Source organism: Malania oleifera, chromosome 5 (assembly GCF_029873635.1).
Source record: "Malania oleifera isolate guangnan ecotype guangnan chromosome 5, ASM2987363v1, whole genome shotgun sequence".
In the NCBI taxonomy this organism is placed as follows: Eukaryota; Viridiplantae; Streptophyta; class Magnoliopsida; order Santalales; family Ximeniaceae; genus Malania; species Malania oleifera.
This window is the reverse complement of record NC_080421.1, coordinates 45,867,951-45,940,039: the sequence shown is the minus strand read 5'-3', so window position 1 is coordinate 45,940,039 and position 72,089 is coordinate 45,867,951. Positions and strand designations below refer to the sequence as shown.

The window sequence follows — 72,089 nt, the reverse complement described above, 5'->3', positions numbered from 1 at the left end:
ACAAATCCAAAATTGTTATTGATTCTTAACAAATTCATTGAATTTTCTTTCTCCCTTCTCTCTCGTGAAATTTATTGTAAAGAAGAAACGACTGCATGATTTATGAGTTCAGCTCACTTACAATTTCGTCCTTTCTTAATTCCTTTTAAGTAGCCCTCTCTCTCTCTCTCTCTCTCAAGTGTAGTCTTTTTAAATGAAAAAAACTAATATATGATTTATGTTCATAACTAACCTACAATTATGTCCCTCTCAAGAATCTATTTTCTTTAATTTTCATAAACTAATCCAATTAAATGGTGACAACTCCTAAATAGACCACATAAGTAAATCCTATTATTCCTTCTTATAATAAATTCTTGTTTTCTTAATTTATTATTTAGGAAATGAATGCATATTTTTGCCTTTTATTTATTTAAAAATTTTTATTTTTAAAATAAAAATAACATTGAAAAAAAAAAATTGAGTTTGATGCACAACATGATCTAATTTACTTAAAGAAAGGGGGAAAATAAATAAAACTACCTAGTAGAATAGGTATAAAATTGAGAGTATATATTTATCTAAAAAAAAAAAGAATATAAATTTGACGTATAAGTATATTATAAAACTTTTTTTGTTGGCCTAACAAGGCTTAATTCCGTTTTGATAATGACAAATCAATGCATCTGATTGTACCATCAAGTTGTCCCAAGGTATTTCAATACAAAAGTATAATGAAAGATGAATAAAGTAAAGCCATAAAGAACATAAGAAAATAAAGTATGGCCATTGAGGAAAAGTTTGAATGAAGATCAAGTTCAAAGTTTTGATGTTCAAAGTTGCCTTATTAAGCACAGTAAATTTCACAATTTGATCTTATGAGATTTAAATAAATCTTGCTGGACGTAGTAGCAAAAAAAGTATTATTTAATATATATATATATATTTTTTTTTTAAAAAGAGACTCTATGATTTCACACTTAAATCAGAATTGCAAGCAATCACATCGTATGCATGGCGGCAAAAGCATTTGGGACCGCAAGTTCCGAACGGGAAGGGTCAGAAGTCAAATGAGATGGACATCCTTTTCACGTTTTAAGGTCTGATGAACGTTAATTGTGACGTCTGCTTTTCAAACCTGCAAGGGGTCATAAGCTAGCGCTCCTAATAGAAAGCTTTTCCTTTACTCCTCCTTGCATATATATATATATATATATATATATTCGTGATTTTTTTTTCCTTTTATTCTTATTGTTTCTGTTCTATTCTGAATTCTCTCTCCTCTCTCTCTCTCTCTCTCTCGCTCACTCTCTCTCTCTCTCTCTCTCTCAGGGTTTTCACGGTCCCCCAAGTCTTCTGCACCGTGAAGAAGAGTACAGAGATGGATGACAAATGCCATTGCAGTTGTTCTTAAAGATTATAATTAAAACAAAATTATAATCATTAGAGAGTATGAATTGTCATCAATTAAGAAACTCAAACTCATTGCAATGGTGCATGAGCTTATTATAATCCATGTGCAATGCCTTTGGTAGACTGTAAAAAATAATAAAGTCCAAAATATAAAACCTCTTTGTAAATACAAACCAATTGTGCATCTTATCATACTAATAATAATACTATGATCTTGCCCCCAGGGCGTAGCTCAGGTGGTCGAGCGGATACCGGGTGTGCCTCTCACGAGGTTAGCCAAGTGCCTCCCGGGTTCGATTCCTCCCCTGGGCTCCTGATTTACCTTCCTCGTGGTGATGTGGGGCCGGATCCACGGAGCGTGGGATTATTCACGGCCGGTGCGACGGACCATAAAACGGACGTTGTTGACGGTAGTGGATACCCGGGCGAACCCAAAAAAAAAATAATAATACTATGATCTTTCCGGTGCATAATTCAAAAAAAAATAATATTATAATCTTAGTCAAGTGGACCGTAAAACGAACACATAAAAATTCAATGCATAATCCAATAATAATAATAATAATAATAATAATAATAATAATAATAATACTATGATCTTTGTATTTGTAAATATTATGATCTTTCATGCTAAAAAAAATTAATTAACTATAAATAATAAATCATTATTATAATCTATGTATTATTTTTTGTAATGTATAAAGTCTACTCCATGTGCAACACACGTATCCCTAACTAGTAAATAAAAAAAACCATAATTCAGCGTATGTTAGTTTTGTATTTAATTTGGACTAAATAACAATTAGGAAACATGATTAAGATAATAAAAATCATAATATATTTAATAAAAATATATATTAATTATAATTATTTTGTATTACAGTTTAACTCCTACAAAAAATAATCTTGTAGACAATTGAAAAATAGTAAAAAATAATTCTCTTTCGAAATTCTTTAAAAATTTTTGTCAATATGTTTATTGTGAATTATATTTTAAATTCACATGGTCATTTTATTTTAATTTTCATTAAAATTTCTATATAAAATGAATAAATTAATCTCTAGAAACCAATTTTACATATTAAAATACTATTACAATAAGTCGCAATAACAATGAAAAACCTTCAATTTGTTTGATATTATTGTCAAGAATTATGAAATTAAAAATTAGGAACAAGAATTGAAAAATTAAAAATAGGAAGAAAAAATTAAAAATTAGCAACTTTTTTTGTTAATATTTTGAAAACTAAAATAAATTAAAAACTTAATTAAATTTATATTTTTTTTAATCAAATAGCAATTAAAAAATGACTAAATTTTAAAAATAAAAAAAAAAAGTGAAAAAGGGTACAAATTAGATCTTAGCTATATATGAGATTCTCAACTAAGCATTCATTAGATAGGGTAGCTTGCATTTTATTTAACATTTATAAATTTTGTGCATTTATTTTTTTGAATGAAATGGATTTTTTAGGTGTAGTATTGCTAGATTCAAATAAATTTTTTAAAAGTTGATTTATTTAATTTTATTGAATTTATTATTTCTAAAAAGACATGTCTTTCTTTTAGAAGGTAATAATATTTTTGTTTACAATTTTTTTTGGTTAAATGGACTTTATTTTTTATGTTCAGACTTAACATATTTAAAATAAATTTTATAAATGCAATTTTTAGTTTTGGTTAAATTATTTTGTTTTATGAATGTTTTGTATTGTTTTAAAAATATAAGATATTTTTACTACAAATTTTGTTTTACTTTTATTATAGTACAAATATAGACCCAAATATTTATATATAATGCTAGTATATTTCATTTTTCAACTAAAGAAAAAGTTTTCTTTAAATTCAGACATTAACTTTTGGACATTGTAAATATAACTTCACTCCATAAACTTGCCACTACTTAAATTGTATAGCACAAAATAGTTCATCTTTGATGCTTGAGACTGAACCATCAACAATATTTATATAAACAATGTAATTAATTATGTTTCATATGTTAATATAATAATTATATTTATATAAGGTGACTTAATGCTGTTCAAGATTTTCAATACTATAACAATTTATTAACAACAAATTATTAGATAAAGCACATCACTATATAATTGTATGAATGCATTAGCAAATAAAGTCACTGCCTTTTTGTTTACCCATCTCCTCCTCCTTTTGTCTTATGAGATAAAAGGCAGAGGATCATCTAAAATAGCAAGTTCTTTCCAGGATTGGCTCCAGTCCCCTGTCGTACCTCACACCAAAAACAGCTTTCAACAGAGATCGGTTGTGCTGTCGGCAGACCCGGACGGCGCTCCGGCGGATTTCAAGGCAGTGGCGGTGTACGGAAACCTGAGGCGGGTCGGTACGATGCTCTCTAGTTCTCTGTCCCCCCTACACACTCTATTCTCTTGGAAGCCTGATGGGGTGGAGAGTTCGATGGCATTGGCAGATAAGCTGAAAAAGGAAGCTAGGGATCGCTTTCCAGGTTTGATCCAACAAGGAGGCACCATTGGCTGAGCTGGCAGAATATATTGCTTATCGGCAAAACTGAGGAGTTTGTACTCTTTCAAGAGGGGAAGTTGATTTTGTCTAGGCATGGTGTTCCGGCGGATTTCGAGGCAGCAGCGGTGTAGGGGAACCTGCTAGCTCAGCTTGTTGGGAGTATAGCTTCTCAAAATTTACAGCATGGAATTGAAGCCTAAAGAAGAAAAGCAAAGGAAAGAGAAGAAGTCAGAGAAGACTTAGCAGACTTACCTGTTATTTTCTGTTATTTATTTTTACTTGAAGAAATTGATTCTTGTTCATTACATTGACACTTCAATTCCCCCAATTTCCTTTTTCTGATTTTCAGTTTTCTTTCTCCTCTGTTCATCGAGTTCTCAACACAGCTCATTGTGGAGTTGGTGACAGAGAGTGTGCTGTTGGCAGACTCGGACGATGCTCCAGCGAATTTCGAGGCAGTGGCGGTGTACGGGAACCGGATCCGTTCATTGCGTAATGGCAGGGGAGACTTACCAGTAGAAGGAGGAGGAGGAGGAGGATACAAAGGGGAAGGCAGTAGGAGATGATGATGAAGCGAAAGTTCACCTCGATTACAATGGATTTTGCGATCTTTGCTCATCCCTTCATTGCTGTGCACTACAAAGACTGCAAAATCCATTGTAATCTTCTCCTCTTACCTGTGCTTTTGCATCCTCCTCCTCATTTGTTAATCCTCCTTGTGCTGGTAAGTCTCCCTGCCATTCCTTTATAATTTTGTAGTTCTTCTTCTATAGGCTCTAGCTAGCAATGTATTTATAAAGTAGGGTTTAAGAGAAGCTTTGTGATCCATCAAATTTTGAGTTGAAAATTTCAAATGAACCAGTGCTCAACATTTCCATATCTCACCAAAAATGCTTCTGCTCGTCTTTTTTTCTCTTTTTCTAAATTTGGAATTTAGAAACTCATTTTCCACAATTTTGACGAGTGATGAAGAGGGTCTTCCTGGTTTTTAATTAATATAAACAGTAGGAGTATCTGTTTCCTTGCTTGTTTCAAGGACACTAAAATTTATTTGTGCATGTGGATGTGGGGCAAGGGAGGGTGGGGGAAATGTGCAGAGGCAGTACGGGACGATGGCAGACCTGCTGTGACAGAGACGATGGGCGTTACATGTAAAGCCAACTCCTAACCTTAACACATATCTTATAAAGCTGCTGTGGAGATAGTGGTGATATTTCCTAGTTAGCGCGGTCACAGAGAAAGAGAGAAAGAGAGAGGAGGAAGACTGGGGCAAGGGAGGGTGGGGGAAATGTGCAGAGGTAGTACGGGACGATGGCCGCCCTACTGTGACAGAGACGATGGCGTGCATGGAAGGCCAACTGCCCGAACCTCAACATCAGATGCATTATAAAGCTGCTGTGGAGATAGTGGTGATATTTCCTAGTTAGCGCGCTCACAAAGAGAGAGAGAGAGAGAGAGAGAGGAGGAAGACTGGGGCAAGGGAAGGTGGGGGAAATGTGCAGAGGCAGTACGGGACGATGGCAGCCCTGCTGTGACAGACACATGGCGTGATGGAAGGCCCAACTGCTCGAACCTCAACATCAGATGCATTATAAATCTGCTGTGGAGATAGTGGGGATATTTCCTGGTTAGCCGGCGTCCAGAGAGAGGTAAGAGAGAACAAGAGACAGAGAGAGAAGAGGAGGAAGACTGGGGCAAAGGAGGGTGGGGAAGAATTTTGGGGGCCAAAAAAGAAAAAGGCAATACGGGACGATGGCGCCCTTTGCGCTGTGACAGACCACGATGAACGTGCATGGAAGGGCCACTACTCGACCTCAACAATCCAGATTCATTATAAAGCTGCTGTGGAGATAGTGTTTATATTTCCTGGTTATGCTCGGTCAGAGAGAGAGAGAGAGAGAGGAGAGAGGAGGAGGAAAGGAAGACGGGGCAAGGGAGGGTGGGGAAATTTGCATAGGCAGTACGGGACGATGCAGCCCTGCAGTGACAGACACGATGGCGTGCAATTGAAGGCCAACTGCTCGAACCCTCAACATCAGATGCATTAATACAAGCTTCTGTGGAGATAGTGTGATATTTCCTGGTTGCGTCGGTCAGCAGAGAGAGAGAGAAAGAGAGAGATAGATGGAAAGAGAGAGAGAAAGAGAGAGAGAGAAGGAAGACTGGGGCAATGGAAGGTGGGGGAAATGTGCAGAGGCAGTACGGGCCGATGGCAGCCGTGCTGTGACAGAAACAATGGCGTGTATGGAAGGCCAACTGCTCGAACCTCAACATCAGATGCATTATAAAGCTGCTGTGGAGATAGTGGTGATATTTTCTGGTTAGCACGGTCATAGAGAGAGAGAGAGAGAGGAGGAAGACTGGGGCAAGGGAGGGTGAGGGAAATGTGCAGAGGCAGTACGGGACGATGGCAGCCCTGCTATGACAGAGACGATGGCGTGCATGGAAGGCCAATTGCCCAAACCTCAACATCAGATGCATTATAAAGCTGCTGTGGAGATAGTGGTGATATTTCCTGGTTAGCGCGCTCACAGAGAGAGAGAGAGAGAGATAAGAGATCGAGAGAGAGAGCGATGCGGTACGACTTTTGGGGCAAGGGAGGGTTGGTGAAATGTGTAGAGCAATACGGGACGATGGGCAGCCCTGCTCGTGACAGAGACGATGGCGTGCATGGAGGCCCAACTGCCCGAACCTCAACATCAATGAATTATAAAGCTGCTGTGGAGATAGTGGTGATATTTTTTTGGTTAGCGCGGTCATAGAGAGAGAGAAGGAGAAGTCAGGAGGAAGACTGGGGCATGGGAGGGTGAGGGAAATTTGCAAGGCAGTACGGGACATTGGCACCCTGCTATGCAAGATGATGGCCCGTGTATGGAAGGGCCATTGCCCAAACCTCAACATCAGATGCCCATTATAAAGCTGCTGTGGATATAGTGGTGATCTTTCCTGGTTTAGCGCGCTCACAAGAGAGAGAGAGAAGGAGCTGGGCTGGAATGTGGGGGAAATGTGGCCGAGGCAGTACGTGGACGATGGCAGCCCTGCAGTGACATAGACAATGGCAATGCATGGAAGGGAAGGCCAACTGCTCGAACCTCAACATCAGATGCCATTATAAAGCTCTGTGGAGAATTGGTGATATTTCTTGGTTAGCAAGGTCACAGAGAGAGAGAGAGAGAGAGGAAGACTGGGGCAGGGAGGGTTGAGGAAATATGCAAAGGCAGTACGGGACGATGCAAGCCCTACTGTGAAATGAGCGATTGCTTGCATGGAAGGCCAACCTGTCTAACCTCAACATCAGATGCATTATAAAGCTGCTGTGGAGACTAGTGGTGAAATTTCCACCTGGTTGCTCGGACATAGAGAGAGAGAGGGAGAGAGAGAGAGGAGGAGACTGTTGCCAAGGAGGGTGGGGGCAATGTGCCGAGGCAGTACGTGACGTGGCAGCCCTGCTATGGACAGAGAACGATGGCAATGCATGGAAACGCCAACCTCGCCACTGCCCAACCTCAACCTCAGATTCATTTAAAAGTTGCTGTGGAGATAGTGGTGATATTTCCTAGTTAGCGCGTCCCGAAAAGAGAGAGAGATCTCGCTCTCTCTCTTCTCTCTGCTATCTGCTCTCTCGCTCTCTATCTACTCTTCTTCCGCTTTGTGCCGTGCGGTTTTTTTATTTTCCTCTTTAGTACGGTATTATGCCAGCCCTTCTGTGTATATACGATGGCTGCATTGAAATGCCAATTGGCCCAACCTCAACATCCGTGCCTTATAAAGTTCTGCTGGGAGATCGTTGTGATATTTCCTAGTTAGCGCGGTCACAAAGAGAGAGAGAGAGAGAGAAGAGAGATAGAACGAGAGAGAGAGGGAGGAAGCCTGGGCAAGGAGGGTGGGGAAATGGTGCAGAGGCAGTACGGGACATTGCAAGCCTCTACTGGGACCGAGAACGATGGCTTGCATGGAAGGCCACGCCCGAACCTCAACATCAGATGCATTATAAAGCTGTTGTGGATATAGTGGTGATCTTCCTGGTTATCCGCGGTCACATGGAGAGAGAGAGAGATAGAGAAGAGGACGAGTAGGAGGAGAAGACTGGGGCCGGGAGGTGGGGAAATGTGGATAGGCAATTACGGGCGATGGCCAGCCCTGCATGACATAAAGAGACGATGGCGTGCATTTAAGGCCAGTTGCCCGAACCCCCAACATCATATTCATGATAAAATAAAGTTTGCTGTGGAGATAGTGGGTAATATTTCCTGGTTAGCGCGCACACCCCCCCCCCCCCTCACAGACTCTCTCTCGCTCTCTCTCTCTCTCTCTCTCTCTCTCTCTCTCTCCCTCTTCTTCGTCCTCCTTTTTCCCTTTCTTTTTGGTGTCCAATGTTCATCTGCATTACTTGACAATGGCAGCCCTTCTTTGACAGTGACTCTTTCTTTGCATTGACGGCCAACTTCCCGAACCTCATCATCATATCCATTAACAGCTGTTTGTGGAATAGTGGTGGATTTTCCCCTGGTTGCCAGCGCGTATCTCACCGAGAGAGGAGAGAGATAGAGAGATAGATAGAGAGAGAGAGAGACTATAGAGAGAGAGAGAGAGAGAGAGGAAGGATGAGGAGGAGGAAGAAGACACTCACAACACGAAACCTGTAAGAGGGCATTCAGAAGGGAAGGTGCCTCCGTAAAAAACCTCACACCGAAAACTGTAATAGGCTGCGGTCACACAGAGAAGGTGAGAGAAAGAGAGAAAGAGTAGATAGGAGGAAGACTTGGGCAAATGAGGGTGGGGGAAAATTGTGCAGAGGCAATACGGGACATTGGCAGCCCTGCTGGCCATACACGATGACGTGCGTGTAAGGCAACTACTCCGAACCTCAAATCGATGCATTATAGCTTGCTTGTGGAGATAGTGGTGATATTTTCCCTGGTTAGCGGCTCAGAGAGAGAGAGAGATAGAGAGAGAGAGAGAGGAGGAAGAGGAAGACTGGGGCAAGTGAGGGTTGGGGAAATGTTCAGAGCGTACGGGAACGATGGCCAGTCGCCGTGCAGTGACAGACCGATGGCGTGCATGGAGGCCAACTTTCCTCTAACCTCACATCAGGATGCATTATAAAGCTGGCTCGTGTAGTATGGTTGAGATTTCCTGGTTAGCGCGGTCACAGAGAGATGAGAGAGGAGAGAGAGAATGAGAGAGATGAGAGAGAGAGAGAGAGAAGGAAGACTGGGCATGGAAGGTGGGGGAAATGTGCAGAGCAGTATCGGGCCGATGGCAACCGTGCTGTGAACAGGAAACAATGGGTGTATTGAAGGCCAACTGCTCGAACTCACGATCAGATGCATTATAAAGTCTGCTGTGGAGATAGTGGTGATATTTTTCTGTTACAGCGTCATAGAGAGAGTGATAGAGAAGGAGGAAGAACTGGCAAGGGAGGGGGAGGGAAATGTGCAAAGGCATACGGGACGATTGCAGCCCTGCTGACAGAGACGATGACGTGCATGGAAGCCATCTGCTCGAACCTCAACATCAGATGCATGTAAAAGCTGCTGTGGAGATAGTTGGTGATATTTCCTGGTTTATCGCGCTGTCACATAGAGAGAGAGATAGAGAAGAATGAGAGAGACGAGATGAGCGAGGAGAAATACTGGGGCAATTGAGGGTGGGGGACGATGTGTAGAGGCAATACGGGACGATGGCAGCCCTGCTGTGACAGAGACGATGGCGTGCATGGAAGGCCAACTGCCCGAACCTCAGCATCAGATACATTTAAAAGCTGGCTGTGGAGATGTGTGATATTTTTTGGTTACGCGGTCATAAAGAGAGAGAGAGAGAGCATGAGGAAGACTGGGGCAAGGGAGGGTGAAAGGAAAATTTGCAATGCATTACGGTACGAAAATTTTATGCGGCAAGCCCTGCATATACAGATATGATGGCGATGTAATGGAAGGCCATTGCCCAAAACCTCAACATCAAGATCTTATAAAGCTTCTGTGGAGATAGTTGTGATATTTCCTGTTAGCGCGCTCACAGGAGAGAGAATAAGGAATACTGTGGCAATGTAATTTGGGGGAAATGTGCATCTTCAGTAACGGGACGATGGCAGCCCGCCCCTGATGTGGACAAGAGACAATGGCATGCATTGAAGGCCCACTGCTCGGACTCACATCAGATGCATCATAAATGCTGGCTGTGGCTGATAGTGGTGATATTTCTTTGTTAGCACGGTCACATAGAGTAGAGAGGAGGAGGAAGACTGGGCAAAGGGAGGGTATGAAATATATGCAAGAGGCAAAGTACGGACGATGGCAAGCCCTACTGTGATAGATGACGATGGCGTGCATGGAAGGCCAACTTCTCGAACCTCAAACATCAGATGCATTAATAAGCTGCTGTGGATATAGTGGTGATATTTCCTGGTTACGCGGTCCATAGAGAGAGAGAGTGAGAGAAAGAGAGGAGGAAGACTGGGCAATGGTGTTGGGAAATGTTCAGAGGAGTTACGGATGATGGCAGCCCTGCTATGACAGAGACGATGGCATGCATGGAACGCCAACTGCCCAAACCTCAACATCAGATGCATTATAAAGCTGCTGTGGAGATAGTGGTGATATTTCCTGGTTAGCGCGGTCACAGAGAGAGAGAGAGAGAGAGAGAGAGAGAGAGAGAGAGAGGAGGAAGACTGGGGCAAGGGAGGGTGGGGGAAATGTGCAGAGGCAGTACGGGACGATGGCAGCCCTGCTGTGACAGAGACGATGGCGTGCATGGAAGGCCAACTGCTCGAACCTCAACATCAGATGCATTATAAAGCTGCTGTGGAGATAGTGGTGATATTTCCTGGTTAGCGCGGTCACAGAGAGAGAGAGAGAGAGAGAGAGAGGAGGAGGAGGAGGAAGACGACTTATGCAAGAGGTGGTTGAAATGGTGGAGAGGCAAGTAGTATGACGATGGCAGGCCCTCTATGAGCCAGAGACAACGAATGGCTTCATGGAAGGAAACCATTGCCAAGGACAGGAAAAACCTCAACATCAGATGCATTATAAAGCTGCTGTGGAGATAGTGGTGATATTTCCTGGTTAGCGCGGTCACAGAGAGAGAGAGAGAGAGAGAGAGAGAGAGAGAGAGAGAGAGAGAGAGGAGGAAGACTGGGGCAATGGAAGGTGGGGGAAATGTGCAGAGGCAGTACGGGACGATGGCAGCCCTGCTATGACAGAGACGATGGCATGCATGGACCAGCCAACTGTCACCCCTAAGCCGTCATCACAGATACTTGTAATAGCTCAAACCAGTTGTGGAGATAGACGCGCTCCCAGATAGAGAGAGAGAGAGAAAGAAAGAGAGAGAGAGAGAGAGAGAGAGAGAGAGAGAGAGGAGGAGGAGGAGGAGGAAGAAGACCTCACAACACGAAAACTGTAAGAGGCATGCAGAAGGGGAAGGTGCCTCCGTAAGACCTCACAACACGAAAACTGTAAGAGGCATGCGGAAGAAGACCATCACAGCACAAAAACTATGTGGTGAGTTACATGATTTAAGTAATGTTATAATCCGTAGTGATTGCAGTCATGGCCCCAGCAGCTGTATAAATGGGGCTTTGTTTAAAATTAACAACTTTAATTTAATTTAGTTTGTTCATATACAACAACTAAATTTACTCGAGCTACATTAGTCTAGCTGTTTAGTGCTTTCAGATTAACTATTTTAAAATAATTAAGTAAATTATTTTATTTCAAAACTCATTTTTTAGTGCTATAAGAATTAATAATCTTAAGGTACATGATAATAATTGAAAACTATTAAAAAATAAAAAAGTAATCTTTAAATGACTTGTAAATTTACAAAATTTTACAAATTTTATTGATATAATTTTAATTGTATTTTAAATTCACGCCGTTATTTAATTTAAATTAGTATGTGTAAAATAAATGATGAAAATATCCCAAAAAAAAATAGAGCAAATTTGAAGAAAAATTCTTTAAAAAATGTTATTTTCAAAAGCTTGATAAAGTTAATACATATGATTAAATTTAAAAATTATTTCAAAAATAAAAAAAAAAACCTTGGCTAATTCGAACACTTTCATATACTTATGGATAAGCACAATTCGGTTAAAGACGAATTAACGAGTAAATTTGGTCGGTTCGATTTAGTTAAAAATTTATTTGGTTCGGTTTAATTTTCATTTTTGTTAAATTTTGATTTTCTTTTTTCAGTTCGACTTTTAGGTTCGATTAACCGAATAATATAATTTAATAATAAATGAATATTATATATATATAATTTTACAACACGCTATCCACGCACGTCCAACCTATTTCATTCTTCAAACCAAGGAGCCTCCTCACTCCTCACACCACCACCAGGCAATGCATGTTTTATATAGTATAAACATATAAAATCTACTCTCAATCCTTAGTATGGCTTCCTTCAAAAATATAAAATATAAGATATTATTTATATTTTACATATTATATATTAAAATTTTAAATCTATTAACTGACTTAACCGGAATTCAGTTTAGTTGGTTTTAAGTTAAGTTAAATATGAAATTTCGGTCAGTTCGATAAATGAGACTTTTTAACCTAAATATTTCAGTTAATTCGGCTAATTAACTGAGCTGAGACATATGCTGAATATTGGTAATAGTGCTGCTGGGATTGATTAAGAACATCTATCTATAATACGACCTTTAATTCTCCTTTAATTGATTATTAGTAATATGTTGAACAAAGAATTAACATTCCCTCAAGAGTCGAGACTAGTCAAATTAACTTCATTATTATTGTTCTTACTTTTATCTCAACTTCCTCTGTGTGCGTGTGTGCGTTTTTTGCATGTCTTGCTGATAAAATATAATATAAAATTATTTTTACAAATTGGTGTTTTTTATGCCTTTGATGATTTTATCCTCACATTTTAATTACTATATTGTTTGTCTTCCATTAATTAGTATGTATATATAATGCTGTCACTCTATGTTGTGTAGTCAAAATTTCACCTATAATATCTTTACATAACATAATTAGTAATAAAATAAAATTCATAGAATAATTAAGATAATCTTATTACTATAATTAAATTCATCCAAATTATTTTTCCCTATAGAACATAATTATTTAAATAAAAAAATTATGCCTAAAGATCGATAATAAAAGCATATCACTTATTACGGCATAATTTTAGTTAATAAACTACTTGTTGCAGCATAATCACTAATCATATGGCATTTAGTAGCGCAATCAATTCTTTAAAATTTTTAATTCAAAAAAGATATATTTTATTGTATTGCATTATATCCTAGGGTTTGTTGTCCCCATGTTTGTCAATAGTTTTAATTGAATTTTAAACAATCTTTTTTTATTAATAGAGCTTAAATATTTTCAATCAAAAAACTTAAGACTTTCAATTTTCAACAAAGAAATTAAGCCTTTTGCTTATACTTAATTAAGAGGTATAGCTCATCTCAATTTCATTCTAAGTAAAAGTTTTGTTACGTGAATTCATACTACATAAATGTCAAGAGCTAATTCTCTCTACATTTAGGTCTGATTTGAAACTCAAAAATTATTATTTTTTTTTTAAAAAGGGAAGGAAAAATGTTAAGAAATTCACGTTTCAATATTTGGCTATCAAAGAAGCGAAAAAGAAAATAAATAAATATATATATATACCAAATTAATAAAAAAAATTAGTTTTCTACATCATTAATATTTAGTTTATCTTTATTTTTAATCATAAAATAATTTTTTATAGTATTTAATAAAGAAAGAAAATATAAGGAAAAAGATATAATTTTTTTATTCTGCCTATCTCCTATTTTTAAGAATTGGATGTTAACTATAAAGCTGTCATTAGGTCACTTTGGAATTGCTCTTCAAAGTTGAGTGGAAGTAATGGTGGGATTTAGGGCCCACTTTTGGCGTGGATTGGTTGGGCGTAGATCTGTAGGAGGTCATCTTCAACCTCTGATTCAGACGAACCAGCGTGTTCTCTACTTTTTAAAGACAATGACACAGACAATCTGGAGATGACATCAAATCAGATGGCAGATCTGCGAAGGCGTAGATCTGAAAGAGCAACAAGTTGATTGAGGAAGACAACATTAGAAAGTTGACGGAGACGCCGATGACAATGTCGAAGACTTTGGTGAAAAACAATAATAGAGACAACGACGTCGGACGTCGTTGATAGCAGAGATGAAGATCAAATAGGCAGTGAAGGAGTGATGGTTCCTTCGTTGTCGTCGATGGTGGAGCTAGTGGTGAGATCACTAGACAATCAAAGAAAAGGTTCGTCGAACTAGCTCTGATACCATATGAAAAATTAAAGGATGAAGAATATATAAAAAAGAAGAAACTCTGTTCAAAATTGTATATCTTACAATAGTTTACAATCCCTAATTATACTTGTAATTGGGGAACAATGGAATAAATATAAAATTAATCCTAAATTGATTTCCACACTCCTTTCTATAATAAAGAGATTTGCTGACTTTTCTCAAAAGGAAATATCACGTAATTGGGGCCTCATGTTTGCTCCTTGATTTGTGGTCTTCCTCAACATGATGGTACACCTATCTTGCGGGGGCGTATTAAGGAAATTACTCAACTTTCTAGAAAATTGTCGATGGTTTCAATAACCCATTTGATGGTTGCTTTGACGGATTAAGACAGAATGGTTACTGTGATTAAACCATCGACGAATTCACTAGTTGCTGAACTACCGAGAATCCCAACTGGGGGTGAGCATAATTCGGGGAAACCCGAATTAACCGATTTAACAAACTGAAATTGGTCGGTTCGGTTCTGGTAAAAAAACGGGTTCGGTCGGTTCAGTTAAGTTTCACCAAAATTCTGTGAATCAGTTTTCGGTTCGATAAATAGGAAATATAAATTCAGTTAACTGATTAACCAATTTAATAATTAATTAAATTTAAAATATAAATTAATATATGTTAAATAATTAAGCTTCACCAAAATTCTGTTTTTAATAATTAGTTTTAAATAATTTCGATTAAATTTGGTTAACCGAATTACCCGAACAGGTAATTCGGTCGAGTGAGGTTCGGTTAATACCTTTTATTCGGTCAGTTCGGTTAATGGAAATGATTAACCGAAATTTTTGGTTAATTCGGTTAATTAACCGAATTTCACCAAACCAACTGTTTGCTCATCCCTAATCCTAACAGTTGACGATTTGGGAATATCCGATTGTATGCGGTGAGCTGGGATTCTTCAAATTGTATTACTTGAATATCTGTTTGTATTTGATATTTTAGAATCTCTTTAATTTAGTATGCAAATATTTTTGAATTGGTAACTATATCTTGTACATCTTTAAGTATCCTACATTTTCTATAACCCCGACTTAAAATGGATATCTTTATCACATCTAATCAAAAAAAAAAACACCACTTGTTGGCAATGTGCAATCCAACTTTGATAAAATTATTTAGTAATCCCAGTTTAGTTGTAATTTGCCTTTTGTGAGAATTCTGACTTCAAAATTATAAGTTACTTATTAATTAGGGTTGAGTGACTTTTATTATATGGTTTCATTGCATTTGTATTAGTTCTATGTAAAGTTCAAGTGTTTATATATATATATATATATATATATATATATATATATATAATTTATATAATTCCATAAGTACAATGTAGACTATTGAATGTTTGTCACTATGAAAAAATTTGATAAAATCTCTCTTATTTTTTTAGTTAGCCCTAATTTTTTAACCTTATGTAATTTCAAGCCAAAAATATTATATGTTTACAAAAGAAATCATTACAAACCGTTGCATCCAACACCTAATATTCTTGAAATTTCAACAACACCTCTTTTTATTTTTTCATTTTTTCAAATTTTAATCATATTGTTTTCGAATCAAAATACATATCATATGTACAATTTATATGATGATATATTCATACAGAAAATCAAATTACTGTAAATAATTGCGTTCATTTTTTGTTAGATATTCCTATCAATTATTGATTTATTAAATCACTGAATCTTTTTCATTGGATTGATTTAGTTTTTTCTTTTTTATTTTTTCGGTTAATTGGAAACTCATATTGGGTCTCAGCCCATATCTTTTAACATGAATGCTATTGGTAAAAAATTCTCCACCATTTAAGATAATGAACATATAAATTAAAAAAAAAAAAATCGACAATGGGATTCATAAAATGTAAAAAGGAAAAATAGAAACACATAATGCATCTATATAAAAAAAAAAATCATATTGCAGCAAAAGTACCAATGAAAAACTTATTATCAAACAAATAAGGATGAGTAGATTATTAGAACATTCAACAAATTAAAATTTTTAAAAAATACTTTAATTTATAATTATGTACATATCATTTCAACAACATATTCAAACAATTGTCTTGTTCCAATTTCACTTTCCCACATCATTTAAGAAACTTGAAAAGATATTAACATATATATATTTTACATGTTGATATTTGATATTACTTCTCTATCATCGATCTTAATTAAGATTTTGTTATAAAATAATACAGAAATAGATAAACATGGATAATTAAAAAGTAATGAACACAAGCAAAATAAAATAAAAATAAATAATAAAGAAAAGTGAGACCGGATTTACGTGATTCGGTTTATACCTACTCCACGGACGGACGAAATTAAAATTCACTATTTTAAGATGAATTAGAAAATATACCTGACTTTTGTACTCTCATACTTTTTTCTTCTTTATTTTCTGCAAGCTCAATATTCTGCACTCTATATTTTACACTCTGCACTCTTCATTTTTTCTCTCTCTAATCATTTCAATCAGGTGATTCCCTTTATATAGTCGTGGGAGGAGCAAGTGGATTTGTCTGATAATAATAATGGATTCACATGCATGGGAAGAAGAGGGAGATGGGGCAGGTACATGGATGGTGACGTCCACCGTGGGAAACAAGAGGGAGATGGATGGTGACATTCACCATTCACAACAATTTTTAAAATTTTTATTTTCTTGAAAAATAATATTATGGTTATTTGTTGACAACACATTGAGATCAACAAGATAGAGAACACATTGCAATAGAATATTTTAAAGAATGCATATACCTCCAAAGTAATGAATAGTTTATTATAATTTGTGATGACACATCAATGAATCCTAATCAATTGTTCCTTCGTAAAATAAGCTTTAATTTCTTTTCATGTTTGGGAAATAAAATTAATACATCTTTTTGCCTTTTTATGTACTTAAAATTATACATTCTAAAAAATCAAACTGAAACATAAAAAAAAAGGGGGGGGGGGGTTTGGGATGTAACATGGTCTTATTTACTTATGGAAAAGAAAAAAATTAATTAAATTTCCTTTTAACATAGATTGAAAATTGCAGTATATATAGCTGCTCGAAAAAAATATATATAAAGTTGTCTTAAAGAATAAGTAGATTATAAAAATTTGTTTCTTAATTCTTTAAGATTTATCTTCGAACCCACCTAGAAAGCACCAAACCAAAGGGATGAAAACATTACTTCTAATTCATTGATGCATCCCTAGTAATTTACGGGGAAAACTACAAAATACATTATAAAGAGTTTAAGGAAAAGTTTTATAATATATTTATATGTCAACTTTATGTTCTTTTTTTTTTTCAAATAAATATATACTCTCAATTTTATACCTACTAGGTAATTTTATTTATTTTTTCCCTTTCTTTAAGTAAATTAGATCATGTTGTGCCTCAAACTCAATTTTTTTTTTCAATTTTCAATGTTATTTTTCTCTTAAAAATGTAATAATTTAAATAAATAAAAGGGAAAAAATATGCATTTATTTCCTAACTAATATATTAAGAAAATAAGAATTTATTATAAGAAGGAATAATACGATTTACTTATGTGGTCTATTTAGGAGTTGTCATCATTTATTTAGATTAGTTTATGAATGATGTGGTAGATCCAATCTACCTAATAATTTCTCGTAGAATATGATTCAAGATAATTAAGGGAATATATTATAAAAATTAAATAAAATATATTCTTGAGAGGGACATAATTGTAGGTTAGTTAAGAACATAAATCATACATCAGTTTTTTTTTTTTCATTTAAAAGAGACCACTTGAGAGAGAAGGGGTTGCTTAAAAAGAATTAAGAAAGGATGAAATTGTAAGTGAGCTGAAAGCATAAATCTTATTTTCTACAAAAACTGAAAATAATAATAATAATAATAATAGGCTTTGCTAAATTTTTAAATAATAAAAAAGTTATTTTTTAAAAATAATAAAAAAAAAGTTAGCTAATTTTTTAGTTTACGAACATTTGCATAAAATAACTGAAGAACAAGAAAATTTTTTTTTGGCCCTATTTGCTTGTGAAATTAGTTTTATTTTCTATTTTAATTTCTCAAATAATCACAAAATGCCCATTGTTTTACAATTTTTTTTAAATTTATATAGAAAAATAGAAAATATCTTATTATTACTTTCAAGATTTCTAACTTTTTAGTTTACATAGGTAAGCATGAAATCCTTGCATTCCTCTTATTCCCAAGAAATCGCTACAATAGTTGAGCATTTTAGCTTGTTTGAGTTATGTTTGCAGCTTGAATTACACCAGATTATTAGCAAATCTTTGAATGATCTTAATCTAAGTAATCTTGATTACCTGTAGCATATTAACCCAAATATTTCTACTGTAAGTGTAGTGCATGAGAAAGTATTGGAACTAGCGTCCAACCTCTCATTTAATAAGTTGATTAATAATATGTTTACGTTGACCAATAAAAAATTATTTGCATTATGAGAAATGTTACCATACATTTGTAATAATATTTGCAGCAACCAACGATACATAATTATGTTTAAATAATTAAAGTTTACTAGTCATAATTGAATTTTTTTTTTTTTGGTAATTACTAACATAATTGAAGGGTGAAAACCTAATTAATTACTTTTTATGATCTACCTCCAAAAATTATTCAAATGCAATCTAAAATATTAAAACTACCCAATAAATTTATAATTTAATAGATCGATTAATATGTTTAAAAATTGACTTACAAATAAAATTATTAATGTTTTAAAAGCATAGCATAAATTTGAAACTAATAATGGTTTTTTAAGGTTGAAGGTATTAAAAATCTAGGGGCTAGTTTTTTATGTTGAATCTGGTTTCATAGCTGAAATACAGATATACACGCAGAGAGAGAGAGAGAGAGAGAGAGAGAGAGAATACAGAGTAGGATAGCAAGAGGAAGGCTGGAATCTGAGCAATGAGTAGCGAGTATCGAACGGTTGTAGGCGAACCATCTTGGACGTGGCTCCAAAACAAGACATTTGAAACAGCACTTGTTCGTATCCCGGAGGAAACGACGGAGCGGTGGAGGCAGATCGCCGCTATTATTCCTGGAAAGTCACCGGCGGAGGTGGAGCAGCATTATATGATCTTGGTTCGTGATCTGAAGGACATCCGAGCAAGCTGTTTCAGGCGCCGGCGTTCGGATGATGGCTTATGGAAGAGCGGCGAGCCCAAGAAAGGGTTATCGAAGAGCGGCGAGCCCAAGAAAGCCAAACTTTGGACTGAAGAAGAGCACAGGTGACACAATTTGTTCACACAAATATAATTTTTATTTTTATTTGGCATGAAAAATATTTATCCATTACTCATCAACAACGAAAGACAGGAATCGTAATTAATTAATTATGAATTGAGATGCAGGTCGTTTTTGCGTGCGCTTAAGAAACACGGAAGGGGCCATTGGGTGAGCATCTCAAGAGACATGAAGACGAGAACCCCAGCCCAAGTAGCCAGCCATGCCCAGAAATACTTCCTTCGCCGAGATGCAGAGAAGGGGAAGAGGTCCAGCATCCACGACATCGCCGTCGACGACCATGATAATTAGTTAATTTGCACCAAGGTTTTATGGTGGGATCATGTATGCATGGGAGGCTCCAGATTAGGAAAGTCTGTTGGCTGCGTAGCAATTGTGCCTCTTTTATTTTTTTTTTTAGAGTCCAATTAGATCAAGAATTTTCTTTGGAAAAAGAAAAATAAAGAAAAGTAAGAAGGAGACTTTTTTTTTCTTTTTTTAGAGTCCAATTAGATAAGGAAATAACCAAATATAAAAATGTGAATTCTTTTGAATTTTCTTTTCCTTCCCTTTTTTTTTTAGGTCAAAGATTTGGTTAGGGGAAAAGAAATGAAAGGAAGATAAGAGAAGAAAATTTATTTTATACTGCATTTTTTTCTAATATATCAAATGCTATTAAAACTAATATTTTCCTAAATATGATTAAAAATTAAGTTAAATTAAATGTTCATCAACTGTAAAATCAAAATTTCTTTTATCCATTTGATATGCTTTTTCAGTTCAGTCTTATTTTCCTTAATAAAATAACCTAGAAAATGGATTTTTTTGATTTTTTCTTTCCTTTCCCTAATATTTTTCAAATCCCCAAGTAGAATCTTAGTGCTTTCCAAGTTTCAAATGCAGTTTAAAGAATTTGTTGATCATGTAACTCCTATCTTTTTAATAAGTTATTAATTGTGTATCATCTAACTCCAAGCGCGGACACTAATGCCATGTATTTGGGACAATGAAGTTTGAATCTTGGATTCGAAAATATATAAAAGAGTTAAACTTGATATGAGAAATACAATTGTAAGGGGTAGGCCAAGTGCATATGTAAGGGGTAGGCCAAGTGCATATAGGAATCAGATTGATATGTTCTAGGCTATGATTTTATTCTTTGTGGCGTTCTTTATGCCTCAATTGTATTGCTTATGACTTGTGCTGTTGTTTCTCTTATTTGGTTTAATGGACACTTACTTTCTACCCAAATAAAAATTAAAAAAAAAAAAAAGGGGAAAGGCTTAATTATTAAATGGAAGTGAACAAAAAATGTTTAGTTTTGGCAATCTAGAGTGTTGTACTAATGTCATTGTATGATAAATCCTTGCTATTGTTAATGCTAATAATTGTATGCCAAGATATAATCCTTGGTTTTTTATTTCTATAAATTCTAAAGATGATACAAAATGAGGAAATTATATAGAGGACCGTGCACCTGTTTCTTAAATTCTAAATATGTAGAAAATGACTTCCTCTCTTTATATATCTAATATAAATATCACGTATTTAATATTTAAGATACAAATAAACGGGAACATAGAAGGACAGGTTCTTGTATAATTTTTCACAAAATGGCTCCAAAAAATTAAAGTGTATTAATACTATTGCCTATTAGTTTAATTAGATAACTAAAAGAGATTTTTTTTAAAGTCCAACTCAGGCATTTATTGGAAATAGCTTCTTCTCCACGCTTATCCCTCTTTCACGCCTAATTCCCCCCCCCCCCTCTGTTCTCTCTGTTATTAAGTTATTAACGTATATTATGAAGGTCCCTCCCTCGAAAATTCTGATGGGTGGAGGGGACTCACTTAATCACTAGTTGTGATTGAAACTCAGTGAGGATTGCACACAAATACACTTAATTGATTTCAATAAACAATCTAAAACAAAATACAGAAAATTCTAAGTACAATTCTCTCTTCTCGCTGGTTAATGTCCCTCTCTACACCACACATTACATTACACACACACACACACACACACACACACACATACATACACACACACACACACACACACACACATCTATTTATAGTAAAACATCTGACGATAAGTGAAAATTATAATAAAAAATGGTGGGCTGGTTGGTGAGATTGCTGTCGACTCCAGTTTAAATTCAACAATAGTGGGCTTAGATTGGTGGAGCTGCCACGGTCAAATTTTGCTGCCACCATCCCATCGTCAAGTTTAGTCTTCAACATCCCCCCCCTTTAAACTTGACTTTCCTGGTTTTGTCATTCCGATCATTGTCTTTAGTCTTGCAAAAATATCATGCATGAGTGGTTTCGTGAAAATGTCAGCAATCTGATCATACGTTCTGCACGATATCAACTCCACTTATTTCTTCTTGACATATGCCCTGATAAAACAATACCGAGTATCAATATGTTTGCTTCTTTCATGGTAAACTAGATTCTTCGCAAGTACAATTGCTGATTGATTGTCGATGTAGACTTTTGTGGGGTTATTTTTAAGAAATCTCAGATATTTCAATACATTCCTGATCCATATACCATAACAAATAGTTGAACTGACAGCAACATACTTAACTTCACATGATGACAGCGTTACGATGGGTTGCTTCTTCGATGACCATGCAAACGTTGTATCTCCCATGAAGAATGTGAATCTAGTCGTGTTTTTTCTTTCATCGAGATCTCTTCCCCAATCGCTATCTGAATAGTCAATAAGTTTGCAATCACATCTTGATGAATAAAACTTACCATTAGTGATGGTGCCCTTGACATAGCGGAGTATCCTTTTCGCTGCATTCAGATGAGACTAGTCAAAAGTCTCCATGTACCTGCTGACAAGTCCAACTCTACAGAATATGTCTGATTTGGTGCACATCAAATATCTCAAGCTTCCAATCAAACTCTATGTGTTATCTAATAATCTATTCATCCTTATATGTTTGATAATAAGTTTTTCATTAGTACCTTTGTTGCAATATGATTTTTTTTTTTTTATATAGATGCATTATTTGTTTTTATTTTTCTTTTTTACATTTTATGAATCCCATTGTTGATTTTTTTTTTTTTCAATTTATATGTTCATTATGTTAAATGGTGGAGAACTTTTTCCAGTAGCATTTTATGATACGTATTAAACACATTAGTCATGTTGTCAAAAGCCAAATGTGATGTGTTGGGAATGTGAAAGTCTAGTTATTACCTATAAAAAATTATTAAGTTAAGCCGTCTAACCATGTTGTGTTCTAGAAAACTAATCTTATGTTTGGAGAGAACTTGGATTTGAATTTTTTATTGGATTTGGATGGAATGTAATATCTGTATAATCTAATAAGTTCTTATTATGTATTTTCTTTTTTTAAAAAATTATGTGGATCAATATGGGCATCAAGTCCAATCTAATCCCAAACTAAATACCTCAATATATAAAGAAAATAATCATGCCACCCACCCCTTTCATGTTTTTTTTTTGTTATTAAATTTCAACCTATAATTCTAGAACTCGTTTATAAATTTTTTTTTTTTTTTAAAAAGACTTTCCACATAAAAAAAGTTATTATCCAATCATGAGTTAGTAGAGGGTTTAATTAATGCCAAGTTTCTCCTTGAAGTGAATGTTTAATTAATTAGTTTCAAAAACCAAACAAGACCTGTTTATGGCAACCCACTCTCAGTGTAGCTCCAGTTCTCCATATTTACAAGCCAGTCAGTAATAGCCTCCTACTCATACTCATCATTTGTAATTCCCAAATCAACTTCAACTCTTTTTATATGGGAGCTTCCAACTTGAAAAATAAATGATTTCTTGTTTCTGTCTCCATGTTGCGCAACTTACATGTAGCTTCACTGATTTTCTCCCATTTTCAAAAGTGTAGCTAGAGCTAGAAGTATATTTTTTCATAACCATCTAATAAATAAAAGAATTTTTTGGGAATGTACTTCCCCTCCCATAAACCTTAAATTTGAAAGTAAAAAAAAAATGTCACAATGTTTGCCTCGACCAAATGGCAACCCGAAACCAAATGAACTTGTTGCAATATAATGTATAGTACAATGGAGTCGGCCATTAATCTATTTTATTCTAGTTGAGGTTAGAATACTCATTTAGTATGGGTACCCTTAGGGAGAAAACCCTAGCCGCAGCCCTATCTCCACCTTCCTCTCCTCTCGGCCACACAACTCCCAGCTGTCACCTCGTCTCCCACCACCTGCGGCCATCCACTCCCACTCACCCGAGAAATTCCATCGCAGCCACCTGCTGCAGAACATCTTTCGACCAATCAAGCATCCACCTTTCACCCACGCTCCCTGCGGCCAATCACGCTGCGACTTCGCAGCCCTGTCGTCCTTGCTGTGAGCTACCTAAGAGCAGCAAACAACACCCAGCCTCAGCTATAAACATCACCACAAGAAGCCACGCCTCTAGCCAGCACTCAGCCTCCCACGGCTAACACCCAGCCTCGGCTGTAACCGCCACCACCAGAAGCCACACCTCCGACCAGCACTCAGACTCCCATGGCCGCACCCGTCGCTACTCACAGCCACGACCCCACGACGTCACAACACCTTCTCCGACAGAAGTATCCGCATCCCTGCTCCGTCTTAACCTAGTTCGGCAACCCCAGGAGCAGCCTTGACCCGCCTCCACCCTCTGTAGCTATCTTCAACTGTAGACCTCCTCAACCCCAAGAGCAGCCTTGACACGTCTCCGTTCTCTGCCTAGCATTGACGCCATCGCCGCCCATTAACTCCGGCCACCTGCTTCCCCTTCGTCAGCCCACGGTAAGCCCCTATTGTATTGTTTTTCTTAGGAGACACGAGGGGTAACACAGAACAACGATCTGTGCCAAAAACCGCGAGTCGTCGCCGTCGAGGACAGATCACGGAAACTACAAGCCATCGCTGCTCAGGGAATCGCCAAACAATGCAAGTCAGTCTGTTTTCCATTTAGAAAAGTTTGGCTTTAATCTCAATATTTTGCAATACAGTGTCATCCCCCGCCGATGGCCGCACCGTCGGCGGGGAATGTCGTCGAAGCTAGTCCTGAGGTGCAGTCATATGCACAAATTGTGAGTAAAAAAGTGGAGATGCCTGCGTTCATAATTCCCATGAGATTGCCCATTAATATCAATGGGGAATTGGGATTTATTTTCTCAGAAGCAGAGATGGTTAAGGCTGAGGAAGAATTTCGTTTTGCATTAGTAATAAAATTTTTTGAGGAATTGACCATCTATTGATAAAATTCGGCTTTTGATTGTGAAAACATGGGGTTTGACGAAAATTTCAACAATTAATGTTATGGATGATTATCACGTGTTAATTCACATGAAAAACAAACGTGACTTTTTGCATGGTTGGGCATAGGAAAGTAGAATTATGGAAGGCAATTCTTTTTGGATGTTCAAGTGGACGAAGGATTTTGATACCAAAAAAGAATCCCCATTGGCTCCTCAATGGATTTTCTTACCGGGGTTACCAATGCATCTTTACCGAATGAATTTTCTCCAAATAATAGCGACTCGTTTTGGTCATTATCTTGGAACTGATAATGTAACAATTAATCGTATGAGAGCATCGGGGGCACGTATTTGCGTGGAAGTTGACCTAACAATGGAGCCGATAAAGGGATTTCCTCTTGTTTATCTTCGAAACAATGTATTTGGCAAGAGGCCAAATATGAAAAGATGAGTTTTTTCTGCTCTAAATGTTGCAGGCAAGGACATACCTCAATTGTTTGTAGGGTGGGAGATAAGTGAAGGGGGAGGAGGAAAAATATAAAGAAAAAAAGATATGAGAACCAAAGACTAATGACAATGTAATAAAAACCAATTCCGACGTGGATAAAGGAGCAAAGAAGATGGTGCAAGAAGCAGGACCAAGTAATGTGCATATGACGAAGCAGATTAATGATAGGAGCCCTGAAATAGTAGAAAATCCTATAGTTCAAGAAAATGGGAATCATGTAAGGCAAAACTCTGATACACCGCAGAGAGCATTAGAAAATAATGGGAATGAAAATTCAATAGAGAGGAATGAAGGGGAGTGTGAAGAAGTCAGATGTGATGATGATCCTCGAATTTCAAACGATGAATCTCTATATCAAGAGGAAGTGGATCACGTGGATAGTTCTAAATTGATTGAAGGTCGGAACCAAGGTTTGCAACAGGAGGATTTGGCTCGGGATTATTCGTCTGAGAGGGAGGAAGGTGAAATATTAATTTTAAAGGGCAAAGAAAAAATGTATGAGTCTGATACAGGGCAGGGATGGATTTCCGTAAAAAAATCGGTGAGGAAATCTTAGAGGATTCTCATCCGATAGCATAAATTAAATTTATGACGAATACAATTCTTTTCTGGAATATTAGGGGGTTGGGTAGGTCTAGAGGCAGGTTAAAGATGCTAATTAAAAAGTTTAATGTTGGGTTGTTTGCTATTTCAGAACCGTTCACGGCTGAGGTGTGGATGGTAATGCTGGGTAATTTTTTGAATTACCACCATTTTATATCTAATGAAAATCAAGGCGATAAATTGTGGCTATTTTGGAAGGATATAGATGCCTTTGAGGTGATTTCAATCACGACTCAAAAGATTTCTGGGTGGTTTTTTAAGAATAGATAAAGAATTTTGGTGAGTTTTGTCTATGTTAAATGTTCTTATGTTAAAAGAAGAGAGTTATGGCGGCAACTGGAGAAGTGCCAATCAGATTTTCCTTGGTTGGTCATGGGTGATTTTAATGTTATCGAACACATACCGAAAGAATTGGTGGAAATCCAAGACCATTGTTACCTATGATGGAGTTTAATGACTGCTTACATCATTGTGGTCTCTTTGATTTATCAAACACAGGCTCACGAATGTTGTGGTGCAATGGCCATGAAGGGGTGGCTCGTAGTTGGGCTAAGCTTGATCGTGTTCTTATTAATAATGGTTTTTCCAACCTATATGGTTCGACTCAATTCAAATATCTGAGTCGGAAATCATCAGATCATAACCCTATGGTGGTGTATACAAATATGTCTTTCTCCCGGTATGGCCCTACCCTATTTCGGTTCTTAAATATGTGGAGCTCGCATGATATCTTTTTGTCATACGTTAATGATGTCTGGATCAGGAATGACTCGGCCTCGGGTCTTCTGAAACTTGCTATTCGCCTTAAGAGAACTAAAGTTGCATTACGTGCATGGAATAAAAATGTGTTTTGGAGAGTGGAATAAAATTTAAAAGCTTTTGAGGAAAGGATGAAATATTTAGAAAATCAACTACAAGCAGGTTTTTCTGAGGACGTCGAAACTGATTACTTGACTACTAAGGTAGAGATTCAGGTGTGGGAGAAGAGGGAAGCATATCGCTTAGGACAAATTGCGAAAAAAAAAAAAAATTGGTTGATTGAGGGGGATCAAAACTCTAAATTCTTTCATTCAGTTATCAATCAAAAGAGGAATAAGAGTCGTATAGATCGTATGGTTCTAAACGATGGGAGGATATTGGAGGGTGCGAAAGCAATTCATAATGAGGCAACTGTTTTTGTTTAGAATTTTCTTTCAAAGTTTTCAGCGGTTGAACCATGTGATCTCTCTGAGTTAATTCAAAGGCAAATTTCAGATGTTGATAATAATTTACTCTGCCTTGATTTGACAAAAGAAGAAGTTAAAAGAGCGGTGTTCTCTATTCCCAAAGAAAGCAGTCCGGGACCGAATGGATTTGGATCTGAATTTTATAAATCTTGCTGGGACATTGTAAAAAAAGATCTCTTGGATGCGGCAATGGATTTTTTTTTCAGGGCACTACTCTTTCCAAGTTTTTTTCTTCTTCATTTATTGTTTTAATTTCGAAGGTGGATAATCCTTCTAGCTTTGATAAATTTCGGCCTATTAGTTTATGCTCTGTGGCTTATAAATTTTTTTCAAAGATTCTTGTTTCTAGACTAACCGAGGTTGTTGATAAGTTGGTCTCGCATGAACAAAGCTTTTTTAATCCTAGGCGAAGTATTTTTGAAAATATTACACTGACTCAAGAAATGGTTCAGTCTTTGCACAAAAAAATAGTTGGCAGCAATGTGATGATAAAACTAGATATGGCTAAGGCTTACGATAGAGTGAATTGAAATTTTCTTCTGGAGGTACTTAAGGCTTTTGGTTTCTCTGAGAGGTTTTGCAAACTCATAAAAAATTGTGTGGAGTCTCCATGGTTTTCTGTTTTGATGAACAAAACCTTTAAAGGGTTTTTTCAATCTAAGAGAGGCTTGCGGCAAGGTGATCCACTATCTCCTTATTTATTCATCATAATGGAGGAGGTTTTGACAAGGTTGCTTAGGAAAAACTATGAGACTGGTCGGATTGGTTGATTTAATCATCCGATTGGGACCCCATTGGTTTCGCATTTGTTATATGCAGATTATATTCTTATTTTTGCGAATGGTGGGAAGAGGTCTATGAGAAATTTAGTTTACGCTCTAGAAAGGTATGGGAAGTGGTCAGGTCAAAAAATCAGTAAGACTATGTCAGCGTTATTCCTCTCAAAATACATCACTCCCGCTAGGAAGCGTGGTTTATTAAGTATCACGGGTTTCATGAAAGGTAAATTCCCTGTTTCATATTTGGGTGCACCTTTGGTGTTTGAAAAATTGTCTTCCAAGACATTGGAGCATATTGTGGAGAAGATTAGAAAGAAAATTGTAGGGTGGAAATCTAAGTTGCTCTCGTAAGGTGGAAGATTGATTTTACTAAGACATGTGTTGTCTAACATGTTTATTCATTTGATGTCTGTTATTAAGATTTCGCAGGTCACATATTCTCGCATTAACTCTCTTCTTTTAAATTTTTTTTATGGGGAGAGGTAAAAGATAAAAGGAAGATTCATTGGTGCTCTTGGGGGAAAATTTGTAAACCTACCTCGGAAGGGGGTCTAGGCCTGAGAGATCTTAAGGAAGTTCAGAAATCTCTTCTCATGAAATTTGCCTTCAGATTGCTCACTTTTAACAATCTGTGGGCAGATTTTTTCAGAGCTAAATATTGCAAAAATGATCATTTACTAATAAAGAAGGGGAGACCAAATGACTCTCGATTTTGGAAATCAATTATGACCACCATTCCAGAAGTTATGGATAATGTTAAAATTTTGGTGAGAGGTGTGAACTCTTCTTTTTGGTTCGACAGGTGGCTGTCATTAGGCCCGTTATCTGTGAGCACTGAGAATATTTTGAACAAAAAACTGTGTATTAAGGATTGTTGGTTAAATAATAATTGGAACCCTAATTTAGCATGGGAATTGGTTGGTGCTGATAAAACAAGGGATATTTTGCAACAGGTGTCGGCGGGTAAAAGTGGGCGGGATATTTTTGTTTGGAAGCCTGCCCCGGACGGTAATTTTTTTACAAAAAATGGCTTGGGAGACAGTGAGGAGCAGAAGTGATAATTTTTTATGGAATGACTGGTTTTGGCATTCTTTATTGTCCAGAAGAATATTAATGTGTTTATGGAGAGCCAGGTTTAGATGCTTGGCTGTACATGATAGAATTCAGATTAAAGGAATATCGATGGTTTCGGTTTGTGATTGCTGCGTTCAGAGAAGTCATGAAAACATTGATCATATTCTTTCTTTAGGAGAGGTGGCTTCAGAGGTTTGGTGTCTGGCTAGTGTGGCATTGGAGATTCCTTTCCAACGATCTCTTCCTTGGAAAAATAAAATGGCAAATTGGTTTCACTATGCAAAAAAATCATCTATTAAAGGTATTTTAATCAGACTGATTCCATGTTTGATTACGTGGTGCCTCTGGAATCAAAGATGTAAAGCGAGAATAGAAGGAGTTTATCAAAGTGCAGATAAGATGTGGAGAAGTGTTCGATTCTAGGTTAGTTTTATTGCTGAGAGCACCATTTCTTTTCAAAAATTGAAGAAGTCGGATATTAAGATTTTGAATGAGTTTCAAATTAAGCATCAGGGAGTTTGCGATAGGCTTGAAAAAATTATTTCATGGGTTAAACCTCCAGTAGGGTGGATAAAATTTAATTGTGATGAGAGTTGTAGGGGCAATCCGGGTACTTCAGGACGTGGAGGAATTATTCGGGATTACCATGGCATGGTAAAAACAATTTTTTCAAGTTATTTTGGCAATGGTACGAATAATAGTGCTGAATTAAAAGCAATTAGGGAAAAAATTCGTTTGTGTAAATGTTTGCATTATATTAATGTGATTATTGAAAGTAACTTGCGAATTGTAGTTGATTGACTTCAGAAAGGTAAATGTACTTTGTGGTATCTTTGGGAATTTTGGGAGGAACTCGTGGCAGAATTAGAAGGAGTGAATGTCATGGTGATGCATCAGTATAGCGAAGGTAATAGTGCGGCTGATTTTCTTGCTAAAGAAGAAGAAATGAGAAGTAATGTAATTTACGAAAAACAACACCTTCTACCACATTATCTGAAAGGTATCATTCGGATGTATAGGTGGGGTCTTGTTTCCGTTCGTCGTTAGTTCATCTCTAGAGTTTCGTTTGGTGTATTTCGTTTTGTTTTTGGTTGTTTTTATGTTTTTATCTCTTTTGTTAGTTATGTTTAATTTATTTTGTCCTAATTTAATTAGTTGGTTTTAACTTGTAACCATGGTATTCCTCCGCAAAAAGTGAGGGTTTATTAATAAATAAATGGAGGTGCCGCCCTATTTTACCATAAAATAAAATAAAATAAAATAAAAATAAAATAAAATTTAGTATACTACTAGTTTATTAGTCTTTAACTACACGTAGGTCTAGGAAAACAGGCTGTCAATGGTCCATGTTACAAGATTGAATTTACAAGTGCAATTATGCAGAGGGAAGGTACTAGCACCCCTTCACACCCATCTGACGGACAATACTTGATTAGCCTAAGGTTACTTTTGAAATCAACTGATCAAGACTCAAATTCTTCTATTTTATTCAATTACCAAGCCATTAGATATTGGATAACCTTGGGAAAGACAAATGCTACCCTCACCTCAGAACTCCCAAAAGTGTGTGAGGACGCAACCCCCAACGATCTCCAAAAGGATTAGTTGCTTATTGAATTTTCTTCAGATTAAAGGTTTGTTTTACATAACCTTTATATATTAGGAGGCTTTACGAAAAATAAAAACCCCTTCACCTCTAATCTCTTAAGGGCATGCGAAGATATAACCCCTAAGACTAGAGGAAAGTTCACAGAAGTTAATTTATTTATTTCAACACAAAAACATATGCAAGGGCACAAGATATACGAGCATATAGGCAAATTAGCACACATGTTAAATAGACATTTAAAACACACAAGCAAAAATGCACACGCAAAAATGTACATATAAAAAACATATAAAAGGTATGCACCTAAATTGAAGACATATATAGAATCACCATCGAGCAAGCGAAGAGTGATTCTATTAGATTTTTCGCTCCTTAAGAGATAATTGAGAATTACATAACCTCATTTTATTGATTCCTCCTCTTATGGGTAGTACACACACACACACACATGCATGGAGAAAAAATGATTTTTTGTCTCTTTTTTTTTTAACTTTAAAAATTCCCAAAAAGCTTCCTAAAATTTCTAATTTTTTTGATTTTTTTTGCTATTTTAATTATTTAATGTTTTTGAATGATTTATTATGAATTAAAAATATTTTTTTGGAAAATAAAATAAAATAAGAAAATAAAATTGGTCAAACTAGGTTAATTGGTTAAAATTGGTTGAACTAGTCAAAAACTCAATCCCAGTTCAAGTCAAATTGGTCAAATCGGGTCAAACCGATCAAATGAGAGAGATTGAGGGCGACAGCCACGGCGAGACACATGGCTTATATGATGTCAACATTGTATCACCTAGACCCTTAAGATAGTGCCACATGGTGCCTACTGATTCATGTGTACTTAAACATTTGGATCACTATAGTGATCTAGTCGTCTATAGAAAATACAAAATAGACGATTAGGAGTGTGCCATGTATGACCATAAGATCGTGACAAGTGGCCCACTTTAATATATAGAATCACCATCAAGCAAGTGAAGAGTGTTTCAATAATTACATATTCAATTTGTTAACCTATGGACGGCTATGCAAGCATACGTTTCATGCTTGTTTGAGTAATAGCAATGAGATTCCCCAATATCATCTTTGTAATTCTCCATTTGAAATTAGATTTGAATCATAGGTAAAATATTTATTGGGTTATCAAATGATACATAATGCAACACAGTCAAAACACAATATTTTAGTAAGAAAATACTAGATATCTCAAGGACGGGTAAACTTAACGTAAGAATATTTACTAGCTGTCCATCGATTACACCTTTCGATTTGATCTTAGTTCCCGACTCACCCTCTGTGGACGAACCTTGCAGAGGACCCTTAGTTTTTCGGGGTATTGGATTCTCACTAATGTTTGTGGTGAATTTGTTTTCGAGCCTTGTACTACGCATGTCACTATTTTTTTTTTGATCGGTAAATATAAATTTTATTGATCAAAATGAAAAATGTATAGAAAACTCCAAACATATACCTAGAAGGGAGACCAAAGCTCCCAATCAAAACAAGTAGCGCCAGAAATAGGAAAACCTCCAAGTAAATACAATCAAACCTGGACATACCAGGCACCAAGGCTTAAAACAAGATCAAAACTAGGAAAAGCCTAGGAACAAGTACAATCAAAACTCCAATTCTATTAAAATTTTCTTCCCTAAGAGAATTAAAAGTTTGCCATTTTTTTTTTTCATTTACAAATATTATTAATACCTGCGCTCTTCATTGGTCGAACTACTTGGCTGCGCGTCCGAGTCTTGGATCTTCGATGAGTCATTGTCGTAACGCAGGAGCTTGATTTTGCCTGCTTTGATATCCTGCAAATCGCGAACCAAGATTGCGTAGTGGCTCTCCACCTCCGCCCGAGTCTTTCCGGGGACAGTAGCGGCGATCTTGACCCACCGGTCCGGCGTTCCTTCCGGGAATATTAGAAGTCCGTTCTCAAATATTTTGTTCTGGAGGAATGTCCAGGTTGGATCTCCTACGATCGATATCTGACGGCGATCCATGGTCAAGATTGCAGTCTTCCTCTCGTAGTCGTAGCTGATCACTTTCTTTCTCTCTTTTTTTTTCTCGAGAAATGAGTTTCTTGGAGAAATGGATTTTGGTGGGAAATTTTAAAAAAAGTTTTACTTGGGGTGGAATTTAAAGCCTTGCTCGTTGTGTGGGCCGGTGCCCAACTTTTCATTACAAATTCCCTACAATTGGGAACATTTATTTCGGCTCTCCAACGCGCCCCGATGGCGCGTGTAGTTCACATACTCTTCACTGATTTTCTCAATTTATTCTCGTCGCTCGGCTCCACGGGAGCCATACAGCAAGGAATTAATCATATCATAATCAGTCCCTCTTCTCACACCGACTAGAGACATCTCTTGCTCTGCCAAACCCTCCACGCTCCATACACTCTTCAATTTTCGCCATTAGAACTCCTGTCTCATCAGCCTAATGTAAGTCACAATCGCTGCTACCCCCCCCCCCCTCTTTTTTGATTGATGTGCTCCTTTTTAAAATTTTAATTTTATAATTATTTTGGGGTGTTAAATTGAATCTGTAGGGAGAGTGGGTTGAAGCCAATGGATGCTGAGCAACTCAGAGAGAATGGTCATAAGATGATAGATTTTATTGCTGATTATTATAAAGCCATTGAGGATTTTCCAGTTCTTAGCCAAGTTGAGGTCTAAACAGCTTACTCCCTCGCATGATTTATTCGTTTCCTGTTCTTGGTGGATAAAGTTGTTTTATTTTGTATAGCCACAGATTGGCTGCGTTTTTGCAATGATAGAGAAAACTATGAAAAATGAAATATTAATGACTCCTCTCTGCCTCTTTCTGTATCTAAATTTTTTCAAAGGGTTTTTGTTAAATCTGTTCACGTGCTTAATGTTTCATTTAGTGGTGGAACACCATTGATCAGTTGGGACAATCACTTGCACGCTTCATATTTATTCTAATATTAAATTGTTGAAAGTATTTATTAGTTTTAGAAATTGTCATGAAAATCAATTTAGCCACCATACTTGAGCTCACAGAATAAAAAATGCATTTGGGATAAAGATATTTCTATTACAATATTTTCAAAGCAAATAGATATACATCTGAATCACTTCTACTACAGAAATTTCAAATGAATTAAATCTTACTATTGTACTTGATGAACTTTATTTTATTTTATTTTTTTAGAATTTTCCATAACCAACTCCAATTCCTTATCTTTGAATTTATTTCTCTCCATGTATTGGATCAAAAATCATCATCCAACCATATTACATACAATTATGCAATCAATTTTTCCCAATTTTCATTTTTGAAAATGTTCTTCCTACAATCCTATGTTAGCTCTTTGGATCTCTGCATAGCATTGCCCAAATGTTAGTCCAAAAATATATTCTATAAAAATATGTGTGTGTGTGTGTGTATGTATGTGTGCGCTCTCCACCATGGTTTTATATACATGTCTCATATCTAGTTTATTTTGTTCTTGCAAATTTCTTCACTAATTTCCTCATTATGCTAAATCGTTGGGATTAAAGATATATTTAAGTGGAGTTAAAGTAACATTTTTTTAATGCAGCCTGGATATCTACGGAAACTTATACCTGATACTGCACCTGATAATCCTGAATCCTTGCAACATGTTCTTGATGGTATAGTATCTCAACTAAGTTCTCTCATTGAAAATAGTGAAGTAGAAAAAGAATTAAATTGATCAAAATAGAACAAAATAGAGAAAGTATTCTATCCCGACCAGATATCCATTTATTCTTGTTTATATTTTGTTAGAAATGCAAGGTTGTTGTTCACCTTTGTAATATTTTATTTTCGTAAGTTCTAATTTTAATTTCAACAAAAAGGGCATGGTATAATTGTGCAACTCTTTTATGATTGCAGATATTCAGGCAAAGATACTGCCAGGGGTCACACATTGGCAAAGCCCAAGTTATTTTGCATATTTTCCATCTAATAGCAGCATTGCAGGATTTTTAGGAGAAATGCTCAGTGCTGGTGTCAATGTAGTGGGCTTTAGTTGGATTACTTCTCCAGCAGCAACAGAACTTGAGATGATTGTCCTGGATTGGCTTGCTAAAATGCTTAAGCTACCCAATGATTTCCTTTCAACTGGTAATTCCACGTAAAACCATAAACTTTTGCCAAGTGAAAAGTCTTTATTTTTCCTCTTCAATGTCAGGATAAAGGAGGCGTCCAATAAAATTTCTCATTGACATGCTCTATTGCTTCTTGATCATTTTTTCTTTATTTATTTTTTGTGAAGAAGATGACATGCTTCCAAAATTCTTTTTGAACAATAATTCAATAAGTCTTCTGAACAAAATGAAAAAAAATTACATAATAGTCGCACTTCAAATCGCTTTGTGAATCACTCAAAGAAATCCTTAAATGTTATAATTTTTTTATAGTTTAAAATCTATAAATTTAGCATGGCCTTTCTTGTAATTCTAACGGCCGTCATAAAACTATCAGTTTCCAATGAAAACTGGAGTTCTGGGTGGCCATACATGGGTGTTGTCAAGAACGTGCAGAAGTGATGGAGATATTTCTTGCTGAGATAAAGTAAGGCACATCCTTTGAAGGTTGAATGAGACCTTAACAAACTTTCCTGGGCTGCCATGAATGGCACACTCATGGTTTTAAATCACGGTAGCGGGTAGCGTAACGTAACGGTAACGGGTGTAACGGGAAGCAGGAGTAGCGGATGTTACATAACGGGAAGCGGGTGTAACGGCCGTGAATTTTTTTGGAGCACGCACAACCTTGTGCATATTAGCGTACTTGCATGTTTTAAGCTTTTAGCCAACCTTAGAAAGGGTTTTAGTGTATTTTGGACCCTTTAGTTCGAGTAACTAAGTTATTTGGTAAGGGCAACAAGTTTACACATCATTGATAGAAAATTACATGTGTGCGAGTATTTGTACTTCTCATTGTTCTTATCTGTGATAAATTCTTATGTGTGCTAAATGAATTGATAAAATAAAATACATTATACACTCCATTAATCTATTAGACACATAAGACATACGAATAATATAAATATAAAATAGCTAGAAAAGAAAGAAGGTTGAAGTTGAAAAATAAAGAACATAAATATCACATTACTAATATTACTAAAAAAAAAATTTCCCTAACAAGTTAATATTTTGAAATTGTTAATTAATGCATCTATTGTGAGTATTTAAAGAAATTGTAAATTTTGTATCATTGTCATCCTCATTATAATCTTTTCCCCCTCTTGCCACTTGGTATATTGAGAATGATATATGAAAGAGAGAGAGAAAAAGTGATAAGAAAAAGTAAAAAATAAAATATTTTTTTGGTGTAACAGCCCTGTAGCGGTTACGTAACGGCCGTAGCGGCCTTTACGTAACAGTTGCGGTCCGTAACGGTCGCTACGGCCGTGATTTTTCTTCCCACCAATTTCGCGGTGTGTAACGGTATCGGTAACCTAAAAAACCTTTACGTAACGGCGTTACGTAACGGTCGCGGCCTTTATTTAAAACCATGGGCACACTCTTAGGCTAATGGTAAATCGGTAATGGAGGACTGGAGAAAAGAGGGATGGCTTTTCAAGATATGAAATTGCAGCTAAAAACAGATGCAATTTGGGACTTTAAGCTCTAAACAGCTAACGAGGTCTCTGGGACTTGTGATTGTAAATTGTGTGGGAAAGAATTCTTAAGTTACTGATGAATCTTAGTGGGATATTTTGTTTTGAAGTGGGAAATTTTGTGTCTATCAGAGTTTGTGTGGCGAAACAAAATGACGATGAGCCTCTTTCTCTTCTCATTAGTGGTTTTTGTTATCTTTGTTGCTGATATTTAGTTGATGGCATGAATTTATGTTCTGCATTGAGCTTTGTTCCTAGTTAGTGCTTACAGTTCTAAAGATGATGGATCATTTTTCTATTTATTTATTTATTTTTTGCAAACTCATGGTGATCAGGTCAATTCCAGAAAAGAATCTGTTGTTTTCAAAATTGGCTGTTCTCTATTATTTTTGCATGTCTTGGTTGATAGGATGCAGGTAATTTTTCCACCAAAGTTGGAGCGAGATAGTTTTCTTTCTACTGAATCCATTCTCACTGGTTAAGGGATTACTTTGGTTAAAGTTCTAATGATTTTCTTTTGTTTCTTTTGGAGCAGAAGCAATTCTCACCAAGTACCATGACCCCCCTAGCACCCCCTTCCAAAACTGTTTTTTTCCTTTCATAAAAGAAGCTTTGATTGTTGATGTGGTTAGCTGTAGTCAAACATATGATATGGTTATCCACTTATTCCTACTTGGGATTATTGCTGCAGGACAAGGCGGTGGAGTGATACAGGGCACTGCGAGTGAAGCTGTTCTAGTTGTGCTACTGGCTGCTCGTGATAAGTTTTTGAGGAGAGTTGGAAAAAATGTCTTGGAAAAGCTTGTCATCTATGCGTCTGATCAAACACATTCTGCTTTACAGAAAGCCTGCCAGGTAACTTCAAAAGCCACTGTTTTAATTGTCTCTCTTTGTTATTTTGGCTTTTGTAATGAAATTAAATGATAAAATCAACAAAAAATAAATTGATCCAGGGGATGGTTTACAATCAATAAATATTGTTTGATTCTTAATTAGTTCTATTGGTCAGCATATTTTATTTGCATTAGAATGATAATTTGTCATTTCCTTTTTTGTTTACAGTTTTGGCAAAACTTCAGAAGGATGAGGAATTTAGGATAAGATGTAAAAAAAAAAAAAAAAGGAAGTAAGAAGTGTGTATACTTATACATTATTTGATAAGAAAGAAATTAATGATGAAAGAGAGAGAGAAAAATACAAGAGTTGGTGAACAAGGCATACTCCTACAGAAAAAAAATCCAAAAGACAATTGCAGAATGGTAGCCCTCCAATCCTTTTGCAAATCAGACAAAGAAATCCTCCAAAACGCCCAGTGCTATCACTCAAGAAGCTAGGAAAATAGTTGTACCCCATAACAAATAGAAGACATTGCCTTACCTTTGAAAACTCTCCCATTCTCTCTATCCATAATGTTCAAAAGGTATCATGCGAAGCACGACTCTGCAAATTCTACCTAATCCCTTTGGACCACAAAATCCTATATGGTTATGGATGTCTTTCAGTTTTCAATTCTAGCTTGTCTACCATCTTGAGAGACCGTATTCTCATTGTTGCCACAATCAATTATCAAGTTGCTAAGCTTTCCATTACAAGTTTTAAAGCTTATTCTTAATTGGCCAATTGTTGCTGCTGGCAGGAAGAGAAAGTAATGACCTTCGAATGATTAAAGCCTCACCAAGGACACCACCCTCAATCCCTTATCTCTCCATATTATTTTCAGCTTCTAGTAGCTGCTCTTGGTCCTCAAGAATAGCAAAATTCTCTTCACAACCAGCTTCTTGATCCTCAGCATGATAAACTCTGCCTTCAGCCCTCTGTGGACACTCATTTAACTTGTGCCCAAGTTCAAAGCATCTGCGTCATTTCACTGCTGTTTTCTCCTGGTTATTAGTATGTATTTGGGCTGCTTTACCATTTTTTTTTTTTTCCCATCAGCAAAAGGAAAATATATTAGCAAGGCATCAAGGGGATGCCAACCCGTGGTACAAAACATCAAACACTCTGAAGAGTATCGCAAACATCAAGGATTACAAAATGATCATTAACAATTTTCCCACTAAGCCAGCTGGAGACAGCAGTAATCCATTGGGCTTCGCAGGTCTGAAGCAAAGTAGATGAACCTTTGAAGGCTCTCTTATTTCTTTCTTTCCAAGTGCACCAAAAGATGGCAAGAGGGATGAGGTTCAAAGCCTTTTGCTTCTCCTTTATGGTTCTGATGCCTTTCCAAGCTCAAATCTCCCCTCCAACTGAATTTGCCGTAACCCACTGCTGCTCAGCCTAGGAAAGAGCCAAATTCCATAAGTTCTTTGTCCAGGGGCTGTGGAGAAGAATGTGGTTGACTGATTCTGCATCATCCATACAGAGAAAACACCAATTTGTGACTGTAAGCTCTCTTTTCTGCAGTTGTCGAGGGTTAAAATATTTCCATGTACTGACTCCCAAGAAAAAAAGGCAACCTTTGAAGGGGCTGCTATCCTCCAAATGTGAATCCGAGGGGAGTTATTGCAATTTGTTCCCAATGGTGAGAGCTTCTTATATAAAGATTTGATAGTGAAAACACCATTTTTGTCCAAAGCCCATTTTGGCTCGTTGAGGATGTTTTGGTGACGGAATTTGTATAGAAATCTGTAGAAGTCAGAGAGTGTGAAGCTCCCAATCTGCCACATTCCTTGTAAAATGAACATCCCAAAAATTTCCCTGATTGGTGTTTTGGGGCTGATGATTGATAAGGGCATTTCTGTTAGAAGCCAAGCTGTAGATAGAAGGAAATGCAGCTATAAGATTATGGTTCTCACGCCACATATCATGCTGAACATAAACATTGGCCTCATTTTTCACTTGAAATGCCACAAATTGGAAAAAATATCCCATCCTTTCTTTATGAATTTCTATACTCCCACTCCATAGGAACCTCTTCTATTGTGAGTTGTCCTATCATTGTGTGCTCAAGCCTATATTTAGAAACAATAATATTCCACCAAAGGTGGTCTTTCTCCTTCATGAACCTCCATAACACTTCCCGAGGAGGGCTTTATTGAAAATGAGGAGGGATTTTCAACCTCCCAAACAAATGAGTTGTTTGACCACTCCCCATCTAACAGGGTGATATTTAAACTCCTTCCATAAGCTTCCCCAAAGAAATCTTCTTTGAATTTTCTCTAGTCTCCTAGCGACTGAGGTCGGTAAGGGAAGGAGAGACAGGAAGTAAATTGGAAGATTCATCAAAGTGCTCTTGATAAGAGTGAGTTTGCCTTTTTTTGATAAGAAATTTCTTTTCCATTGTGCCAATCTCCTTTCATATTTTTCAATAATAAGGTTCTAGACTCCTTTATCTTTAAATTTGGCTCCGAAGTAGAGACTGAGGTAATTAAGGGGAAAGGTTCCCATCTCGCAACCTGAAAGACCAGCAAGGAAAGTTCACACCTCCCGGGCAGTGTTATCCCCAATTGGAATAAGCTCACTTTTGCCAAGATTCACTTTTAAGTTTGAGACTACCTCAAACCCTAACAAAATGCATTGGAGGTTGACGATATGAAGGGGTTCATATTCACAAAAAATAATAGTATCATGTGCGAAAAGAAGATGAGAAACTTCTGTAAACCTTCCATTTCTGCACCTTGATACCTCTAAAGATCCCTCCCTCAGTAGCTTTAATCAGCACGAGGCTAAGCACCTCAATGACGAAAATAAATAGAAAAAGGGACAAGGGATCTCCTTGTATCAAGCTTCTTGAGGAGCGAAAGAAATCACAAGGGCAGCCATTTATGAACACTGAGAAGCTTGGGCTTTTGATGCATTAAGGACAGCATCCATAATCTGTCTTCTAGCCACAAAACCATGTTGATACTGCCCAATGACTTCCGATATTGCTTTTTTGAACCTCTTAGCAAGTACTTTGACGATGATTTTATAAATGCTTTCCACCAAGCTAATGGGGCGAAAATCCTTGATGTTAGCAGCCCCAACTTTCTTTGGAACAAGAGTGAGGTGGTATTTATGAAACTGACGAATTTTCTTGATCTATGAAACTCCTTGAACATGTTTAACAAGTCATGTTTGAGGAGACTCCAGTTAGCCTGAAGAAAGCAAGGAGAAACCATCCGGTCTAGGCGCTTTATCCCCCATTACAATTTTTTATAGCTTGGAGGACTTCTCTTCTTCAAAAGGTCTCTCAAGCCACCTTGCAGTGGAAGAACTGAGCGGTCTGAAATTGATGCCATCCATTTTAGGTCTCCAAGCCTTGGGTTTAGTGTAGAGGTCTTTATAAAAATCACAAATACCTTTCCTAAAATCTTCTTCCCTAGTTAAGGTGATTTTCGTAATTTTCAATGTTGGATAAGGTGTTACTTTTGCTGTGAGCATTTGCTGTTTGATGAAAGAATTTTGTATTGCGGCCCCCCTCTTTGAGCCATAAAGCTCTGAATTTCTGCCTCTAAGATATATCTTCTAGATTAATAACCTCGTTCAATTCCTTGTTAAGCATATCTTTTTCAGCTCTCTATTCATCATCAAAACCATGGTTTAGTTCTTGCTTATCAATCTCTTTGATGGCATTAAGGATAACAATCTTCTTCACTTGGACATTCCCAAAAGTGTTTTTGTTTCATATCTTTAGCTTTTCTTTTATTCCTTTCAACTTTGAGACAAGCACAAAACTAGCCTTCCCCGTGATCAGAATAGAAGACCACCAAGTTTTCACTAGCTCCCAGAAATCATCATGTTTTACATATTCTCAAAGCGAAAGGGGGTTGGTCCCCATTCGGCTCCCCCTGTGTCAAGCAAGATAGGGACATAAATTTGCATTATTCTAGAATTTTAAGAATCCTGAAACCTCATTTTTAAGTTTTCTCCAACAAAAATAGAATCCTGAATCTGCCCCTGCTCTCTTGCTCCCTCCCTCTCTGTCTCTGTTGATTAGATAAATTTGAACTTTAAGTAAGCATTGCATGTATCCATTGAGAGGAGGTTTTGTGCTTACAAAACCATTGTGGGAGCCTTGAAACTTGCTTTAATGAAACCTTGAAGCTGTTGTGGGAACTTTCAAAGGCAGTAAGCTAATGTATGGCCCTATACTTATAGTTATTTTGACATATTTTAGTCACGCTGTGGTAAAAATCCAGGAAGAGTTTGCTTTATGATACAATGTTTCAATATTATTGTGAGAACACTATAAACTTTTTTATGGGGCAGTTAAGAGTGATGTATAGTTACTTATGAGTACCATTTTACATTGTAATAACTGTTTGTTTATTTACTTTCTGTAAGTACAGAATTAAATTTCTCATTCGTAGGCATCAAGGGGTTGCCAGCCCACATTCAAGATCAAAATCATTTAGGTGACACAAAATGAATAAAATCTATGACATTTTGAATGATTTCTTTGATATTAATTTTGCATAGAGCTAATTTACCTTATAATGCCGCTGTAATACTTTTGGCTGGTTGTACATCTAAATCTGCTGGTGTTAGATGTCTATAATCATGTAGGCTTTTTTAAAGGTATTGGTACCTTGAGGCATGCCTCATGGCATTCACTGTTAACCATCTTGATCTTTTGTAACTTGATGCATGACATATGTTCCTGCACATGTAGTCTGGAGTGCACCTGTGTTGCATGTTAATTTTTTTTTTTTTTTGGAGTAAAAAAAATCCATAAATATGCCCTTATGTAGCCATAGACCATCGCAAAGCAATCTTTGAAGCATTTTTTTCGTCAATCAAATTATTATTTTGAATGACATGTTTACATTTTTCTGATCAAATACTGCATATTTATATTTGTTCGTCATGTTTCAAATACTTCAAATCATGATCTTTGTTTGCTATTGTTTGATGGCAGATAGGGGGAATTCATCCAGAGAATTGTAGGCTGCTGAAAACAGATGCATCCACTAATTATGCCCTTTCTCCTGATTTACTTAGCGAAGCAATCTCACGTGATATTTCCATTGGTCTAATCCCCTTTTTCTTATGTGCTACTGTAAGCAGGAAAACAAATTCAATGCCTCAGTTGACTACAATTTCTTTTATTGTTATTATTTTTAAAAGAATAGTAAAACTAGTAAGTTTACCATCTAATGCTGATTTGTGTTGGTTTACCTTTTTTTTACTGATCTTTTAATATGCTATCATCATTATGATAAAACTTGAGGAGCTATTTAGTCTATGGTTGAGAAATCTTGAAAAGGTTGTGGAATTTTACAAGTCTACAATTAAACAAAAGAGGATATGAGATGAAGAATTGTTGGAAAAATGTAAGAAGTTGACTTAATTTAATTGTCTTAGAGCCATCTATCAATTCGAAGCATTATTCAACGAACTTATAATGGCGTTGTTGGGAATATAAAACTTCTTGTTGTAATTTGGACAAAGATTTTGTTAAGTTTACTGGACTGAACTTTTAATGTATAGAGTTCCCTTAGATGTTGATCATGACAGCTTCTTAGTTTTAAATGATTATAACCTAGTGTCTAGAGATACATTGAGTCATCTAACGCCTAACAAACCTTCTTTATGTGCTATTTATTTGCATTAGACATTTTTGAATCTCTGTTAGCATAGTGACCAGCACGTACGAGCTTGCCAGTAGAGGCATATGAATGCTAAATCTTGCTAGGGATTATTAGGAAGTATAATATGTATTTGCTCAGGTTGTTTTGTTTTGGTGATTGTGAACACTATGTTTCTCCTTACTGATCTTGCAATTGTGCAGAAGGATTGGACATAAAGATCTCTCTGGTTTAAGCACTAAGATAATTATAAGTCGTTGTTAGATTACTGCTTTACCTAAAAGCTTAAGCTGTTAGGTTGTGGACCAACATTGTATATGAAGCTTTAACACTTCCCCATACGTGTGGCCCAACGGCATGTGGAGAGATAAATGCATGATAGATAACACCCATTACAAGGAATACAATAATTTTTTAAACGCCACACAATCAAACACAATGCATGATAGATAACACCCATTACAAGGAAGACAATAATTTTTTAAACACCACACAATGAAACCCAGGCAACAAGACTAGAACCTGGGACCTCCTAGCAACCTGCTTTGATACCATGTTAGACTACTACTTTATCTAAAAGCTTAAGCTGTTAAATTGTGGGCCAACATTGTATATCAGGCTTTAACAGTCATATTAGCTGGGTTTATTCCTTCAATATTTTTTCATTTAACTGATGCAGATTTTGAGTAGAACAAGATTTGTTGGAGAAATTTGATTTATAAGCTTTTTGCTTTATGAAGTTATAAGGACATTAAAGAAAATGAAATATTGTCCTTTACCTGTTCAATCTTACAATATCTCTATTACATGAAATGCCTCTCTGCATCATGCAGGAGGGCTGAGTAGGATGCATCTAAACCATCCTAGGTGCTGCTTTGGGGGGAACACATGCATTGGGCTACCCTTTTTTAGTCTTAATTTTGAGTTTATCATGCATTTTATTTTACTGGTCGTCTAATCTGCTCAACGTAGCATTCTAATTCTACTTTTAGAAATGTAACTGGTAATTCTCATGGCCTCTAAGAGTCCTCAAAATGGTTAATAAACCATTAATATGCCTAGGGATGTTGCTCAATAGGTGATAATGTTCATCCCATGAATGAATTTTAGACATGCATATCTATGCATATTTCATAAATCTTTTTTCATCTGAAAAAATAAAATTGTACACGCAATGATTGTGCAGGAAATAATGTTGTCACTGTAAGCAGTTGTAAATACAGGTGAGACTTATGCCTCAAGGCATATCTCAAGGAAAATTCCTAAAACGTTTTGTCATTTGACATAAGGCACCAAATTAACACCTATAAGACCATGTACTGTCATAAGTTGGGGCTTGTGTCTGATTCTTAAAAGCAATGGGGTCTCCACCTGAAAAAATTAAGCGACCGTTTTACTTTTTTCTTTTCTTTTAATAGTAGCACTTTGTTTGCTATCTTGAAACCCCATTGAGGTTCAATTGCACATTGAGGGTTTCTCTCCAATATGTTGAAATATTGTTGAGCCCCAAGCATGTAGATGAACAAGGCATTTAAAATCTATTAGTTGAAAATTTTTGTGCATTTACTTGCAGGTTGGTAGTACTTCATCAACAGCTGTGGATCCGTTGCTTGCACTAGGAAAGATAGCTAAGGTGATGTATATAACTGAATTGTTTAAGTTATAAATGAGGTCAAGGAATATGCTTTAGGTATATTCAAGATTCCTGAATTAGTGGATTGTACAGATCTGCTTTTGGTGATGCAGACTAATGGAATGTGGTTTCATGTGGATGCTGCTTACGCTGGAAGTGCCTGTATATGTCCTGAATACCGGCACTACATTGATGGTGTCGAAGAAGCTGACTCTTTTAACATTAATGCACACAAATGGTTTCTTACCAACTTTGATTGTTCTGTGCTGTGGATTAAGGTATGCGATTGCATATTATCATTTTTTTTTTTAAATGACAGGCTATCTAAATTGGCCTCATGCTTTTAACATATATGACTCAACTTTTCTAATTTTCTTTGTCTCCAATTTTGTTGGCAATATCCAAAGGGCTTTGCTTTAGATTCATCAAAGATAAGCCATTCCATTGCATTTTACAATGCACATAATATTATTTCATTTATTTCTTCATTATATTGCATTTTGACCTTGTACTGGTTTATTTCTTATTAATTGAAGGAATTGATTGAGTATATGGAGAGGGGTAAAATTCAAGAGATAAGAGTGGTCTCTCCTCGAAGTTGGTTAGCTACCTCTCATTATGTTCTAGGATTCTTTCTATTTGTAGGTCATTTGTGGCACGCGGGAAGGGCTCATGCAGCTGCCGATTTCTATCCCTCATTTACAGTTTGTAGATGGTGCCAGTTTTTTATTTTTTGGTTTTTGTTTCCTAGGATCTTAGAAGCTTTTCTAATGTTTTAACTAGTTGCAAATTTCTTAGGTTGTAGCTACTCTAAGAATTGATTTGTCTGAGAGTGGGGTTGTAGGTATTATTGTTGTCTCTACTATTATTTCCCATTTTGCTTTTGTGGCGGGATGTGGGCTTCTTATTTATCTACGCATTTGTTCTCTTGGACGGTAATCCTATTTCCATGTCATTTGAGGATTGATGGTTGAAGGTCTCTATGAGGTTGAAGGGGTGGACCGAATCTTATTTATTTTAGGGGTTGAGCTACATTGATTTAATTTTATCCTTTTATATTCCTTTGTATTATTGTCCTTGTTTAGGATCATGGTATGTGTAGCCTATAGTTTGCAAGAGATGATAAAGGGATTTTTCATGGTTCAGTGTGGGTAACAGTGAAAGGGATCATTGATTGGTTAGATTAGAGAATGTTTGTAGGTTTAAGGGTGGGGTTAGTTTGGGCCTCGGGAATTGGTATCTAAAAACATTTACAACATTTACTTGCTATTGAAGCAGTTTTGGTTTTCCCTATAGAATCTAACTTCCTGTGGTATAAGGTAATTCAATACATGGGATTTAGTGGGTGTGTCAATGGTAGCCATGCTTGTTTCACATAATCTAAAATTTGCTCTTTTCTCATGTGAGGTATAAACCTTTTTCTATTTTTCAAAGTCCAAAAGCCAATAAATTGGCTAAGAGATTTTCAATTTTTACATTTTATAATTAATAAAAGAAAGTTAATTATTCATGTCTTACAGTATTATCTTTATTACTTTAATAAGTCCATAGAATAAACTATTGAGTAATTGGATAAAATGGAAGACCTAATCACAATGACAGGTCTCTCCCTCTATTTATAAATATATGTCAAGAACATCACCAATGACCATAATACCCTTACTAACTCACACTTACCAGCATAATACTAGCACATACTAATAATGCTAAATGACCAAAGTAACTCCCCTCTCTAGCTGGAGAATATATACCATATGCTCCTACCTTGTTACAAATGAATTTAACATTAGCATCCCCTAAGGCTTTACTGAATAAATCAACAAGCTACGAATCAAACTTCACGTGAGTGGGGGTAATGAGCTTCTACATAAGTTTCTCATGAACAAAGTGGCAATCAATTTCAATGTGTTTTGTTTGCTCATGCAAGACTGGGTTGGAGGCAATGTAAATGGTAGTTTGATTATCATAGATCATCTCCATAGATTTAGAGTGTGGAAAACCCATTTCTTTCAACATGCTTTTAAGCCAAACATGATCACATGTAGTGTGAGTTGTGGCTCTATACTTAAAACTTGACCTTGCCACTATAGGCCCATAGCTTTTTTTCTTACTATTCCAAGAAACCAAATTACTACCAACAAAGATATGGTACCTGGTTGTGGATCTTCTGTCGACAGATGACTCGACCCAATCTGCATCGATATATCCCTAAATATGAGTGTAACCCAAATGCTATTGTAAGAGACCACTCCCAAGTGCATCTTTTAGATATCTCAAGATTCGAATTATGCATCCTAATGACGAGTACTTAGAGAATCCAAAAACTGACTCAAAACACTTGTTGCAAAAATATATATGCTCGAGTGACTTTGAGATTCAACTTTCCAACAAGTCCTTGGACCAACCTGGATTGGCAACAAAGCTCCCATATTTGGCACTAACTTCTTGTTAGGATCCATGGGTGTATCGACATGCTTGGATCCCAACGACCTAGTCTCATCCAAAAGATCAAGAACATATTTCCTCTATGTCAAAACGGTTCCTATATGAGATATGGATACTTCTATGCCCAAGAAGTACTTCAATTATCCCATATCTTTTGTTTGAAACTTAGTGTATACTCTATAAAAAGTGTTTTAGGTCCTAAATACTTTGATCATCATAATTGGTATTCACGATATCTTCTACATACACAATAAGCAGAATCCCTACTTGATGGAGTATAATGAGAAAACATAGAGTGATCTACTACACACCACTGAAAGCCAAACTCAAGCACTATAGATGGACAAAACCATGCTTTGGGAGACTACTTTAAACCAATGACTTCTTGAGTTGACACACTAAGCCTCACTCCCCTTGAGCCATAAACCCAAGTGTTTGTTCCATAAGATCACCTTGTGAGAAGGCGTTCTTCATGTATAATTGATGCGGAGGCTATTGACATGTGGTGGACGAGGAGATGAACAGATGTACTAGGTTAAGTTTGGCGACTGAGTACAATGTGTCTAAATAATCCAAACCATACACATGAGTATATCCCTTAGCAATGAGTCGGACCTTCAATTCAGACATGGAACCATATGGATCAACCTTCACGGTGTATACCCATCGACAACTAACCACAGACTTATTAGGAGGAAGAGGTGGATCAACCACTTAGGAAATAGGATCATCTAATGAGAGAACTAGAGGTGTAGAAGTGGAAGCTCGAGAAGGCTCTCCTCCCTTGAGTTTCCGTGTATACACCTGCAATTGAGATGATCCAAGTGACGAGAAGGACTCAAACTTGATGAAGATGTAGGAGGGCCGCACAAAGATAATGGGGTGATTTGGAAGGCTAGGAAAAGGAAGGGACTCTTCAAGGTCAATGAATTCAAGGAATTAGAATATCATGGTGTAGGCTCAAAAAAGGTGACCTCAGTAGAGACGAAGAATCGATGTAAAGGAGGTCTATAACATTGATATCTCTTTTGAGTATAGGAATATCCCGAAAAAATACATTTGATAGCACGAGGATCCAACTTATTCATTCCTGGATTTAATTGATGGAAAAAGGACACACAATTGAATATATGAGGAGGAAGGGAGAACAAAGGAACTTTAGAGAAAATAATTAAATAAAGGATTTTACCCCGAAGGACGGAGAATGACATTTTATTGATGAGAGAGCAAGTGGTGAGCATGACATCACTCCAAAGAGAATGGCATTTTATTGATGAGAGAGCAAGCAATCAGCACAACTTCACTCCAAAAAACTTTAGGGATATTCATTTGATATAATAAGGTTCGAGTGACTTTGAGAATATTTTTTATTTTCTGCTTTCCAACTCCATTTTTTTTGTTGAGTGTGGGCACTAGATGACTGAGGGATCGTACCAGAGTTAGTCATATAGGTTGTAAATTGAGTACCAAAGTACTCCTTAGCATTATCACTACGAAGTATCTAGGCTTGCAAGTCAAACTTAGTGCTTATTTGAGAATAGAAGCCACAAAAGATGTTAAACAATTCAGAACGATCTTCCATTTAACACAACCAAGTCATGCTGGAGTAGTCATAGATAAATGTAACAAAGTACCAAAACCTCAACTTTGATGTGACTCAACTAGGACCCCAAACATTGGAATGGGCTAACATGAAAGGAATAATTTCCTGTTTATTGACTCAGAAGCAAAGGGAACAGGGTGATGCTTTCCTAATTGACAAGACTTACTCAAGATAGACACACAACTCTGAGTAGGAAGTAGTTGTTTTTGTTAATGGAGATAATTCAGGAAATTAGGCTGTAAATAATGCTGAAAATCTGGCAGCATTTAAGTGCTGAAAATCAGGCAACAACTACGTAAATCTCTTCTATATAATGAAAGCAAACCTGATGGAAAGGGCATTCAGACCAAAATTAACAGTTTTAACTTTTCCAGTGATGGATAACAAATGCGACAATGGATTTGATGTGGTGTAGCAGCAGTAACGTAAGCAATAGGGGAGAGCGACTCAAAGTAGTAAAGTCCAATAGCACATCCTTCGCCAATCATCTGCACATCTTTAGATCCTGGATAACAGTAGAATCAGGAAAGAAGGTTGCAAAGCAATTTAGTGACTGTAATTTTACTAACAAACATGAGATTAATATTTAGGAATGTACAAATAGAAGAAAGAGAGATGGAGGGAGTAGCATGTACTATTCCTATCCCCTTAATTGTAGTAGTGGACCCATCAACAAGGGTAACTTGATGTAGATTTTAGAATACTGGAGGGCAGAAAAGAAGTTGGTAACAGCTGTCATATGGTCAATAACAGCAAAGTCAATAAACCAAGGACTAGTGGGAGAGACACCAAATGACATAAGGATGGTAGGATTACCTTTTCTGAGCAAAAGATGCAATGTGATGTGATGCTTGTTGGGATGGCTGATATTGTAAGAACCTTGAGTAATCCTCCTTTGAGACAGTTATAGTATGTTGTTCATTCAAAAAAGTGACTACTAGGGAACCCACTTTTGGGATTTGGGGACTCCATCCCAACACCCACACAACCTCAATACAGCAGCAAATCAGAAATGCACAGTGAACAACATGCTTTTGGAATTCACAGGCTACATCCCAACACACACAACCTTCAACAACCAATGCAAACCACAAGCACACGACGAATGAATCACACAGCAAACACAACTGTTTCAGGTCTCAATGAACTCAATAAACATTGACAAACAACTCCAATAAGCATCAAACAATCATTCCCTTAGTGCTGGAGCAACTAAAAAAGTTGAGATACTAAAACATCACAAAAAATTTCAATATGTTCAGAGGGTTTTGAACACTGGAGGATGAATTCAAGCTAAAAACGTGCCTGAAATAAGCTTCATGCACCAGTGCATGGGGTTGGCCCTGCTTGCCTTCAACCAGCCCGTGAGGGCACATGGGAGGAGCTTTGGGGTGGGATTTCAGTGGGAGGCAGATCAGCAATGTCTTTGGTGGCTCTGGTGTTGGTTTTGCAAAATCTACTAGGGTTTTTGCGTTTCTGAACTGGCAGTGTTGTCCAAGAAATTTCTGGCAGCTTCTGGCTGTTTTCAGGCCTATGGTGGTGTTGGAAATTCTCCTATGATGGTAGACATGTAGTGGATTTAGGGTTTTAGGCTTCAAGTTTGAAGGTGCCTGTGGCATTTAGTGTTTTTAAGTCTCAGAATCATGCACTGATACCATGTTGAATAATTGGATAAAATGGAAGACTAATCACATCGTTAGGTATCTCCCTATATTTATACATACCATGATCACAATACCCTTACTAACTCACGCTTGTCAACATAATACTAGCACATACTAATAATGCTAAATGACCAAAATAACCTTTAACATAAACATGGAGAAAAGTTCTTCAAGGAATGCTAGGAGAACTCCATGCACCTCCCTCATACACTCTCCTTGTGATTGGGCCACCTGGCCATTTTTCTTGAAAAACAATATAAGGTAACTACTTCAAAAGGTTCTATATCCTAAATGCTACCCATATTTTCACAATTTTCATATATTATGGCTTAGTTTAACCAGGTTTTTTTATTTTTTATTTATAAAAACATCAAGTGACCAATGCATAAGAGTCTATGAGGAGATTGCGTGGAGCAACTACTCCTGGCATTTTTTTAAAGTTCTAAAGGAGCTTAAGAACATGAGACTCATACTTTTCAATACTTAGCTCTTAAATAAGGCATTGATGATATGAAAATCCTAGATATGGCATCAAGGAGAGTATTGGACAATAGGGGATGAGTTAGATGCAAACATTTTGTGGAATATGATGGTTAACTCTATCAAAAAGATAGCAAAATAGATTTTAGGCGAATCTAGAGGAAGATACTGGGGCAATGAAGAAAGTTGGTGGTGGGATCAAGATGTCCAAAAAGCCGTTAAAACAAAAAGAAATTGGTATAAATCATGGAAAAATTGTAGAAATATATAAAGCCTTGAAAAATATAGATGCAAAAAAAAAAAAAAATGCAAAAAAGGCCATAAGTAAACATAGAGCTTATGATACTTTATAAACTAGATTAGATACAAAATGAGAAAGAGACATATATAAACTAGCCAGAGCTATAGAAAGAAAATGCAAAGATTTGGGTAATGTAAAATGTATAAAGGGCAAGAATGATAATGTCTTAAGTAAAGAAGAAAACATAAAACAGGGGTGGTGGAGATACTTTAATAATCTATTTAATAAAAGCCAAATTGGAAGCTTGAACTCAGAAGTGACAAATGAGGTTAAGACTAAAATAGGAGATTTGTTTGAAAAATTAGAGTCATTGAAGTTAAGAAGGCTTCAAAAAGATGAAAAGTGGGAAATCTATAGGACCGGATAGCATACCAATTGAAGTTTGGAAATGTTTAGGGATAAAGGAAGTATGTGGTTAACTACTCTGTTCAACACTATTATAAAAACCAAGAAAATGCTGGAGGAATGGAGGAAAAGCACGTTAATACTTTTATACAAAAACAAAGGCAATGTTTGAAATTGTACTAACTTTTGCGAAATTAAGATTATGAGTTATACAATGAAATTGTGGGAAAGGGTAATTAAACAAAGAATAAGACTAGAAACGAGGGTCTTAGAGAATCAATTTGGATTTATGCTTCCCAATGCAGTGCTGAAGAAGGGACTTGGGTTTTCCTTAGTTTTTAGTTTTCCAGCACTTCTTTTTCCCAAATAAAAATGATTCTTTAGTGGACCATTTTAAAACTCCTATTGGTTATCAGAATTCTTTTTTTGCACATTTTAGTAAATATGCTACAAAACAATGTCTGACTGACACTAAATCGGAGGAATTTATCATGGTGTGTTTTTGAGTAATGTGTCATCACTGTCATGGTGTTTTGTTTCACATTCTCTGCAATGGCGGGTTAATAATTATTAAGAGGACGTGGACACGAACCATTTGGGTAGTCAATTTTGTTGGAATATATCTTTAGATTGCCCGTTATTTGCAATTGAAATTTTTTGGGAATTTTTTTTAATTGGCAGCATTTTTTTCAGAAAGTTAAGCCTATTGGTCAGGCACATCACAAATGACCACTTGGATTCAGTTTTCTTTTTATTTGGGGAATGTTAAATCTTTCTTCAAGCTTATTGAATCTTTGTTCCATAAACTTTGTTGTTTTGATCAATTTTATACTTATCTGGTTATATTTATGTGTAATTGTGACTAATTGATGACCTGACTTATGACTTACTGATATGTAGGATGCAGTCACATTAGAAGTGTCAGTTGTCAAATATATTTTTGTTCTGTTTAGAATTGGAATATGATATTTCATTAGCTATTCTCTATAACTCTCTTTTCCATCAGAAATTATTTGAATATGATTTTGAAATGTTGAAAGTTATTTTAAATAAACTCAATTCATATTTACTGGCTGTCTAACTTAACATTGTAGATTGAACTGTGGACTAATCCTGTGGTAATTGGGCTGAAATCATTGTTTGAAGTTTGGATTGAACTTGCTGGTCAGACCCGGTAAACCAGGAAGTAGCTCTTTGTCCGTTATGGTTTCATTTAAATTTCTGAAAGGCAAAAAACCAGCTCTAATGTGCTGAGAAAAAGGTTACAGGTCTGAGGATTATTTTATCTAAGAGTGATAGTGCAGGTGTTAATGTTGCTTCTAGTGTTCTTTCGTGTTATGCTTTGGCGGCGGGATGTGGACCATGTGGTATTCTAGATTGACCTCTTAAGTATATAAGGTGTTCCCTTGGGTGTAATCCTATGGCCATTTCTTTTGGGACCTGATGTGGTCCGCCCCTTCCCTGGACCCCCCGCATACGCAGGAGCTTTATTCACCGGACTGCCTTTTTTTTTTTTTTTTTTTGCATTTTTTTTTTTAATTGTTGAGAAGGTTTCTGAGACGTAATGGTGGAGAGGATCCAATTTTATGTTGGGGTTTTGGTTACTTAGATTCCGGCCTATCTTTCTTCTATTCCTTTGTATTTTTCGTCTGTACTCCTGATGCCTGTGCAAGTAGCCCATTTATTGGAGAAGATTATGAGATATTGTTTTAAGTTGGTGTGGGCATTAAGAAGAGGGATCATCTGGTTTGATGGGAAACCGATTGTAGATCTAGGGGCGAGGGAGGGTTGGACCTAGGCAATTTTTTGTCTAGAAACATCTTCTTTGGGATGTGATTATAGTGATTCCCTTTATAATTTGATTCCTTGTTGCATAAGGTACTTCATAGGAATAATGGAGTTCAATGGAATGGATGGGATACTGGGGCTAGGGCCATCTAGCGCCTAGAAATTTGTTTCTCAGGTTTCTCATCTTTTCTCCCATGAAGTGAGGTATAAAGTTCCTACTGGCAAGTGAGTTCAGTTTTAGGAAGATTCTTGGGTGGGGGTCTTGGGAAGCTCTTTTCTTTTGAGTTTTTCCCAGTCTTTATCGTCTTTCTAGTCTCCACAGTGCTCCTGATATTAATTTTTTTTATTATCAAGGGGACTTTTCTTCCCAGAATTTTCATTTTCTTTGATATCTGAATGACAACAATGTTGGGTTTCCCTCCTTGTGGGGCCCATGGTTTGGAAGTTGTCCTTTTTTCTTTAATGTTTGTTGGCTTCCCAGGAAAAGCAAAATCTGGAGCCATGCGCTGCAGCTGTGTTTTGGAACTCCTAAAAGGAGCCATGCGCAGCAAGTGGCTGCCCCCTTGTTTCATCTCCACTCTCTAATTTCTCTACTCACACAGCAAGCAGCCGGCCCTCAGTTTTTCTCTATTTTTCGGATTTTCCACACGCACAGACCCTCACGCAGCTCCTCACGCCAGCGCTGTCTTCTCCATTGCAGCAACCTGCTGCTGCTTGTCTCTCCTACGTGTGACTCCGGCTACCCCTTATTATCAACATTTTGGGAGCTTCTAGTTGTGCTCTTTTTTGGTTGGTTTTCTTGGAGCTTTGTTTACAATATTGGTGAGGTCTTTTCATCTTGCTATATTTGTTATACACTTTTTGTGTATTTGTAAGGCTTGTGCCTTTTGTATCCACTTTGTACGAATTTGGTGATAGTGGATTTGGACCGCTGTGCCCCGTGGACGTACCTCAACATTTGAGGGAACCACGTTAAATTTCGTGCGTCTCATTTTTATTTATTATTTGCATTACACCATTGATTTACTTGTGGGAATGGTTCGCACATATAATTTTTTCCCAACAAGTGGTATCAGAGCCGTGTTATTTGGACTCATTAGATTTGTGTAAATCATGGATGATAATGTTGGTCGTATGATTAACTTCAATGGAAGCAATTTGGTAACTTGGAAAACAAAAATGTAAGATCTTTTATTTTGCCAAGATTTGGATGGGCCTATTGAGGGTGATAGCCAAAAGCCTAATGACAAGAGTGATGATGAGTGGAATAGGCGTAATAGAAAAACCGTTGGTGTAATCCAGCAATAGATTGATGATAGTGTTTTTCATCATGTTTCTACTGAAACTTCGACACATGAATTGTAGAAAAAATTAGAGGGTCTTTATGATAGAAAGTCGGCTACAAATAAAACTTTTCTTTTCCGAAAATTGGTGAACTTGAAATATAAAGATGTCAGTCTTATTTCCAAGCATTTGAATGAGATGAAAAATATTATCAATCAACTTGCTTACTATGAAAATAGGTTTTGATGATGAGTTGCAGGCCCTAATGCTATTTAGCTCTTTGCCAGAAAGTTGGAAAATTTTGGTTGTGACAGTCAGTAATTCAGCTCCCGATGGAATTGTTACTATGAACCAAGTAACTAGCAGCTTGTTGAATAAAGAAATTAGAAGAAAATTAGTTGGCTCTTCTCATTCAAAGGCAGTTGTGATAGAAAACAGAGGGAAAGGCAGAAGCAAAAGTAGATCTTCTCACCATAATGATAAATCAAAAGGCTGGTTTAGCTTGGTTGCGAAAAAGGATATTGAGTGTCGCTATTGTCATAAGAAAGGGCATATGAAGCGGGAGTGTAAAAAATTGAAATTCAAGGAGCAAAACAAAGAGAAAAATTTTGAGAAAAAACATGAAAACACAACTTCAATTGCATCTGATGGTGATCTTATGGTTGTTTGTGATGAAAGTTGCATTAATTTGACAAGTCAAGAGTTTGATTGGGTTATTGATTCTGGTGTGTCATTCCATATCACTTCTCGGGAAGATTTCTTCACTTCTTATTCCAAAGGAAGTTGTGGAGTTGTTTGGATGGGAAATGAAGGTTTGTCAAAAATTGTTGGCATGGGAAATGTTTGTTTGGAAACAAATCTGGGATGCAAGTTGGTGCTAAAAAATGTGAGACATGTACCCGACATTCAGTTAAATTTGATATCTACTGGAAAGCTTGATGATGATGGGTTTGACAACCATTTTGGTGATGGAAAATGGAAGCTCACAAAGGGTAATTTGGTGGTGGCTAAAGGAAAGAAAACTAGTACACTATACATGATGCAAGGTAAAATTGGTAATAGTGTTGTGAATGCAATTGAGAGTAACTCTTCCACCAATTTGTGGCATAAGTGGCTTGAGCACATGAGTGAAAAAGGAATGCAGTTTTTGTTCAAAAAGAAGCTTCTACTTAGGATGAAAGTTACTTTTCTTAAAACTTGTGTTCATTGTTTGTCCTGTAAGCAACATAGAGCTCCTTTTCGTACAAAGTTTGTTACTAAAAAATCTAATGTTCTAGATTTGATAAATTCCGATGTTTGTGGTCCTTTGAAAGTTAAATCTCAAGGTGGTGCACTTTATTTTGTTACTTTTATTGATGATTGTTCAAGAAAAGTTTGGGCTTACACTTTGAAGACTAAAAATCAAGTTTTAGATGTGTTTAAACATTTTTAGGTTAAAGTTGAAAGGGTGACTGGAAAGAAGGTGAAATGTGTACGCTTAGATAATGGTGGAGAGTACATTGGCCCATTTGATGCATATTGTTATAGCCAAAGCATTAGACATCAAAAGACCGTCAAGAAAACCCCTTAACAAAATGGAATTGCCGAAAGGATGAACCGCACCATACTAGAGAGAATGAGATGTATGCTCTCTCATGCGAAGTTGCCAAAATCATTTTGGGGTGAAGCAATGAAGACGGTGGTGGACTTGATTAATTTGTCTCCTTTAACTCCTCTACTTGGTGAAGTTCCCGGAAAAATTTGGAAAGGTAAGGATGTCACTTATGATCATTTGAAAGTGTTTGGTTGTCGTGCATTTGTTCACATTCCAAAAGATGAAAGATCCAAACTTGATGACAAGACAATGCAATGTATTTTTCTTGTCTATAAGTATAATGAATTTGGATATAGATTGTGGGATCTGGTTGACAAGAAAGTTGTTAGAAGTCAACATGTTGTATCTTTTGAAGATCAAACAATTGAAGATTTTGGCATAGTTGAGCAACCGCAATTTAATGGGAATGATTTTGTTGACTTAGAGTCACCTTCTCCACCTTTGGCACATGATGAAAATATGGAAAATGTTCTTCCACCTCTTGAAGATGTTGGAAATGATGAAATTCCTAGTGATGTTGAAGATGAAAATGAGGGGGAGCAACAAGTTCAAGAGCAAGCTCCATTGAGAAGGTCTTCAAGAGAGCCAAGACCTTCAACTAAATATTCATCAAGTGATTATGTTACTGTAACGGATCAAGGGGAGCCCAAAAGCTATCAAGAAGCCATGAACCATGAAAGAAGCTAAATGGATGGAGGTTATGTAAGAGGAAATGAAGTCCATAGTTGACAATCACACTTATGATTTGGTTAAACTTTCTCCTGGAAAGAAAGCTTTGAAAAACAAATAGGTGTTTGGGTTGAAAAATGATGGAAATACTCTTCGGTACAAGGCTAGGCTTGTGGTAAAAGGCTTTGGTCAGAAAAGGGAATTGACTTTGATGAAATATTCTCATCGGTTGTGAAAATGTCTTCTATTCGGGTTGTTCTTGGCATGGCAGAAAATTTGAATTTAGAAGTTGAGCAACTAGATGTGAAAATCGCTTTCTTACATGGTGACTTGGGAAAGGAAATTTACATGGAACAACCGGAAGGCTTCAAACAAAAAGGGAAAGAGAATTTATTGTGCAAATTAAAGAAATGTTTGTATGGGTTGAAGCAAACACCACGGAGATGGTATAAGAAATTTGATTCTTTCATGATTGGTCATGGTTACTCAAAAACCTCTTTGGATGATTGAGTGTTTGTGAAAAAAATTTCCGGATAGTACTTATATTATTCTCTTACTCTATGTTGATGATATGCTCATTGTAGGACAAGACTCCTCCAAGATTGACAAGTTGAAGTTGGAGTTGAGCAAGTCTTTTGCTATGAAAGACTTGGGACTGGAAAAGCAAATTCTTGGCATGAGAATTATTTGTGATCGTGAAAAAGGGCAAATTTGGTTGTCTCAAGAAAGGTACATTGAAAAAGTGCTTGAGAGGTTCAATATGGATAAAACAAAACCCATTGGTTGCCCACTTGCCAGTCACTTCAAGCTTAGTACGAAACAAAGTCCTACAAATGTGAAAGACAAGTAAGAGATGAAGAAAATTCCTTATGTTTTGGCTGTTGGTTCCTTAATGTATGCTATGGTTTGCACAAGACCGGATTTAGCTCATGTTGTTGGAGTTGTTAGTCGGTTTCTCTCTAATCCGGGAGAGGAACATTGGTTAGAGGTAAAATGGATTCTTCGATACCTTAGAGGCACTTCGAAGGTGTGTTTGTGCTCTGGAGATGGTAAATCTATGCTCCATGGATTCACGGATGCCGACATGGCTGGTGATGTTGATTCTAGAAAATCTACTTCGGGTTATTTGATGACTTTGCAGGGGAAGCTATGGCATGACAATATAAATTACAAAAATGTATTGCTCTATCTACTACGGAAGCCGAGTTTATTGCCATAACTGAAGCTTGCAAAGAATTGCTTTGGTTGAAGAGATTCTTGAAAGAGTTGGACGTAGAACAAGAAAAGTATGTTCTTTTTTGTGATAGCCAAAGTGCAATTCATTTGAGCAAGAATTCTATCTTCCATTCAAAGTCAGAACATATTGATGTTGGATATCATTGGATTCGGGATGTGTTGGATAAGAAATTATTGCGGCTTGACAAAATTCACATTGATGATAATGGTTCGGATATGATGACAAAAGCATTGTCTAGAAATAAGTATGTGAAGTGTCGAATTTTGGCCGGATTGGTGGAGTCATCCCCAGAAGTTGGGAGGGGGAAATTTGTTGTGTTTCCCTCCTTGTGGGGCCCATGGCTTGGAAGTTGCCCTTTTTTTCTTTAATGTTTGTTGGCTGCCCAGGAAAAGCAAAATCTGGAGCCATGTGCAGCAGCTGTGTTTCGGAACTCCTAAAAGGAGCCATGCGCAGCAAGTGGCTACCGCCTTGTTTCATCTCCACTCTCTAATTTCTCTACTCACACAGCAAGCAGCCGGCCCTCAGTTTTTCTCTATTTTTCAGATTTTCCACACACGCAGACCCTCACCCAGCTCATCACGCCAGCGTCGTCTTCTCAGTTGCAGCAACCTGCTGCTGCTTGTCTCTCCTACGTGTGACTCCGACTACCTCTTATTATCAGCATTTTGGGAGCTTCTGGTTGTGCTCTTTTTTGGTTGGTTTTCTTGGAGCTTTGTTTATAATATTGGTGAGGTCTTTTCATCTTGCTATATTTGTTATACACTTTTTGTGTATTTGTAGGGCTTGTGTCTTTTGTATCCACTTTGTACGAATTTGGTGATAGTGGATTTGGACCGCCATGCCCCGTGGACATACCTCAACATTTGAGGGAACCATATTAAATTTCGTGTGTGTCATTTTTATTTATTATTTGCATTACACCATTGATTTACTTGTGGGAATTGTTCGCATATATAATTTTTTCCCAACAAACAAGACTAATATCTTGTTCCTATTCGGATGCCTTTGAAATGTTTCACTTTTGAGGAAGGAAGGATGGAAGAAAAGAAAAAAAAAAATTTTCTGGATTATGCTGGGAAATTTTCTTGTAAATTGTTTTTTCACTCATGTGACACATGTTTCTAATACTGCTCCTTTTTGGTTGCACTCTTCTATTTTGAAATCTTAGATTCCCTAAAAAATCAAGGCTTTTATGAGGACTGCAGCCCTAGAAAGTATTAATTTATGTGACTTGACGAGAAGACCAAATAAAGCTGTCTCTTAATTTGTAATTGCATTACTATCAGAGTCATGAGACTGCTTCCGATTTGTTTTTACATTGCTTGACATTTGGAACAAGCTGTTTAGAGATTTGGGAGTAGTGGGTCTGCGTGTCTTCTTTGGAGAATGATTTTTCTTTCACTTAGGGATTTTGGTAGAGGGCAGGAGAGGGAAGCATTATGGAGAAGTGCTGTGTTCATAGTGATTTGCTGCATTTGGTTGGAGCATAATGCTAGAACATTCAAAATTTTTACTCTTTCTGTTGATCTTTTATGGTGTAGGATGATGTAAATTCTAGAGGTCATGTTGGGATTTACTGAATGGCTTTTTAGAGGAATATCTTTGACTGACTTGCAAAGGGACTGGCGAGTCAGTTTGGTAGTTCTCTAGAAACTCCTGTTTGGTTCTTTTATATTTTGCTTCTTCTCCCTTTTTTATATGTTATATCTTATCTTTTCTCTTTAATATTATATAATTTCTTAGTTTATACAAAAAAGTGGAAAGAACCAGAAAACTGATGAATTTGTGATAATGGAAGAACAAGACAAAACCCAGTTCTTCAAAAAAATTTCCCCTTTTGGGAGCTGCACAAATGATAGGGGTATGGGAGGCAGCCTACATCATAGATATGAATATTTCCAAATAGCCATTTCGTTGGGTAAGGTGAGATTTCAAACAGTTGGATGTTTGATTGATGATGGCAAACTCTTATAGTTCTTGCAGGTCAGTGAGAACATAGATTTGAAGACAGCTGATGGTTCCTTCCTGCGAACTAAAGGTGGAGAGGCCCAAAATAGAGAGAGGAGTGACTAAATTTTTTGGTGGAAACTTGTAGAGGCAAAAAAGAAACAAAAAAAACAATGTAAAAAAGTGAAGCTTAATGAGAGAGGGATATTCAATGGAGAAGCAGCTTCTCAGTTTTTGGCATGCTACTTGATGTCTTAAATTGGCTTAAATGGATATCCTCTTATAAATTCTGTTAGATTACTACTTTACCTAAAAGCTTAAGCTGTTAGGCTGTGGGCCCGCTATTGTATATCAAGCCTCAACACTTCCCCACACTGGTAAACAAACAAAAAGTAACACCCATTACAAGGAATAAGATAATTTTTAACAACATCAACAAGAAGAAGAAGCTTTAAGTCCCACTGGGTGTGGTTGGCTACATGAATCCTTTTTCGCTTATTCAACCGATCAAGAGCGTTTTCCTCTATTAGATTAAGGGCTAATAAATCCTTCCTCATTACCTCACTCCAAGTGATTTAGGCCTACCCCTTCCCATTTTCATATCAAACACAATAATTAACTCGCCCCTCTTTGCAGGGGGCTCTACTAGACCTGCATTTCAAATGCTGAAACCATTTAGGCCGCCCCTCCCTTATCTTGTTTTCAACTGGTGTTATGCCTAAATTATTACGTATATGTTGATTTCTTACTCATTTTTTATTGTTAAACTACTCATCCACCTTAACATTCGCATTTCAGCAACTTTTATTTTTTGTACATACTGTTTCATAGTTGATTAACATTCTTAACCATAAAACATAGCTGGCCTTGTAGCCGTCTTATAAAACTTTCCTTTTAATTTTAGGGGTATTCATAATCACATAATACACCTGACACACACTCCATTTTGAACAGCTTGTTTTAATTCTATGTACTACATCTTCAATTTCCCCTTCATCTTGCATAATAGATCCAAGATATCTAAATCTGTAAGTGTTATTAATCTCTTGATTATCAAGTTTAATCTTCTCTCTATTGCTACTCCTTACATTACTGAAATTACATTTCATATATTCTGTCTTATTCCTACTTGCCCTGAATCCTTTAGACTCTAATGTGGCTCTCCAAAGTTTTAGCTTAGATTCCACTCCGCTCCTACTATCATCAATCAACACGATATCATCTGCAAACAACATACACCAAGGGATCTCATTTTGGAAATTTTTTGTTCATTAACTACTAAAGTAAAAATATAAGGACTCATAGTAGAACCTTGATGTACACCTATTGTGATTGGAAAATCTTTAGATTCACCTCATATAGTCCTAACGCTAGTCATTACTCTATTATTGTTGGCCTTACAAGGCTTAAAATCTTGTTATCTTGTTTTGATGCTAACAAACAAGTGAAATTTAATGTATTTGTATGAGTAATGATATTTCAGGGTTCATATATGTGAAAGTAAGGTCAAAGTGCCCACAAGGATCAAATATGATGGAAGCAAGGTCAAAGTGCTCACAAGGATCAAATGAAACTTAAATGAGCCAAGGCATGAATTACTTGTTGAAGAATATGAGGACATGAATGAGTTGTTGAAAGCCAAGGCATATTAAATTCAAAAGAGCCAAAGAAAGGCAAAGTAAGAAAGCTCAAAGAATATGGAAGCTTGAAGAAAAGATGGATTCAATCCAAGGACAAAGCATGAAGACTCAAGAACTTAGAATGTTAATATTTTAGAAGTCTCATGTAAGTGCTTTAATGTTTAAAATATCGTTTGAAATATTTTGAAGATCTTAGGTAAATTTCTTAGACCTAGATACTTTTTAAAATACCTGAAAAATATTTTTATAAGGTAAAAAATTATTTTAAAAAGGTTAGAATCATTTTTGGAATAAAGAGCACCAAAAAGAGTTTTTCCCAAATGCTGTCAGTTTTTATACAGCCGCATTGAGGTGAATTTTTTTCTATCAAACACTCATTATTTTAAAGAGTGGTAAACATGGAAGTTGTATGATTTTCTCTTAGCTTTCTTTTGACACAAATAACACCTAATTTGGAGTTATACAGAAGAAGTTATGGCCAAAACACTGAAAATGGGTCACTGCTGTCAGACATTTAAAAACTGTTCAACGGGCAAATTTTTAAAATTCTAATGTTTTAAATTATAGCCGTTTGAACCATAAATATTCTAATAAATAGGGAAACTCTTTAAGGAAACTTTTGCAAGTTTGAAAGCCTATAAATACATGGTTTTGCAATCAAAATACATCCAAGAATTGTAAAATTTGTTTTGAGAAGCTGAAAGTACTCTTGTTCTTCCTAAGTTCTCTTGCTCACTCATTGAAAAATTCTTTTGCTGAGAACTCTGAAGTGTTGATCCTTCTTCGTTTGAATTCCTACTGCTAATCCTCTTCTAAGAAGGATATTGGTGAATTCTACACTTGAGCTTCATTCTATTTCCTATTGATATTTTACATTAAAGTATATAGTGCTGAAATTGTATTAACTTGGTCTTTGAGAGAGTATACTTGTACGTAGATTTTATCTTGTGTTTCTTGTAGTTCATTGACGTTCCAAGGTGTTTGGATCGTTGGCTAAGCAAGGGGATATTGCTTAGAGAGGCGGACTCTAGCCTATGTAAGGAGTGACCGAACGAGGGAATATCGTTTGGAGAAGGCGGGCTCTAGCCTTAACCAACGAATGTTGTAATCGGTTTTGTTCCACCCGTCAACAGAACAGGTTTAGTGAATCCTTTGGTGGTTTGCCAAAGGCGAGGACGTAGGCTAGGTATAAGCTGAACCTCGTAAAAATCTCCGTCTCACTCTCTCTTTCCCTATTCTTTATTTTCAGTTCATATACAACTACGTGGATGATTTAAATATCTAAATTATACATACTACGCATATTTGGAAATCAAGTAAACTTAAAGTCTAATTTTGATTTGGGTTGCGGAAACCGAAATGGAGTACGTTGGTTACACCATATCTTGCGGAAACCATACGGGAGTACGTTACTTGGTTAACACCCCAAAGATAAATTTATCAAGAGTTTATTTGAATTCTAAATATTTGGAAAGAGTGATTGAATTTATTTATATAGGGCTTTACTTCAGCAAGCATAAATTATAATTCATAATCACAGGGCTCATATAAACAAACAAACTATCTCAAGATCTTATATTACCTAAGTGCTGAATACTTTATATCTTGGTTTGGTTGTTTGTTGTTTAACTTGTACTTGGCAAATAAATTGATTGTTTGGTTTGAAGATTGTGTTTAATTGATTGGATAAAAGAACAAAGTTCTTGATGGATTAAAGAATTAAAAAACCAAGTCAAGAATTGGTTAAAAGAAATAAAAGAAGTTTAAGATATTTTAAAAGGAATCAAAAGAAATTTTTAGAATCCAATTCACCCCCCCTCTTGGGAAGCTATTCCTAATTTCAATTATACATATCCTTAATGACCTCCGCATATCTACTACAAGCTCCCTTCTTTTCTAAGACCCACCAAAGAACAACTAGCAATAAACGTGTTCAACAAGGCTAGAACCCAGGTTTGAGCTGGTTGAAGGAAACTGTAGAAGGAAAGCCAATTATGTCTTGCTGTCGTCACTATTGGACTCACAGGTTTGAACTGGTTGAACCAATCAACACTGGAACTGTACAGGCTTCTGGTTCACTGCCCCGTTCCGGGTTTGAAAATATCGGCTGAAAGTTATTGAAAACTTAGAGCAGTAGCCTAAGGAAAGCCAGATTAACATGCTTTGAGGAGCAGAAGGGCTGGCCTTAGAAAGTGGGTTGAGTGTACTACAAAAATGGTCAAGGTTCCAATTATTATCAACTGGAATATAAATCCTTGTAGCTATTCAGAATTTTTATCATCATAAGTCTGATAATCTTGCAAGATGGATAGATTTAATGGCTGACAAGAAACTTGTCAGCTCTTGCTAATTGAAATTTATATGACCTATGCATTTTGTCATGATACAAAAACCATTTGATGGTCAAACTTCAGTTCTTTTCAGATGTTGCAATGATCTTGGTTTGTTTTCTTGTCAACAGGACAGAAATTCTTTGACTCAATCCCTGTCTACTAATCCCGAGTATCTGAAAAACAAAGTAAGCTCCTTTTTGCATCTTCAAATTTTATTGCATATAAAATGTGGTAAAAGCTTAATGTGGGTATAGGCATTTGAAATGCAAACTAGGTTTCTGACTTATTTCTTCGCCTCACAGAACATTAATTGCTCATGGAACTACTCTTAACATTGATCTTTTTCAAGATTTTGAACATGGCCGGCAGTCAAGGAGAAAGATTTATGAGGGGTGGTCCTCTACATGGATTTTCAATCCACCAAATCATAGGATGCCACATTAGCAACCCACAAAAATGTGCACGCATATTTATATATGCCTATATACATCATTGACATACAGTGACATAGCTTTTCCTGCTTTTCTTTAATTAACTAGTAGTATCATTGTTCTAACATCAGCAGAGAATGTTCTTACAGGACTCTTTCCATAAATCTCATTCTATTTTTTGTTCATTTTCTTTATGACTTCATACAACTGTTGTGTTCTCTCCCCTTTTTCTCTCTTTACTGGGTCAAAACCTGGATATTTTTCTAAACATTATTGTTACCTAACCAGGCAATTTATCAAAATATGTAAAATTGACATCTCTTGGTTATTGTGTTACCATTTTGTCAATCGATTATTTTTCGTTTTCAACCGCTCGTCTGTTTCATTGTTGTGAACATGTCTATAGAGTGACTGGATATTCCTGATCATTACTCCTTGATCATATCTTCTTTTTGTTGCATCCAATTGACTTGGGACTGCCCTCTATAACAAATTATGTTTTGTAATCATTGATTGCCTTTAAACTGATCTTCCTTTATGAACTGTATGCTATTGTAGTTCTTCCAAAACACTATCAGAAATATGTAAGCTTCAGATGCCATCTAAGCTCTCTTTTCCAGCGGAAGAGTTAAATTTGCTTCCCCATTTTCTCCTTGAATTTTCTGTTCTTAACATCAGAAATTCTCTTGGTTTCTAGGTCAGCTCAACGGATTGAACCAATTTATTCATTAAAAATCTGTTTTTTGTTTGTCATGTTGAACCAAAATATTTCATTAAAAATCTGTCTTTTGTTTGTGATTCAAGTTACTAACATTGGAAAATATGTCTGATATACTACCCAGATGTTTGTGATTTTAGCTATTACTATTGGAGATATGTTTTGTGGACTATCTTATATGTTAACACCACTGATATTTCAGGCTTCTCAAGAAAACATGGTTGTAGATTTTAAAGATTGGCAAATTCCTTTGGGACGCCGATTCAGGTGTGCCTTCAGACAACATGCCATGATTTATTATGATTTTCTTGTGAGTTCTCCACCTATTGTGCAGTAGACAGTCATACAAATGGCGACTACTTTTAAATCTACTTTTAGGCTGTAAAGGGTCCTATTGTGTTAAAGGTTGAGAAGGGTGCAGGAGAAATAAGTCCATTTTCTACTGGACCAAGGTTCTGAATGGTTGGTTGGGCTTTCCTTAAGAGTGATTTGTTTCTAAAATGCCTCGTGTATGTACAAATTAAGCTGGGTTCTTATGGGCTAAGTTGGAACTTGAGGCATTCTTAATCTTGTGCTCGATTATTTATGTGAATACCTCTTCTCTCTCTCTCTCTCTCTCTCTCTCTCTCTATGTTTGTGCGTGTGTTATTTTATGAACGGGTGCTTTGGGGTGGGGGGGTTGTTCAAACAGCTCAATATTATGATCATACCCCCTTTATTGGAAAAAAAAAAATTTGACTATAAATTATCTTGTTTTTTACTACTATAACATTTTCTTACTGTCTTTTTGGTTGGCACTAGCCATAGCATCAAACATTAAAATAGGAAAGAAAATAAACGGAAGCACGTACAAGATACAAAATCTAAGTGATTTGGTTATTTGAATGTGCTCAGAAAAGGTGGGAGATCATATTCATTAGTCAATAAACTAGGTCCTCTGAATTGTATTTTCTTTCTTCCTTTCTTTTTTTATCCAAAAATATAGTTTTTAAACTAGGTTACTAATCCTTTAGTGCCATTACTGTTAGATGATATCCTACTCTTGGGCCTCACATTGTTTTGGTAGAATTTCTGGGCCCTCAGTTCCCAGGTTAAGCTTTTAGTTAGAGCAGTCCCGCATTATGGTATCAGAGCCTTCATTGACCTAGATGTCTTAGTTTGAATCGTAGGTGCCCCTATTCTCACACTGAAACACAAGGTTAAATAATGAGTGCGCCTTATCCATGTTTTCTGCCCTTGAGGGGACATGTTAGATAATAAACTATTCTTGAGCCCTCACAATTTGCTTAAGTATTTTGTTTTAGTGGCTTTTCCATACTATTAACTTAAAGAACAAAAATAATCAGAGACTTATTATACCAAGAGAGAGAATTTGAATCGGACCATATGTAAAAAAAAAACTGTTAAATCCTATGAACTTTTGGTTGGTGTTGCTGTCTTTGGGCTTTGAGCCTTTCAGATCTTTGCCATGCCTCCTACAGTGTAGTTAAAAAACCTAAACAAAGAAATAAAAAAATAATAATAATAAAAAAACAAAATGCAAGACATCTACCTCAATATTTTTAAAATTTAGTTCTGGTATCTTTAACTATGTTTCATGATTCATCATTGAACCATGATTGGTACTTTTGTAATACCTGTGTACAATTCTAATTGTACATATAATTTATCATTGATGAAAAAGAGAAATAACAAACAAGAACTTAGTAAACATAGACAAAATTTTGATGTAAGAATCTGGTAAATGAGAAGAAAAATTGTTGCAATTCATTATATTTACATACAACTCTCTAGCTTTGGGGGTTGTTAAGGATTTTTGTTCCATGGTCAATTTTTCAGATAAATTCGCTGAAATTTTCAAAAATTTTGCTTAAATCTTGATATTTCAAAATTTTGGACGATTCAGGAAATTTTCAATGGAAGGTTGTTTATGATGGAAATTGATTGCCATTTAGATTTCAAGGGCGGCGGGAAAGCAGGAATCTCAATGGAAATTTCTACAATTTGGAGGAAATTTAAGACCATGGGCGGGACAAATAAAACTATTGTTGGCTAGGTAACTTGTATTGACATTTTGGGGTTTTGCATATTTTATTCGGTTATTAGTGCACTGGTGGGTAATTATACATAGAAATAAACGGAGAAAATTATTTAGAACGTCAAGAACAACTAGGCTAGATCAAATATTATCCAGAGGAAACTATTCACCATTTGGGCACCTATTTTTAATTATTTATTTTTCCTTAGTATAGCGATAAACATTTTGTTTTGCATTAATATGATGACTACATACCTGATGGGTGAAACTAAATAAAGAAGTTGCAATGCCTGAAGGATTTGTAGTTAATATAAAATTTGTTATGTGAAAGATGAGTTATATCTTTACCCTGAACTGGGTTTATGCAGTAGAGAAAAAGCTTGTCATAGGATTAATTTGAGATAACATTAAAACTTCAAAAGTTTGTGCTTTTTGTAAGCAATGGGAGGGGAAGCTTATTTGAAAGAATGTTTGTTTGCATTCTTCTGTGTGTTTGGCTGGAGAGGAGTGCTAGGATTTTAAGGATGGGAGAACTCGTCTAACTTGTTTTGAGGTAGAATTGCTTTGCTCTGTTGTTCTTTTGGTGGCTTTGAAGTAATGCCTTAGGTTGATATGCAGAGGGATTGGCGGGCACTGTGCTTCACTAGTATTTTTACTTTATTTTGCTTGTCTTCCTTGGGGATATCTTGTTCTTATATTCTCTTTCTTCCTTTATGAACGAAGTTATTTGTTTATCTAAAATAACGTCATAATCTAGTTGATTGGATTGGGTTAATTCTGGGGATCATCATTAATGCTGCAGAGGGGCAGTTTTTGCTTCTCCCCCTTTTTTACAAGGAAGTTGGGTGGCCCCTTGAGTGCTTTAACTGCTTCAATACTATGCTTCCGTAGGAGTTTATTGTTAATGTTTGTTTGCTCTCTTGAGAGCTATACTAATGCTGTTTGTATGCGAATGATTTTTTACTTCAAAAGAGGAAATTGGGATGTTTATTAAAAAATAAATTTAAGAAGCCATTAATACTTAAAAGCTATAATTGAGAATGTTTTGTTTTTGTAGGGGCTTATCATTTCAATCTCCTTTTCTTCATGTCATGTTATGGTGCTATTACCTGTCAGTTTCAGGTTAATAGTTGCCTTCTCTAATTCAGTGTTGGTTCTCAGATCATTGAAATTATGGATGGTCCTACGTCTATATGGTTTGGAAAACCTACAGTCTTACATAAGAAACCATATTGAGTTGGCTAGACATTTTGAAGAACTTGTTGCCCAAGATCCAAGATTTCAGGTAATAATATTCATTTTGTTTGGCTGAATCAGTTCTTAAGACCATGATTGTCCTCCCTTAATTACTTTGGTTCATTCCTTTTTGTATGAGGTTAGATGCACTCATATTTACCCCCACCGCAGGGGGCGTGTTCAATTGGATTATATCAAAAGGACTTGTTATATTTGCTTTGTTGTGTTTATTTGTTGGTCAGTCAGTGCATATAAAAACATAAAAGAAAGTAATGAAGAAAGGAATGACTGTATGGTAAGTTTCATTTTAAATTTATTCTTTACACTTTTTGGGTTAGTTGACAAAAGATGGTATGTTTTGCGTGCCCAAATTAGCATCATATATTGTGGATGCCATGTCTTGTCAAAAAATTTCATGGGGAGTATGCTAGTATCTCACCTCTTTTTCACTTTTTATTTTCCGTGGGTCTTCTAGCTTTTGATTTTATAGACATAACATGGCGTTTTTTGGCATTTCTAAAATCCATTTTCAGAAGCAATATGATGGAGCTTTACTCTTATTCTTTCAAACAATGTTAATTTGGATATACATGGAGGTCATTGGCAAGTGGCAACCAGAGAATCAGAATTTTCTGTACCAACTTCCAGCTAATTTTGATGATTGCCATTAATGCTAGGTAGAATGGTAGTTCTGCTTTGCTTAAGACCTGTTGTGGGTAGTTTATAATTTACCCTCCAACTGTGCTAGGCTTAAATACCCTAGACTTGTGAAATTTCACTGGCTGTGGACGGGCCTGGTACCCACAATTTCTATAGAGCATATATTTGACCAGTCATCATTGATGAAAATTGCACTTCATTGCCAAAAATTCACATATAAAGATTCTGGCAGAACATCACAAGAAACAGATTTGCATGATAGTTGCAAAGTAATTGCCTAAATGCAACAAAATAAGATGAAATATTTAGGATCACCAAGTCCGTTAGTGGCTTGGTGCTTATGTCATCAAGTTTGTAATATTTACTTTTGAAGTATCCCACTTGAAAGTATTATGATTTGTTATTGCAAGTCCACAACATATCCAAATTGATATAACTATTGTTAAAGGCATGATATATGTTTTTTATCCACAACCTAATAGCTTAAGCTTTTAGGTAAAGTGGTAATCTAACATGGTATCGGAGCTGGTTACCAAAAGGTCTTGGGTTATAGTCTTGTTGCTCGCATTTATTATGTGATGTTTAAAAATTATTGTACTCCCTGTAATGGGTGTTATTTATTGTTTGTTTATCTCTCCGCGTGTTGTCGGGCTACATGTGCGGGGGAGTGTTGAAGGCTTGATGTACATTATTGGTTCACAATCTAATAGCTTAAGCTTTTAGGTAAAGTGGTAATCTAACAATTATGTTAGCAAGCTTTTTATGATATCTGTCACTGTTATGATGGCGGAGCTTTGCTGTTTTCTTTTTCGTCTTGCAATCATAACTGTGGATTGTATGCATTATTTAACATGTGCAGGTTGTTGCTCCTCGTAGATTCTCATTAGTTTGTTTCCGGCTTGTATCTCCCTTTGCCAATGAAGACGCTGGCAATAAACTGAACCATGACCTATTAGATGCTGTAAACTCAACTGGAAAAATATTTCTTTCACACACAGTAAGCTCATTCATATGTTGCTGCTCCTTCGTTGAGATTTGAGATATTAACATGTCTTTAAAAATCAATGTAATTTTGCATGATTCCTGTTTCTTCACGATTTAAGTTTCTTGCTTGAATAGATTCTATCAGGAAACTATATATTGCGTTTTGCGGTGGGGGCTCCATTGACAGAAGAGAGGCATGTTGATGCAGCATGGAAGGTTTTGCAAGATGAGGCCTCGGCCCTGTTGCGAAGCTTGTAGAATACATTTGATCCCTTGGTTCTCATTTGTCTGGTGGAAAGCTCATTATTTTTTAAACTCAAAACGCCTTTAATCTTCCTATAATATTTTTCTTTAAAATTTTGTATGTCCTCGTTAAAAACTCAAGTTGTTATTATGGATTCTTCTGGTTGGCAAATTTGTATCAGCCAGAAGTTTCTGTTGCTTGTCCTGGTCATCAGCTAATTGTTTTTTTCTTTCAAATATTAAATTTTGATATTGTTGAACTGCTTGGGCATCAGGCATGGTGCAAGTGATTCATCACTGAAACAAAGGTCTTGATAAATCCTCTGTATTCGTTCTTGTGTGAGATGCTTTGACATATCTAGATCAAATGAGTTCCGTATTAGTAAAATTTTATCAAAAGTGATAGAAGGAAAGAAGGAGACACTTACATCAAATTTCCAGTCTTGGTAGAAATGGCATAAAGCATGTCAAGAATATTTTTTGTACCGTTACTTAAGTTCTGGTTCACAAAGCAAGCTAAAGGTTTTTCTTATGAAATTTTCTAATAACCCTTACGATTTGCTTGGTACGCAAAAATAGAATGGCATGGAGCAAAATTACCCTCAATAATTTTACATATCTATTCAATCTATTTAAATATACTAAACATTAGGTTAGAAAATTCTCCCAATAATCTATTCCACTCTAGATCAATTGAATTCTTGGCTTCCACTTCAGTCAATGAAAGTTCAATTACAAAATATTATAATAGCCCACAAACTACAAATTTGTATTATAGAAAATAGTGCAGGTTTAGACAATAACTTGCAGATATGCTCTCCTCTACTTCTTGGCTTCCACTTCAGTTAATGAAAGTTCAATTACAGGGTATTATAATAGCCCACAAACTACAAATTTGTATTGTAGAAAATGGTGCAGGTTTAGACAATAACTTGCAGATATGCTCTCCTCTACTTGTTTGAATTGTTGCACTTGCAAAACCCTACAACACCCATATAAAAACACTTCATTCTCTCCATAAGTTTCCCTTTCACTAGTTCCACCTTGTACTAACAGCCATAGTTCCAACACTAGATCATAGTTTCTTTTTCCAAACTCAAAACATGAGCTTTAAATTCTTTAACTAGTATCCTCCAACAAAATTCCTTAAGCTAGTTCACACATCTTGAAGTAATCCAAAAATTTGTTCTGATACTAATTGTAGTGACCCGAATTTTATATAGTGGAAGAACTCAAGTATATTTATCGAAGTACTAAATATTTTTTATTACAACAATATTTCAAATATCTAATATTATCCTCTGTAAAAATTCTAAAACATTAAAAATACAACTAATCTAAGATATATTATAAATAACTCTTACTATCCCACTCATGCTTTCATATGCTACTCTGACTTCAGCTAATTTGCTCATAATATCTAAAAAATATGATGAAAATAATTGAGTGAGACACCTCTCAGTAAGTATGGACTAAATTATTATGAGTGTGTGGTTAAAATGAGCTTTGGTATAAAAATAATTAATTTAATAATTCAACTGTTAAAACCATATTTATAAATAGAGAACCACATATAGTCTTTACATTAAAAGTACTATTGCTTGATGCAATGGAAGCTAACAACTTTCACCTGAAGAGTCTGTATGGTGGCTATGACTTGACTCAAAGCATCAGCAGCCTTGTTTTCAACACCAACTCGGTGTTTGAGTACAAAGGTGTACTGTTGTATGTACTCGACCCATTTCATATGTTAATGCCCTAGTTTCTTCTGAGTATGTAAATATCTAAGGGTTTGGTGGTCTAAGTACAAGACAAACTCTTGAGGAAGGAGGTAGTGTCTCTAGTGTCGCAGTGACTATACTACAATATAAAAGTTTCCTATCATAGGTAGAATACCATTATTTTACCTCATTCAACTTCTCATTAAAGAAGGCTATAGGGTGTCCATTGTGACTAAGTACTCCTCCAATGCCTATACTTGAGGCGTCACATGCAACCTCAAATAATTTCTTTAAATCTGGGAGGCGTAGCAATGGTGCCTTAGCCATGAAATCTTTTATATACAAAAAGGCTTTTATTGCAAATTTCAACCATGTAAATTCTCCTTTCTTGAGGCAGTTTGTAATGGGGGTCATAATGGCGCTAAAGTTCCTAATGAACCTTCTGTAGAATGTGGCTAACCCATGAAAACTTA

At 36.2% G+C, this 72,089-nt stretch overlaps 3 protein-coding genes across 4 annotated transcripts; 2 read left to right on the top strand and 1 right to left on the bottom strand.

Moving 5' to 3' along the window:
* Positions 1 to 19,129: 19,129 nt before the first annotated feature.
* Positions 19,130 to 19,759, top strand: LOC131155957 (transcription factor SRM1-like). Its single transcript, XM_058109409.1, has 2 exons — positions 19,130 to 19,452; positions 19,576 to 19,759. Exons 1-2 carry the CDS (start codon positions 19,130 to 19,132, stop codon positions 19,757 to 19,759), a joined length of 507 nt encoding a protein of 168 aa, XP_057965392.1.
* A 9,174-nt stretch (positions 19,760 to 28,933) lies between these two features.
* Positions 28,934 to 32,499, bottom strand: LOC131155956 (protein RADIALIS-like 4). Its single transcript, XM_058109408.1, has 3 exons — positions 32,204 to 32,499; positions 31,971 to 32,048; positions 28,934 to 28,961 (listed from the first exon to the last, which is right to left on the bottom strand). The coding sequence occupies exons 1-3, from the start codon at positions 32,497 to 32,499 to the stop codon at positions 28,934 to 28,936; spliced, it is 402 nt and encodes a 133-aa protein (XP_057965391.1).
* On the top strand, positions 31,904 to 70,214 carry LOC131155814 (phenylacetaldehyde synthase). 2 transcript variants are annotated; one of them, XM_058109246.1, is made up of 13 exons: positions 31,904 to 32,940; positions 33,048 to 33,168; positions 34,065 to 34,137; positions 34,382 to 34,612; positions 36,805 to 36,968; positions 41,953 to 42,093; positions 44,196 to 44,255; positions 44,369 to 44,533; positions 63,714 to 63,770; positions 64,937 to 65,001; positions 67,934 to 68,057; positions 69,528 to 69,665; positions 69,788 to 70,214. In XM_058109246.1, coding segments are annotated over exons 1-13 (1,464 nt in total). In that variant the 5' UTR covers positions 31,904 to 32,938; the 3' UTR covers positions 69,911 to 70,214. The 2 variants fall into 2 exon arrangements, with proteins under 2 accessions (XP_057965229.1, XP_057965230.1); XM_058109247.1 differs by lacking the exons at positions 67,934 to 68,057; positions 69,788 to 70,214 and having other exon boundaries at positions 69,528 to 69,659.
* Positions 70,215 to 72,089: the final 1,875 nt, after the last annotated feature.

Coding starts and splice junctions, on each gene's coding strand:
- LOC131155957 (XM_058109409.1), top strand. CDS start 19,130: ATGAGTAGCGAGTATCGAACGGTTGTAGGCGAACCATCTTGGACGTGG. Junction 19,453..19,575: donor TGGACTGAAGAAGAGCACAG/GTGACACAATTT, acceptor ATTGAGATGCAG/GTCGTTTTTGCGTGCGCTTA.
- LOC131155956 (XM_058109408.1), bottom strand. CDS start 32,499: ATGGATCGCCGTCAGATATCGATCGTAGGAGATCCAACCTGGACATTC. Junction 32,049..32,203: donor TCGACCAATGAAGAGCGCAG/GTATTAATAATA, acceptor TGGTATGTCCAG/GTTTGATTGTATTTACTTGG. Junction 28,962..31,970: donor AGCTTTGGTCTCCCTTCTAG/GTATATGTTTGG, acceptor TATCATGTACAG/CCAAGCATCTAAACCTGGCT.
- LOC131155814 (XM_058109246.1), top strand. Junction 34,138..34,381: donor CTTGCAACATGTTCTTGATG/GTATAGTATCTC, acceptor TTATGATTGCAG/ATATTCAGGCAAAGATACTG. Junction 44,534..63,713: donor GTTCTGTGCTGTGGATTAAG/GTATGCGATTGC, acceptor TCTTGTCAACAG/GACAGAAATTCTTTGACTCA.